Source organism: Pituophis catenifer, unplaced genomic scaffold (genome assembly GCF_029215685.1).
Source record: "Pituophis catenifer annectens isolate HBS135680 unplaced genomic scaffold, rPitCat1.0.hap2 SCAF_1, whole genome shotgun sequence".
In the NCBI taxonomy this organism is placed as follows: Eukaryota; Metazoa; Chordata; class Lepidosauria; order Squamata; family Colubridae; genus Pituophis; species Pituophis catenifer.
Genome location: NW_027256881.1, coordinates 274,013,430 through 274,085,518, shown reverse-complemented (window position 1 = coordinate 274,085,518; position 72,089 = coordinate 274,013,430). Strand labels below are relative to the sequence as shown.

At 36.7% G+C, this 72,089-nt stretch overlaps 1 protein-coding gene across 1 annotated transcript; it reads right to left on the bottom strand.

Moving 5' to 3' along the window:
- Positions 1-12,954: 12,954 nt before the first annotated feature.
- PRDM11 (PR/SET domain 11) lies at positions 12,955-51,496 on the bottom strand. The gene is made up of 8 exons (XM_070931221.1): positions 51,444-51,496; positions 49,454-49,551; positions 47,905-48,008; positions 43,637-43,899; positions 43,188-43,255; positions 25,790-25,977; positions 16,166-16,816; positions 12,955-15,458 (listed from the first exon to the last, which is right to left on the bottom strand). Exons 2-8 carry the CDS (start codon positions 49,546-49,548, stop codon positions 13,297-13,299), a joined length of 3,531 nt encoding a protein of 1,176 aa, XP_070787322.1. The 5' UTR covers positions 49,549-49,551; positions 51,444-51,496; the 3' UTR covers positions 12,955-13,296.
- Positions 51,497-72,089: the final 20,593 nt, after the last annotated feature.

Here is a 72,089-nt window from a genome sequence, read left to right as displayed (position 1 = left end):
GAACAAAGAGATTTTTTAAAAAAGAGTAAAGTGTTATGTTTTGAGAAGTCAGATACATACAACATCTTGTTTGCTCCTTAGGCCCGAAAATGTTGATAATGCTTTTACAAAGGAAATCGCAGTTTTTTTTTCAAAGAGATATGCAATTTTACTGAATATTCGGACATTTGGGAGACCAAGTCTGCCAAGGATGGGCTTGCAAAGAAATTTCTAAGTAGCATATGAAATTTTCTCTTTCACCGAATGAAGGCAGGCACAAGTGGAATAGATAACTTTCCTATGATAACAATCAATAGAGAAGAAAATAGTGCTGTTTACCCAGGGCAAAAGCCCTGAACAAAAGGATACCAGCCAAAAGAAATGCTGACCATACTTTGGCAATAAAATAGAGTAGAAGTCTGTCTGCAATGAGTGTCCCGGAGATGAAGGAGCCCTCCTTTGATGGTGGCCATAGATAGACAGCGAAAGAGTTATTCTTCACCTATCTCCTGGCATCCACAGTGAGGGAAGCAAGAGGAAAGAAGACAACCAGATTTTTTTCACCTTTCTGGAGGAGGGCAGGCAGAAGAGTCCCTACTTCTGGTTTAAAGTGTCTCCTCCCCACAGGTTTTGGCCCGGTGAAGACAAAGACCTTAAATAAAGAAGGGCAGGCAGCTGTGCCACAGTACAAGCATTTCTGCAGCAACAGCTGTGCAGCAAAGTGGACCTTCAATGACAGAGTGTGAGAACTGATACCCCAAAGAACCCAATCGTTTCCTCCTCTCTCCTACGGCATCCACAGAAAGCGGAGGAAGAGAGATTAGGGAGAATGGCTCTTTGGTGGGCTTCTCTAACCCTTCTCTCTTCCGGGAATAAAAATGGATCTTTTAGCTTTGGCAGAGCTGGCATCTCCAAGTTCTCCTGCTTTCCCTCATCTTTCTGTTTTTCCTGCCCCAGGTGGATTAGCAGAAGTTGGAGAAGTTTCAGCAGTGGAAGACCCAGGGGTGGGCTTCTGGGGGTTCGCAGGGGTTCAGGAGAACCTCTAGCTAAGATTCTGTACCATTCGGAGAACCCCAAAATCCCATTCCTGGCTGGCCCTGCCCACCCTACCCCTCCCCGGAGTCCCCACACGGCCCGTTTTGGATGCAGGTAAGTGCAGGGCATGTATGGAGGTTCAGGGAGGGTGAAAAACGGGCCTACCAGAAGTTCAGAGGACCTCCAGAGGGCCACCGGAGCTTGGGGAGGCCATTTTTGCCCTCCCGGAGGTTCGAGGAGAGCCTCCAGTGCCTGGGGAGGGCAAAAATGCCCCCCCAACCATGGTGCAGGAAGCTGACTAGGCCATGCCCACCATGGCCATGCCCACCAACAACTGGCTAGAGAACTCCTTGCTAAAATTTTTGAAGCCCACTCCTGGGAAGACCCCAGATTCTCCCGCTTCCTATAGGTAAATAGTCCTGAAATAGAACAGCCCTGGACAGAGACATGCCTGAAGTAGCCTCTCCCATTAACTCAGAACTTACTTCTTTGAATAAATAGCTAACTAAATGGTGGGATCACATCTCAATATCCAGAATAACCTTACATTTAAAAGGAAAATCTGATGCAGAATTTAATTCTAAATGAAAACCATTCTTGGGTTATAATTTAATATATGGATTTGTGCAACATCCACATTTTAGTTTTCACATCTAAAATTATAGCCTAATTTTAATTCTAGAAGAGCTTTTATGATATATTAAAATAATATTTTGTATTTGATACTATTGTATTGCTAAATCAGTGGATATCGATATGTAAACATGTATGTAGATTTTTTTAATTCATTGTTTTCTCTTCCTTTATCTTTTTTTTTAAAGTAAAAGGATATCTTGTTTACTTGTTTTGTCTATATTCTGTATTTTTTAATTTTAAAAAAATAGATAAATGATCAGTGACAGTTGACTGACATTCCTGAAATGACAGCCTATGAAAGAAGTCTGCTTTCTTTACAAACATTTAAGGTGTACATAAAAATATGAAAGCATCTGCTTTACCTTTTTACTGGTGTCTCACTCATCTTCCTGTGATTTCAGAAAAAGTAGTGGAGGTGGGGAAATGGAAATGGATAAGATGGCAAATATCTCCATGGAAACCAGTCAGCAGTATCAGAAAAGTCATACTTTTGAATCATTTTTCCTCACCTCCCTTGAAAATATCATTAGAAATCACGTCTTCTCATGGGATATTATGAATACGCCTGTATAGTTTCAGAGACCAGTGTATTTGAATAAAAATTGATGAGGAAAATTCATTTCTTTTACAGCAGAACTATTTTTTTATATGCATATCCTCTTTTCCATTACTGGAGTGCTGGTACTGCTGAAGGGGGGAAAAATCAAAACAAAAAAGCTGCTAGTCTCACTTGATTAAAGCCCATTGCCAGTTTCTTTTTCATTGTTGTTTTCCCATCAGGCAGACAGAATGGAACTTTGAAGCAGGGGGAAAGGATTATTTTATTCCTTCAGAGAACAGGCCTTTGAAGGCAGGTTCAACATAAGGCAATTTGCTCATAATTAGAGTGAGCAGGAAGATCTAGAAGCATGCAACCCAAAAGCTGTTTCTATGTAACTGACAGTTTCTGTCACACTTTCATGAGAAGGAGGCAAAATGCTTTGACAAAATAAAGGACTGGAACAGGAGGAGAGCAAATAAATGAGATTCTGCTGTATTTTACCTTTGGTACAGTCAGCAGCATCTATATAGGAGAAGCAAAGGGAGGATCAGATAGATGAATTGTTGAATGCAAGTTACATACATATTCCTTGTGATTCTGCTTCTTACTGGACAGACAGCTGGTTTGTATGATCAAGAATACAAATATTTGTAATAAGCTAAACAAAATAACAGAATAACGGAGTTGGAAGAACTTGGCGGTCTTTTAGTCCAACCCCCTACTCAAGCAGGAAACCCTACAACCTTTCTGATAAATGGTTGTCCAATCTCATCTTAAAAACCTTCAATGATGGAGCATCCACAACTTCTGAAGGCAAGTAGTTCCACTGATTAATTGTTCTAACTGTCAGGAAACTTCTCCTTAGTTCTAGGTTGATTGTATCCTTGATTAGTTTCCATCCATTGCTCCTAGTTCTGCCTTCAGGTACTTTGGAGAATAAGTTGACCCTCTTTTCTTTGGGGCAGCCCCTTAGATATTGGAAGACTGCTATCATGTTACCCCTAGTTCTTCTTTTCACTGAACTAGATATACTCAATTCATGCAACTGTTCTTTGTAGGTTTTATCTTCCAGTCCCCTAATCATCTTGTTGCACTTTTCTGTAGTCTTTCGAGAGTCTCAACATCCTTTTTATGTCACTAAGCAGAAGGAAACCTGGTTAGCACTTGGTTGGGAAAATCCAAGGGTATATAGTCTGCCCCGAGAGGCCAAAATAAGACTCCAGAATGCAGCAGTAGAAAACCACTTTTATGTTCTGGGTGGGAAAAAAACCCCCAACAAAATATATTTCTAAAGTCATATGGAGTCCAGCTTGGCTCAAAGGAGACTTTTCTTTTTATTTTCTTTTAAGAAATATGTCTGCTGGAAATACACATGTAGCAGTGTATTTGTTTTTAAATCATAGTTAATTAAAGCGATATCAAATTGCTAAGTAAATCACACACAGTTGCACACACATATAGATATGAACAGATGGACACACAAGGACAACAATTTTTCACAAGAATATAAGCATTTATTCCTTTTCTTCTGGGAAAAAAAATCTTTGAAGAACATCTGTCTCCTGATGTTCCTATTTTTTGCAACAAAAACAGCCATGGTACATGAGATGCTACCAGTAGGAGGTTTTTTATTAGGTAAAAAAAGGTGAAGGAGTCATTGTGGATTTTACTCCTTTGGTCATTGCCAACTATAGGGGGGCAATGCTCATCTCCATTTCAAGGCCATTGAGCTAGCACTGTCCAAAGATATTTCCATGGTCATCTGGCCAGCATGACATTATGGAGTGCTGTTAACTAGAGAGTGATGTTATTTGACTATATTCTGATTTTATTTTTGTGAATTGCTCGGCTATCTAGCCTTAATTACTGTAACATTTGTAGTCAATCTAATATGAATGGGGTGATAACATATTATTAATGCCAAATATCATTCTTATGCATGATCAATGCAACAACGCTGGAAATGCATGCAAGTTTAGTATTTCTGTCAAGGTTTTGGGATGAGATTACTAAACTGTGATGTGAAAACTCTTCAGTTGATTCTTGAGGAGAGGGAGTATGTCTAGAAAGGTTCTGTGGCTCAAATCTTTCTCAGAAAGTAGTCAATATAGTCTTTGTCACTTGTGACATTCTTAGTAACATTCTTCTTCACTATTGGCAGACACCCAAACAGAACAGCTTTCTTCCTCCCTGCTCCATCCTCAGTCAGTATGGCAAGTTTGATCTGGTCTTCAAAACCTTAAATGATGTTTATGTTCAATTTCTCCAAAAATTGAGCCTCGTAGCGCAGCAGACTAAAGCACTGTTATTAACATCAGCTGCCTGCAATTACTGCAAGTTGAAATCTCACCAGGCTCAAGGTTGACTCAGCCTTCCATCCTTTCTAAGGTAGGTAAAATGAGGACCCAGATTGTGGGGGCAATAAGCTGACTTTGTATAAATATATAAAAGTATGAAGGCTATTGCTTAACGCATTGTAAGCCGCTGAGTCTTCGGAGAAGGGCGGCATATAAATCAAATTAAAAGAAATAAAGAAATAAAGAACATTGAAAGCATGAGACAAAAATCACAAAGTGCAACAGCTTGAAAAAACATGTTTGGCATTTGCTATGGCTATCAACTGACAAAAATGTGACTAAAAATGGATAGTTTGGAGAGCAGAGGAGCAGAAGTGAGGTGCCTCAACTGAAACCACAACTCAGAAGCAGTGATTTACAAGGGCAAACAACAGATAATCCCCATTGAAGCGGTCTCTTTCCAATGCATGTTGTTTCCATTTTAATGGAGAATTTAACAAACATATTATAAAACAATAAGGACTATTCCAATTCGCTTGCAGTAGCAAGAATAACACTATTTTCTTAGCTTTAAAGACTAACAAAAATTAATATGCAATAAACTTCAGCCCATGTCTTAGGATAAAGGTACACTGACTCACTTTAATAAACTGAAGTGTTTTTAATTAATCATATTACATTACAAGTATAATGTATGACAAAATGAAGATTCTCGTGTACATACTATTATATATCAACATAGCTCTATTCGTATCCAGTGTCCTAGCCCCTCTCACACAGGTACTATAAAGCATAGTCTGCAAAGTAATAACTTTTTAAACATTGTCAGAAAAGGTGTGATATTAACATTTTTAATACATACGTAGTAATAGATTTCTAGATTGTTTCTCCCCCTCCCCTCATTTATACGTGTGCATGATTAAACAGTTTGGAATTGAGTCTGTGAGGGGAAGACGGGCAAAGGCAAATAGGAGGAGGTCTGAGGCACCCCCTTGTATCTGCAAATTGAGTTGTGTGGAAATGCCTGAGAGAGTTCTGGAGACTTCCTTGTTGCACTTCCATAATGGATCGTTTGGGTGATGCACCTCTCTTGAGTCAGCTGGGAAGAGGTGCAATGTTGAGAGATTTTGGTGTAGAGTGAGGGTGCTTTGTTGGCAGCACATGGGCTGGAAGAAAGTTCAATAGCCATGAAAATATACCATAACTATCCATGAGATTCAGTCCTGAGGAAAAGATTTTAGGTAGCCATTCCTGTAGGGGCTTACAGTTCTGAAACTTCTGGAGTTTCAGGTCAGCCAGGTTTGTAACTGAGGTGAGTTTCCAGAGTTGTGTGGCATAGTACAAGAAAGTAACAAAACTTTATCAGCAGATGTGTTCAGCACAAGCTCGCTCAACATCAAAGCTGCGTAACGCCAGTGCAAGCAGTCACATGGTGGAGGAGAAAAAATGATTCCCACATTCTCCCTTCCAGCCCCTAACAATAATAATACTAATAATGCTACTAATAAAACTTGCATAAGATAATATATAGTGCCAGTACGATTGGAAGTCCAAATCTTAAATTTCCCCATTCTTTCAATGTGGCAACTGAGCCTATGAACATCAGTAATGCTTAGGATACCTGCCTTATCAACAGAAATGGATTTTCAGCTGCAAAAATCCAAATGGCTTTGTTCAGGTTTGAGCAAAGAAAAGAGGATATGTAGCTCACAAAGCTCTGAGCATATGCTTCACAAACATCAATGAAGAAAACTGTGGCATACCTTTGCCATCATCCCCCTCCCCAAATTTCCCATTCATACCAAAAAGAATAGAGTCATATTAACATTACGTTACCGGAGTGGTTCAATCATAATGCCTTAAGCCAACATTACTAAATTAATACAGTGTTCAGGATACAGAATTTTCTGTCTGATGACCCATACCTACTCACCATCCTGAAAAACCACTTAAATGGTCAACTGAGTTTGCTCAATGAACGTTGAGAAATTAGCTGCGCTTTGAAAAATAACCCAAAAGAATGGAAGTAGGTAGCTAAGGAACAGTAATGCAATTGCCAGTACTGAGAAGGCCATCAGTGTGACTCCTCAGCTAAATATATTTGCCTATTTTATAGAGCCACGCAAAGCCTCAAAGAGGTACTTTGCTTCAAAGTTTAAATGAAACACTCTTACAAAGAGAAATGCTCCTCCACTTCTAAGTGCTATCATGCCACTTGGTTCAATTTGAAATACCTTCTGTGCTGGTGTACCTTATGTGCAGAAACTAGTCTTTCTGAAGCAAAGTGGCTCTTCTTCAATGCACAGTGCCTCATCAATATAACACGTGCCCATCTCACACACGCTCCCATTCACCCTTCCATTCAAGAGCTTTATTTATCTATTTATTCCCTGCCTTTCTACTTTCCTTTCATGCTATATCCCTTCTCCGTACAGTTCTTACCCTTATCTTGTCCTCGGGTAACAAATGCTGTGTCCTAAGTTGCCTGAGCATCTACCACTGAAGTCAGTGGGATTTGGCTTGGCATAATAAATCCAAGGATATTATTTCAAATTTAATGAACAATCATGCTTTATTGACCAGGGAGCAATAACCTGAAGTTTGCACTCATTAAGTCAAGGTAAGCAGAGGGGAAAGTGCACAAATCAATCAAATATATATTTGCCAAATATATGAGAATATATGTATGTACACGCTATGTAACAAGGAGAGGTAAGGTTCATTTTCATTCATTATAAGATGGTCCCGATACTGTTATATGAACTTTAGCATATTATCAACTATGCTAGCAAAAAATTCCCTTTCCTGACCAAACTGTAGCAATGCTTTCTAATCAATAGTTATCCCAAGAGAAAGAGCCCCCCAAAATAAGACTATAAACAAATATAGATATGCTAAGACCGAGAACAGTGATAATCAGTGCTGTATTCCTCACATAAATTCAGGGCCTCACTTTATGAGAGCAGTTGCTTCTCTCTTTGTTTTTATATACTTTCACAAATACACACAAACTATTCTCATTCATATGCATGTGTATCCATATGAATGAGAAAGAATATTTATATAGTGATATAGAAGCATGAGGGTTTGTTTCTTACACTGATTGTTACAATGGATAAGCCTTATAGAGTATCATCGTAATCTAGCTAAAGTTTGAAGTCTTTTATTTAATTGATTTCAGTGGGGGAACTGAATAATTATAAGACTTATTCTTAAATTTTCCACTGAGATCAATACAATGTTAAAGTGCTTGATTATCTGGAGCATGGCCAATGAGTGCAATCTAGGAAGGAAAAGAGTGTGCTGAATTCCCACTCAAAAAAAGAGCATTTTCAAGGCTCAGGTCCGACCGATATATTTAGATTGCACCTCACACAGATTGGTAGTGTAGACATATACCAAGTTTCATGCATATACATTTTACTTGCCTGCGAGGGGTGATAAGAATTGCATAGATTTTAGTGGAGTGAGATACAATGGCTATGGAACAGATTGCTAGTGCTTAAGAGGAATTTTATTAAACTGAGGAAGGATTCTAACTGAGCCTTTTCACTCTGCTATTTAAGTTTGACAGTAACTTACTAGCAGAAATAGTAGTAGTAGTAGAAATACTGTATAACCTGAAATACTTTGTTATGGGCACATATGTGCTGTGATCTCAATATATAAATGTTCTTTATGAACCAGTATGAGCAAAAAGTGCAAGAAACAGGCACTTCAGTACAAAAATCAGGGTGGCAGAATCATCTCTCTTTAGAGTACAAGCTCGCATCACCCATGCATGCGTCTTCATTGTGCTTTTGCTAAAATTGGAAGAAAGTTTGTGGCCTGAATTTCATTTTCATAATTACTGCTGTGCCGAGCTTGATGGTCATGGAGATTTTATACATTACCAGCGGGTTGGATTCCACGTCATATCAATGTGTGTTTAATATGCTTGTGCCCAATGGAATCACACCTGTAAAAGCCTGAGCTGGCTGATAATTGCAAAATCTGAAATCAGACCCTACTTGTCAAGTTAATCACAGGCACTGAATAGATTAAAAATAGTTTCATCACATACTGATCTTTTTCGCCATATAAGAGATCACAACCTCACAAAATGAAATGAATGAAAGAGGTTATTGGATCTATTTAGATTTCAGAATTAGATCCTTCTGAGCTTGACCCCTTTAGTTCCTCGTTACAGGGAGAAAACTAAAAAAAAAGTATTTTTAATAACATTAACTATAGTTTTTGTAATCAGTAGGTAAAGCATTATTGTGCTCTTCAGTTGCAATAGACAAGCACCAATATATTAACTGTGGATGCCCTCTAGTGTCCTTTTTTCTCACTTCAATTTATTTGAGCCTCTATTATGATTTGAGAATGTGACCATGCACATTTATATAATAACTGAGCATGGACAACTCTGTAATGAAAAGATAATACTGAAAAACCCCTTGCCCCCACCTCCCCAATAATTCTAAATAGGATTTCTCCTCCTATGATCTAGGGTTAAAGATAATTACTTCATCGTATCACGTTCCACCACACAAATCAATAATCCCTTATACTATCTTTCTCCACCAGAACATTTGCCAAATAATTATACTTTCAATTTTAATATGACAGAAAAGGAATCCTTTATTTTGGTCCATCTATCTTTATACTCCTAAATCTTACATATGACGGCAGTGAAATAGAATTGATTGCAAATGAACCATTATTTTATTTTAGGAAACTCTTTTATCCACTTAATTAGCCAAAATAATTGACAATCATTCACCTGATATCAACAGGCGTATAGGAATTTAATGATGCTGTCATAATTTGGATTACATTTTGGAAGTAACACATCAGAAAAGGAACACTGCATACAATTTCTCCAAATGCTAAGAATCTGGACTTTAAATATAAGAAAAACAGACAATTCCTGAGCCCAGCTATGGAAACCATTTTTATAGCATAAAAAGTATGACCAAAAAGAAAAATGTAAGACAACCCAATTTTTGACCCCACATTATGTTAACTAATTATATATGAGCAGGAAGTAACTTTAAAATATTGCAATGTCAGAAAGCATCTGTAAGATGCAGCCAAAGTTAAGCATCATTTATTTTAATAAGACAGAATTAAGTGCATGAGTATCTTTTTTATTGGTGCCAAGAAGAGATCATTTTAAAATGCTGTTTGTATCATATTCTGATTTAGTTAACAGCACAGTCTAAATTTTAAATTTAAATTTCTATGGTTTTTAGCAAGGGAAGATTTTTTTAAAAAAGCACACATAAATGTTTTTTTTTTATTCTTAGCACTCTGATACAGTATTGCAAACCTTCATTTTACTGTCCATTTAGACAGAACCTTCTCTACATAGCCTAGAGATAACTGAATTTTGCACAATTCAATTTTTTGATAATTGAATTATGAAAAAAAATCAGAACACAAGCATGGGTATCTTCACTTTCCTGATTAATGAGGCAAGATAAGTAACAATTACAGTACAGAAGAGAAATTATTCCAAAGAACCCATGGATATTACGAAAGTAGACTAACTTTTATAGAGGAAATTTTGAAGCACCTTATTTTAGAAAAATGTTCTTGGTTCAGGATGACTACCTTAGAAGACAGGAAGCTTAATGTTTAAAAGACTGTATTGTGTTGAAATTTTCTGCATCTAATGTAAATCATAGGTTGGATTCACTCTATTTAATATATTCATGCTATTATAACACAGGCGCACAAAGGGAAGAAGTGCTGCAAAGCACAAATTCTTTTCTAAATCCTGGAAATTATCAACATAGTTCACTTGCTTTGAAAGGTTCTCTTATATGAATTCTTTCAAAAATCAACATCAAAAGATTCTTAATCAACTGCATGGGGTAAATGGGCCAGAGGCTAAAACTTTGACAACAAGAAAAGTAAAAAATCAAGAAAATCAAGAAGTGTCTTGTTTCAATAAGCGGCAACTGGAGTAAATATAATTGAAGATACTAGGGTCAATATCTTTGGAGATCTCATTCATCCAAGGCATGGTTGTCCCAAAAGTGCTTTTTCAAGAGGCAACTGGACTTTCTTACTTTTCTCCTCAAAAACATTTCACTTCTCATCCAAGAAGTGAAACATTTTCAAAGAAAAAACTAAGAAATTCCAGGTACCTTTTGGAAGCACCTTTGGGACAACCAGGGTGAATTGTTTTCATAACTGTAGACCATTATGAAGCATGGTCTACAAGGCTTTTCTCTTATTGCCTATACATATAGGCGCTTTTGGTCATAGTAATGCTTTCTGAACCACAAGTTGCCCCAATGCTTAGAAAAATTATATCTATTGTTGTAGCTCCATTGATACGCCTAGTGTTTATAAATACAATCAAATGGTCAAAGCCCCATGGCTTTGATATTTCATCATTTTATCAATTTCAGTATTTATCATCACCCAATACATAACATTGGAGAAAGGGAACCGCTGAAGTCCAATATAAAATGTCATCTATGAAGTTACTAATGATCAAGGGCAAATTTATGTGCTTCTCTGTTATGCAGAAAGAAAGAGTGTGTAGAATGAGAAGGCAGAGCATGAGCCATCAACAGTGGAAGTGACTAAAGTTAGAAATCCATCTGTTCAACTCTCTGCGTTTTCCTGTCTGTGATTGAGTCAATTAGTTTTTCACTTCCTGTTTCTTCCTCCCAAACTGAGGTTGGTAACCACCTTAGCAAAGGGGCAACTTTTTTGCAATTAGATGGGACAAAGGATTGTTCCATTCCATTCCAAACTTCAATCTCTACTTCCCATCCCATTCTTCCTTTATCTCCTTATTTATTTTTTAAAAAGTCTTCTTATGCATTATTGTATCTTGTGCATTATTATAAAGACCTCAGATATTTTTCCCTTTCTGCCCAGGAATCGCCTGGACAAGTTTTCCTGAAAACTCCAGCTGATTTGCAAATTCTAGGAGGTGGCATGGAGGTATGATGCCCTCTTCTTTGATAGTCTATGTCAACATTATTATTTTTTAAAAAAGCTTAAAATCTTGCACATAACTATAACATACTTATAAAAACTAAGCCAGGATGATTACTGGAACAATGAGTATCAAAAGACAAATTAAAATCGAACAAACAAAAATGATACAGGAAAAGATGCCGGTGTAGATATGTCCTGAGATAGACTGTTTTAACCACATGCTACATTATCACTGAAAACATATTGTTTAAAAATAACGCAATATATTGTTATATAAATGAAAAACTACCTACTTAGCAGCAATGGTTCCAGAGAAATTTAGCACCAAGACTAACCGGAAGAAGATGAAGAAAATGGGAATAGAGGGAAGGAAAATGGATAGGTTCAGTGTAACTGACATCATTTTACTGTATTTAAAAGGAAAAAAATGCAAACTGGCATGAGTTTAGTCCCTCTGGAAACATGCTACCCTAATAGATCCTGCAGCCAAAATTATATTTTACTTCTGTGATCATCTAATACAGTCAAAACTTCCCAACACTGCTTTATGATATATCAGAAGGGTATGGCACAAACAGGTGTGGAGGCTCTCTGTTTATTTAGGCTTGTTTATCCTAAACAAACCTTATTTATTAAGCTAAAAAAAGTTCTTCATAATGTGTGTATTATTTTAACTTCAAATCTCATAGTCCACATATCTATTAGACTATGCACTCTTTGAAAGAAGTTCACAGGTATATGCACAATACTCTGTTTTTCTTTTAGCCACACAATGGAACTTTAAATGTTAGTAAAAGAAGGATATGTGAACCAGGAAAAGGACCTTGAGAATTGTTAAGCAATAAAGATGAATTTTGCATTGATATATCCTGCACACAAAGATAGCAGGTATTTCTTTCACTTATTAAGAACAAACAAACAAACAAACAAACAAACAAACAAACAAACAAACAGAAAACACAATCAATTTATGATTATAAAGACCAAGTATAAATAACATAAAATTAGCATATGTGTATTTTTAAGCCCTGGAGTCTATATCCTCTTAAAGGATTTGACTCATTGGCTATCTAGCTTCCACAGCAGCCTGGGTTATCAGTAAAGAAGTTTTAATTAATTTCCTTATTCCTGCTATATAAAAATATAAATGCAAAAACACCCCCTCCCCATTTCCCTAATCTGAATTATGCTATTTTCACAGGAACATGCTATCAATATTGTAAGGAGATATATGAACTTGTTAGTAGAGTTTTCACAGGACATTTGCCTAACACCGGAATTGCCCACTGATGTGTCATGCTAAGAAAAATTATTCTGGCTAATTGACAATAGCCTGAAAATTAACCAGATTACCAGAGGGATTCAATCTAACCTATAGATTGAAGCTAGAAACAAAATCCATGATCTGTGTGCACAGGGCTCAGAAATCCCAGTGATGATAAGCAAAGGACTAAATGGCTCAATGGCTGACTAACAGAAGGAAAATACTAGAGGTAAAAAAACAGACATACACGTAAAAGCATAGAGAGATGTAGGATGACATTGGCCTGCCATGTCTAGTTTATAAATTGAGTCAGGTTGATAATGCAGACTATGGCCCCAGTACGTGTTTCTGAAAAATGAAAGGTTGCCACCTACATTGCAGCTGCCACAGTTGAAGATGTCAGTACATAGTAAATGTTGCTGTGTTTCTCTTAGCATCCATCAGATCAGCTTACATTTTCAGTGTGAGTTTACATCATACATGTGCATCTGTGTGTGTGTCTGTGTGTCTGTGTGGGAGTGTATGTGTAATATTACAAAGCTTAGAGTATTGATTAAAAAAAAATCACCAGTTCTCTAAACAAGAGGCATTCCTTGTTAAATATCAGGATAAAATTCTGATCCGTGGTCCATGCTTTGCAGCACAGGTTTCTGATCCAGGGTGGACATCCTGCTTAACATTTCTGCAGACAGTGCATAACTATTGCTAGATTTCTCCTCAAACCAACTGTCTAGTGCCCGTTTGGCTTCAAAGTTGGCAATAGGTGGTCCATTTACAGCAATTGTCAAAAGATCGCTGAGTTGTTCCAGAGTAAGTCGGGAACGATTGTTTTTGCGCACTCTCTGAAGAGCATTTCTTCCCTTTTCGCAGCATGCTGTGGAAGTAGGAAGGACTTTGAGGATCTGGATTATTTTATTTAAAAGAGGAAATCTCTGTCTGTATTTACAAATATGACTGATTAAATCTTTAAAGCCATTTTTGGTATAATAATCCACCTTGAGTTCTCGCCATTCCATGAGCAAACTCCCTCTGGTATCTATGCCTTCTCTGCTGATTTCTGTGCAAAAAGATGGCACTGCTTCCAGATGTTCAAATATTTGCATCATGTCTTCCCTGCCATAACTCATAAGCTCTTCTGCACTTCTGGGCCAAGCTGCAAGATCAAAAACCTGGCACGCTTTCACAAATGCTCGACTGCGAGGTTCAAATCTTTGAGCCAGAATCACTTGGGTCTTCTGGCATATTTTTTCTCGAATTGACTGGAATTTGGCTTCAGCCACCCGTAGGTTTTTCACAGCAACACCATTAAAGCTTTCACGGAAATTCTCCTCAAATTCCTGTAGATATTCCCCAGGAGAGTCTGCCAGTCTGCTAATTTCTTGGATGGCCTCCTCTATTTTATCATCTACTTGGGATATAAGGAGGTATTCACCTTGGAAAATGAAGGCAAGTCGTGAAAGGACTGCAATGACATCAAGCAAAAAATATATCAACTTAATGGATTGATAGTCCATAAGGAATTGCAAGAGAGCCAAGGCAATAGCAGAAGCATCTGCTCTTTGTGTTTGGCCACTGACATCTTTCAGATGAGCCACTACTTCCAGGTAGTCCTTGATGAGAGCATTGAGGACATTTTGTTCCCCAATGATCCATTTGATTGCTCGAATATCTCCCAAGAACTCAGTCTCTTCACAGAGAGTAGCAGCAGTGACCCTTAGCTCACACATCAGCCTGGGAGAGTAACGGTAAAAGCTGAGTAACTGCTTCAGGTTGTTCTCTAGTTCCTCAAGGCAGGGTAGTTCTTTCCCACTAATTGCATCCAATATTTCCAAGTGTGGCTTGTGTACCATCAGAGGTAAGCAGAGCAACCAAGGCAGAGTTTTCCTGATTGTCATGTATATGTTTGCTCTTAGACTGGCAGTAATGTTAGCACCATCTATCCCCAAACCAACACTTGGCTTTTCATCTTGCAGCCTCATACCCAGAGATGAAAAAGCCCGATCTAATGCTTGAACATAACTATCCGTTGTAGAAAATCCCAGTTCTTGGAGAGAAAGGAATTCAGTGGCAGGAGGTCCGTCACTGCTGACGTACTGTACATAAACTGCAACGGTGTCAGCAAGTAAATCATCACTCTGCCCATCTAAAATGATGCTGAGGAAAGGAGATTGCCTCACCCGTTCAATGAGATCTTCTCTAAGAGCTCTAGCAATATGATGGATTAAGATTTGACAGTCTCCCTCATTCATATACTGATCCACCACTTTGAGTTCACACTTTCTCAGTAGTTCTGCAAGAGGTCTAAAGTCACAATATGGCCGGCCTTCCATAGCTAAATGATAGGCTGTATTAAACAATAAAGTCATATTTCGACACATCTCTTCTGTCTTCTCTGGGTGCATCCTGAGCCGGTAGAGCTGCAGGCACTTCTTGTGGAGATTACTCTGGCTATGAAGTTTTATAGTGTGGATCTTGAATTGCTTTGAGCCAATGATGAAGGCTGAAGTTCGAGAAGACTGCACTGTATACTGCCGACAGACATGACACCACATTTCATTCAACGTAGGAGAGTACCGCAGAAACCAGAACTTTTTTAGCCACTCTTGCTTGAAGCGCCGGATCCTTCTGGTGACAGCAGACATCTTGGAAGGCTCATCTGTGGCTGTTATTATGTCATTTGAAACGGATTCATCTGCTGAATCTACTTCCTGATCATCATCTTCCATTATGGTAGGGACAGACATGATGCTTTCTGAAGCTGCCAAACAAACAAACAAAAAAAGAATTACAGACAATTTAAGACAAAGTTCTAGAAAACAAAATAAAACAGTAAGGTAATCATACAACACTTCATCCATATCTACAGATGTCCCTTGTTTTCAACAAAAATGAACATGTTATTTGGGGTAAGGTTGAATTATAAATGTTTCAAAACCACTATTTTTTTTAAAAGTCCTAATTTCCTTAAGTCTAAGCAATTGTAAAAAGTAACCTCAGCAGTATTCTAGCTAGTACCATATTATAACAAGAACTATTGAGGTATCATGGAAGGAAATGAAAGAGTTCTTCAAAAACAAACACAAGTCAACAAAGTTAAGAGTAAGTTCCTACATAAAATGTAAATTTTGTTTTGTATGTTTCACATACATATGAACCAGTATATTTCACATAGCACACAGGAAATCAAACATACTTCCTAAACTGCATTCAAAATGACAGCCTATGATTCTTTCTCCTGTAATGTATGAAGAATATAGCAAACCAATTCGCTGCAATGTTTTTATTGAAAATGAACATATTACAGTAAAAAGGAAAGATAATTTATCATTACAAATTATAATTATAATACCCCAAACTGCTCAGAGAATTAAGCCTGTGCTTCTTAAAGACCCAACCATGAGACCTCAGAAATGTAACGTCTCCTAGTATAATGTTTAAGGAGCATTTTTACTTTGTGTAACTTACCAGTGGGATATGAAAATGCTTGATACTCAGGTACCTGAGGAGGTAGTAGAGATGGCTCAGCTAACTTGCCAGATCTTAGCAGATTTAGCTCAGCCTGCAATTCCCGAATCTTTTTTTTCAGCCGTATGCAGTTGGGACACAAGGAAGTTGTTGGGAGTTCGAGAGCATCATCTTGACTTGACACCAGAGACAGATCAGTGGGGCTGTTCATTTTAAATGACAAAGGTTCTTCACCTTCCTCTTCCAGCAAGCCAATTTCTTTGGATGTGGTAAAGTGAGAACCGTGAGGGACCTTCCACTCACCCTCATTTCTGTGTCTACTGTGATTAGGAGAACTGTCTTGAACACTAGTCCCACAAGTTTCTGAGACATCTTGAATTTGGAATCTCAAGGATTTTCGAGTGGAAGGGGTAGAATTTTTGGTGAACTTATGATCTTCTACCTTAGTTGATTCCAGAGAAGCCTCTAGGACATCTTTGAAGATGAGGTCTATTTTCTTTTTCTTGGTTTGGGGTTGAGATATCCCTTCTTCAAAGCTACGTTTGTAGGAACTCTTCCCTGGTTTTGATGTAGTGAGCTCAAGAGGGTAGATCGCATCTTCTTGGCTGTCTATAATTCTTTCTGTCTTTTCTCTTAGTAATTTTCTGTCCCCTAAAAAAGAAATCAGGAGATGATTATTCATGGGAACACTACAACATTCCTGACACAAAAGCTAAAGCAAAAAGGTAGGACAAACGTTTCATATGTTGCATAACCAATAGATACATTTACTGGAATAAATGCTTAGGCACCCTAATGATGGGTAATATTGAAAAATCAAACAATATCTAGGTAATATTCAGAGGTTTGCTTCAATACATTTCAAAGAATAGGTAGTTAATCTAAAGTAACAGGTAGCTAACCTGTAATTGAAATTAAAATAAAATATGGACGTTTCAGCTTGCTGAAAATGTAGTGATAACTTTGACTTGGTAAAAGGCATCATGTTAATACTATGAAGTTTCCATGTTAAACCAGTAAACTTGATAGACCTTTCCATTGTATAATAGAATGACACGAGACATGAGAATACGCAGGAATTACAATCTCATTTCCCATATCGGTAACCTACACAGTTAATTAGAACCAGGCCAGTAATATCCAAGACTGAGATCTATAGTTTGCTGTAATACATTGGTAAATATGTGGACTTAAGCAAAATTTACCAAAAGCAGAGATTTTAGCAGATTAGCAGTTATTTAGAAAAAATAGCCAAATATCCTTACCTGGAAATTCAGAAGATGATGGATTTGATTCTATCTTTCTTCTGTCTTGTAAATAATTCCAAGCATCAATACTTGGTTGTTTTCCAAACAAGGTGCTGCTTAATGTTGTTATATTATATTTAAGAAACACACTTTGCTTATGTAACAGCTTTAGTATAGATGTGGTTCATCAAATCCTAGCACCATAGTCCTCAGCAACTGCAATAGTTTTATCTACTTGTGACACTAGAGGAAAACTGCTATGCAACTATTGCAACTCCAGGTTTTGTGATGCTGCATTGGAACTTCTAACCAATACCAATCTGTTGTAAGCATGTATCAATTTGCAGAGGACTTATTTTGATTCAGAAATTTAAAAAAATCATACATACAATGTGCAAGATTTCAGTCAATTCCATATCCTATTTAGTTTTCAGAGTGTGACACTAACTGGTGGGTTGGTTAGGATGTGGCAAATGTTTTAAATGACACCTTTCTATCTGAGTATTTATTTGAGGCTTGACAGAGTAATTCACATTTTTTAAAAAAAAAATTCTATTCCATCTTAACCACGGATAGTAAAATTTGGAATTAAAAACTGTTGTGTCCATAAAAAAACCAGGAACCTTAATATTATACCTAGTGCAAGTATGTAAGTTGCAGCATTTACGTGATGAAATCATCTCATATACACTGTCATTTTGTTCCACTTGTAGACCAGGTAAACATAGAGTTTTTAAAAATAGATTGCTTCCAACACGGTGGATGTAAAAATAGGGTTGAAAGCCCTGCTTTTAGGCTTAGGGAACATGTTAAGATTTCTAGCAGCCATGCTGGTGCTGATGATGGCATGTAGCCAGAGGCTACAAAAACTAATTAAATCAAGAAAGTTGACTAAATTATGTTAGTAAGCTCAGTTTGCTGGAATCACCTGAGAGTTTCTTCAAAATAGCAAAGCTTATTAATAGGTTACTGTTTTCAAGATGATGTCAAACAGATCGAAGGATGGAGTATAGACTTGAAAGTGGAGAAATAGAAATATGAATATATTTGGAGTTTTGGATACCATTTTAGTATGTATGAGGGAAGGATCAGTCTGGAAAATTGGGAACGTTTTAAGTGCCTTGATGCAGAAAGATTCACCAAGCTTCTAGAAGTCGCTGTTTGGTTTGTTGGTGGTTAGGAGATCTGGTAGATGAAAGGAGTAAGCAGATTTGGATTGGAGTCAAAAAGCATCAGTGACACCCATCAGAAGCCTTTCTGGGCTTCTGGATCTGTCAGGATGGTAGTTGAGTTCCTCCGTCCCTCTAACAATGAGGGATTGATATGGAGTTCATGATCTCCATGGTAACCATGGGTTTTCCTCAGGAATTCATGGAACTGACATGAATTAGTCCTTGTATTTACTTCAGAATCTCTATAATGTGATTTTGTTATAAAGGCTATTACCATCAGCTTTTTGCCATGGTTAGATCACTCCCAGGTCCAGATGTGACTGATGGCTGTGTGTCCACCCCAGTACCACATGGATCTGGATTTCTAATGGATGCTTGTAATTTCCTTGACAATCTGACAGGTGAATCAGTCAAAGGTCTGGTTTGCTGTTGGCAACATGCCCTCGAAAAAATCATGAATCACCCTGAGCAATTTCTCAGAGCCCCCAGAAATGTGACAAATTAGCATGACATTTTGTCAGTAAAGTTTATCAAAGTTGTTCTATTCTGAGCAGAGCCTAGAGTGTTGACTAAAACATAATGTTGCCATGTTTTGGGGTTTTCTTTTAGCTTGTGACTTCTGAGGAAGTACATTGGATGCTCTCTAAGAAATCCCCTGCTGTCATGTGATCCTTGCCTCTCCTGGGTCCTTGACAGAATAATTACTTGTATCTGAGAGAAGTTGTTGAAGTGTCATTGCAGATAAGGACATTTCTAATCACCTTAAAGGAAAAATACTGTTTGTCCATTGGGATTCTCTGTGGCTCCAGTGATATTTCTGAGTTAGAAAGCATTGTTCCTGAAGAAGCATATCCATAGCTTGGAGGTCCTCTTGGATTTGTGGTCCTGCTAGAACAATAGGAGGAAGCTGTAACCAGGAGATCCTTCATCAGCTTCAGTTGGGACATTAGTTCCAACTGAAGAATCTGAGGCAACAATATCTTAATATAGTGACTCGTGCCTTTATCACCATTCACTTGAACTACTGCAAAATACTCTCTGTGGAGCTTCCATTGAAGAAAAATTAGAAACTTCAGTTGGCTGAAAACTCAGTGGCCTGTATGATATTCAGCGGCTCCCAACCTTTTGGGCACCAGGGACCGATTCCATGGAGAGAGGTTTTTCCACGGACCGGAGAGGGCGTGGTTTCACGTGCTGCCTGCATCCTGCAGATGGGGCTTTGCTTGTTTGCCTGGTCTGGTTTCTGGCATGTTGTGGACTGTATCGGTCCATGGACCGGGGGTTGGGGATTCCTGCTCTAGCTAATTGGAATTCTACTTCTGCTAATGGTTCAGCTATTCCTGATGCTTGGTAGAAGTGATAGAATTTGATCCAATTATTTGTTTTATTTATTTTTACAATTTTGTCTGTCGGTTCATAGGGCTCCGTGTTAGATGATGCAATCACCCTTTGTAGTCATTATTATCTTGCTTGATACTTATAATCAGTAGAGAAAAAAATCATGCCTTATCTATAATCCCAAAGGTACTTTTTCAAAAGGCAACTGGACTTTGTTTTTCCTTGAAGACTCACTTCTCAGCCAAGGAACTTCAGTTCTGAACTGAAGAAGCTTCTTGGATGAGAAGTGAAACATCTTCAAGAATTTTTTTTTAGATTTAGATTAAAAATAACATGTCTTTCTGGCATACCATGGGATGTGTAGGTGACACTATTCTTGATCATTTTCAAATTTCTGTAAAGACCTGGATGTTATTGTATGCTACTGAAGCCCACTACCACAAGTATTTTATGCAGCTATTTTAGTTAACTATATTTTTTTAAGAAGGCTTTCCTTTAAAATATTTTAAATTAATAGGTATAACACATATTTTTGTAGTAGATTAAAAGGAACATATCTGAGAGATCTCATATGAAACATTTTTCAAGGATTTTGACTAGGATGAAGATTTATCACTGAGAATGAAGTTCTTAAATTAATGATTAATTCAGAATTAGGGACAATATATACAAGAAGGCAGGATTACCAGACCTGGGCTGCAAAAATCTGGAGGATGGCAACAAAACTTTAACATTTTACTATAATCTGGTGGTAATCCTGTCTTTGCAACCCAGAATTGGGGTTCCTCCAAGAAGATATGGAGTTTGCATAATGTGGGCTCTCTCCTACTATATCTCAAGTGGTACAGGAACCTTTCTCTAGAAGTTCCATCCAAATCTTCTCTTGAACACCTGGTTTGTTTATTTATTTGTTTATTTAAATTTAGCTGCCAGCAAATTCACAGTGACTTTGGATAGCTTTCGCTTAAAAAAAAAAAGCAGAAACAATAAATATATTTAGTTGCCAACTACAGTATAAATATTCAAGGTGTTTTCCTTTACAGGAATTTTCACTGTCGTGAATAGACTGCCACCAACTGATTTAATTTATTTTCCTGCAGTAAAACAGGAACTTTCTCTTCCTTTTATGGTTTAATATCAGGTTTAATTTATATGATTTATATACCAGATCTTACTCTGTACAAAGCTCAGGGAGTGCTTCCCTGTGAACATACAAGAGTGAAAGAAAAAAGCTTTAAAGTCGTAACTCATATAAAACCAGCAGAGAAAATCATGTTTAACCACAAAATATAACTTAACACTTCTAATAGAACCTGTCCTAGAGTAATTCCTTTCAGCTCTTTCTCACAGCAAAACATTAAACTCTGAATCAAGGTAATTTTTCTGTTTACATAAAGACATATCACTATAATAACTAACGTCTTATAACCAAGCCCCAACTATGAAATGTGTCTCCTCAGAATTTTCCTTTCTTAGCAAGGGGAGAGAATTTTAGTTTGTTAGGAGACTTCACTCAGTTACAATATCAACAATATTTATCACACAAAAGTTTCCTTGAAATGTATGTACAAAGAGTATGGTGATAGATTACTGGGTATGTATAAGTGTTTAGATCTTACTGATCAAGTTCATCTCTAAATTTTCAGTTTCTGGGATTTCTGTGACACTGATTCCAGGATTAGGCAAAATAGAAGATTAAAAATCCACTTCCACGTTCAAGATACACAGACTATTTTAAGAATTAGCCATGTTCCCATCTCCAATTCCAGGTGAACAACATCCATAAAATCCTGCCAGAACAAATACATTATCCAATGCTGCCAGAATGAGAGTCTACAAGGGTGGTTTCTTCCCTGAGATTTCAGGAGACGGTTGGACAGAGCTAGCTGCATCATTCTCAAGGCAGGGATAGTACTATTTTTGAAGCTAGGGACTGCATACTTATTACGATTTGTTTAGGCTTCAGGAGAGTCTAGAAGGCTGTGTATGGATGTATGGGTGTTATGTGTAGTGTATGTTTAAAAGGAAAAATTACAAAACTGAACATCAACAATTTGTGCCAAATATCAGCAGTATGGTCCTTGGTAATTCCATATTGGGAATGCATAATAGATCTGAAGAAGTCAGCTGCATTTCTCAGAGAATTACTCACTACTATCTTAACATTCAGATATGTCTTTTTAAACATCTTCAATTGCCTAATTATTACTCTATATAAGAGCCCGGGGACACAGTGGTTAGAATGCAGTACTGCAGGCTACTTCTGCTGATCACTGGCTGCCAGCAGTTTGGCAGTTCAGGCCTCACTGGCTCAAGGTTGACTCAGCCTTCCATCCTTCTGAGGTGGGTAAAATGAGGACCAGATTGTTGCAATATGCTGACTCTGTAAACTACTTAGAGAGGGCTGTAAAGCACTGTGAAGCGGTGCGTCAGTCTAAGTGCTATTGCTATTGCTATATTATATAGAATTTGCTTCCACTGACCTGGTATGTTTTCATAAGCCAATTCAAGAACAGCTAGCCGTAACTTTAATTGTTTAACAAACTTAATCCTGAACTGGAGAGAAGCAGAAGAAGGAATTTTCCTTCCAGCAAATTTTCTGCATCTGGCTTTTTTCTGTTTAAGGATTTGCTTATAATACATACATGCATGCATGCATCCATTCATACACACACACGCACACGTATGTGAATAAAACAGAGAGTATGTATGTATTCAGAAATATAATTTCTTTTACCAAGTCAAAGCATAAGGTAAAAATACTAGATTTTGTTGGTATTGAAAAAGTGAAATAAACTGCATTTCCTAAGTCATGTTCAATTGTGGTTTTGCTGCAAATATAAATATTACATCTTTGCATAGATGAGCCAAATATTTGAATATTTTTTAAAATCAGTTTACCAGCAGGACTGGCTATGGGATGTGTTTAATGGCTGCTCTTTTATTTAAAGAGGTACATATGGAATTCATTAGAAGTTCTGACTCTTGATAAACACTAGGTTACAGTTTAAAAGTAAAGCTCTTTCATTGCAAAATAATAAATTCAGCCAAAGGTGCTCCACAGACCATTAGATATTTCATATGTGACAATAAAACATTGTGATAATAAAACATCTTTGAAAAGATAATTCAAATATAGTATTTATTGCTAGCATTACATCAAAATAATGCCTGAATTATGTTTGTAAAGTATGGATAAAGCATTAAACAGGCAGAATTTCTTCACAAATCAAGTGTCTGATCGTTCCACTAATCTAATCCAAAATGGCTGTAGAAGGCACTAACCAGTAATCAGAGGAGGAAAAAAATGATCACAGTAGCTTCATATTGAAGTTTCATACTTCAGTACCTTGGATCCAGCCTACTATAATAGACATCTGCTTCTTTGGATCTGGTGCTTAGTGACTATTCATGTTGCTATGAACAGTGCCTCAATGATGTCTTTTAATCTAACTCTTTCCAGACACTGGTAGGATTTCCCAATGTCTGCCACCTCAGTTATCTGACAATGTTACATCCCACACAGGTTCTTGTCTTTCTATGGCACTGTTTGATCTTCCTCCCATATCTGCTGCTGCTTCAGACATTCTCTAAGCAGCACATCTTTGATTGCCATTTTACTGATACATTCCTGGATGTTCTGGGTCCAGGACAGTGGTTTTGACACTCACCGGATGCCATCTGCCCTTGTTTTGGCTGGTGTACAATCTCTGGGAATTTGGGGTGGAAACCTCCATACATTGTGAAGAGCTTCTGGGTCTTCACATCAGCAGCTTCCCTGTCCTGCTTTGACCAGCAAGATATCTTAAGACTGGCAGGGAATACATGCTAATGGCATGGATTTTGTTCTTCCCACTGATCTGACTTATCTTTTGGTGGTACTTGATGTTGCTGTCTTCCTTGCCTTCCCACTGTGGTTCCCATGTGACAGTGGTATATCAAGATAATTGTAACTAATCTGTATGTTTGGTATGTAGCCCACTGGTAGTTCCACCTCCTCAGTCTTAACTACTTTCTCACTTTTGACTATCATTTTCGCCAAATTTCTGCAGTCTGAATGACATCCTAACATCCTCACTGTAAATTTGTGTCAGGTAGATCAAGATCAGCAAGTTCATTCTTAGCATAAAAGTTGATTTTATCCATTTAGAGGAGATGGCTGATGGTAGTTCCACTTTTGAACTTGTACCCATATCCAGTTCTTGTGAATATCTGGCTTGCCTTTGCAGAAGAGCAGAGGGAACAGTGCACCACCTTGGTATATACTACACTTGATGGCCACTTGTGTGAGCTGCCTTGAGTTGACTTCCAGTGCTATCTTCCAATGTCCCATTGAGTTCTTGAGGAAGGTCCTTCGTGTCCTGGTCACTTTGTATAGTGGAGACATTCAGAGATCCATGTGAGTGGCACTGAGTTGTAGGTTTTCCTGTAGTCAATCCAGGCTGTGCTCAGATTGGTCTGTCTAGACCTTGAGTCTTGGGTGACTGATCTATCGCAACTGCTATTTTGTTGTTGTTCCCAATGATCTTCTGAACTGTACTCATGTACTGCTCCAGAAACACAAATGCACACATACCCATAGGTCAGGAAATAAGGAAACACAGTTTGGATACCTACCACTTTGAATAACGAGCACCTAGAGTTTGTGACATGCTGATTTTTAAACTTTTCATTTTTTTTTTTACCTCTTGTCATTTTTCACTCCAATTTGATATGAGATTTTAAAATCAAAATGCTTAGAAATGTACGAGAACTACCTTTAACTTTAACCAAGATTGCGGCTAATCAAAAAATATAAAACTAAAAACAATAACCTTTTCATAAATATAATCATTTCTACAGTTTTGTAACTAAGAAAGTGTGTATTTACACAAGCCTACTTGCACACATTGAGCCGCAGCTCATTATGACCCAATTATCAGCATCTCTCTCAGCACTTGCCAAGAATTAGTTTTAAAGCATATAGGCCGGTCCAATTAGTAGAAAGAAAATTGTTGGATACTACATGAAAAACAGGGTTTTTTTTTTTTATCCAGGATCTACCTCTTCCATTTTTGCTTCAAGTTTCAGGACAACATACAGCTCCATGCAAAATACATTACATAAATAAATTGCCCATAATAGTGTTGAAAAAAATAAAAGGGAAAATAATTTCATTTGGATCCTCTTCTTCCTTTCTTTCAACCATCAACTTTAATCAACTAGGTGAAGCTCCCTTTTAAAGTATTTTTCTGAGTGGATCTTTACACTAAAAAGGAAGCAAAACCCATAATGGTGCATGCACACTATCCTGAGAGATCAGGATATCTTTGTTCTAATGCCTGGATATATTTGGAAAGTTCCCAATTAATTCTGAATGTTTTGATCTCTGTCAATGGAGAAATCATTCATTCTCCAGCACTCATCAGTATTTGGTATATAAATCTAGTCAGGTATATTTGGTGAATATTAATAGCTGCAGTTCATTGTCAGATTTAAGCATCATGACAGCCATTGTGTTTGCCAGAAAGATACAGGTATTTTGCAAATTGAAAAGGACATTATAACTCTACCACAGCCACTGTATCTGCCCTATTTACACCCCCCCCTCCATCCCAAAAATCAAGCCAAAAATATCTCCTTCAAGACAATGCTGCTTACTTTTCAGTATATAGTAGATGAAATTCCCCCATATCCCTTACAGTATATACTTTATTTGATGGATCTATTTCCACTGTATTATCTGTTTATTTCAACCTATTATTTTACACTGCTGATTTTTTAATTTGTGGACTTCTTTTCATACATGATTTTGAAAGAACTGCCTGATAACCGGGTCAAAAATAAAGACACAAACAAATAGTGTAAGGAAAAAAAAAAAAACTCACCTCTTGTGAGGTTTCGGTTGATGGTCTCCTGAGACATACTATGTAGCCGCTTCATGTAATCTTCACTATACCAGACCCTCAGTCTCTCCCCTGGCCGGATGTCCCGACAAGTCCGAAAATAAATCCTCTCGCTGTGCTGAAATGCCATTAGATTCTGCTCTCTCTCCTCTCGAGATATGGCCACATACCTAGGGACAAGGATGAGGCAGGTTTTGACTTATAAACAGGCTGAATAGAACTTTAAGCCGCAATTGTATCAGGAGTGACCTTCAAAGACAGCCACAGAAACAGAAGCATTGGATGGCATGAATAATGAATGACATGTGAAAAAACAGAACTGTAAGAAAATAATAGCTACCCTTAAGCAATATTAAATAACTACTTGAGATTAGTATAGGCCCTATTGTTCCTGTTCAGGAAAATATCTAATGGCTAAACATTACTAATTTCCAAATGTCTGCGTCTATTATTATTACCAAAGCTAGTTAAAATAAAGAATATGTTTCAGGATTTGTAAGACAGTCCCGGTTCAGATTTAACTAAAATTAGTTATGGTTGTTGCAGACTTGGCTTTATATCTGTGCTGTAGAACCAGCAAGTTAGAATTAGAAGAACTGCAGTTGTACAATATTCTATAAGAATAAGAATAGCCCATTTTAATAGCAAAAAGATCATTAATCCATATCACCAATGTGATCTTTTACATCCAATATGGTGGGTTACATAATGACAAATATTCTCCTAATATGTGCATCAAACCCATAATATAATAGAATCTATTTTGTAATCCAATGCAGTGTTAAAAATGTGCAATTAAATGATACTGATTCCCATTTAAGGCCAGACATACTATAGAAATAGGCTGTACTAAATCACCTAATACAAATCTGTTGTCTACTTCTTCAGTATATTATATTATATGATATATTATATAACATATATACAGCTCACACATTTCAGTATATTTCCAGTATATTTTTTATTTATTAAAAACACAAGACACCAAGTCAATACTAATAATACTAGTGACCATTGAAATACTAATAACTAAGTTCGACAGTTGGGTCTTTACAAACTTAATGTACTACAAATTAAGCTACAAAGAATAGACTCACTCCTAATTTAGTTTAATCATCATAGATTGCTAGGTGACAGCAAAAACAGATGTCAGGAAGATGGCTTCACTCTAGCTAGTATTACCGTTAAGTGTCTTTTCAGATGGTCTGAGTTTTTGTGGCTTTTTTGCTATTAAAAATAAAATTCTTATATAGGTTGGCAGATACTCAGGAGTATCTTCAAGAAATCAAACTATTCTTTCACACAAATACTTCCTTTTACTTCACTACCACCTGATTGAAAATGTTCCAAAACTGTTAAGAAATAAAATCACTGTACATTATAGTTCATAGTTTGAATTAATGATTTTCTAGGAGTTCTGTTTTTAAGTCTGCATTACTATTACTATTAATCTTCTCATTGTTCCTATCACCCATCTCCTCCCACTTATGACTGTATGACTGTAACTTGTTGCTGTATCCTTACAATTTATATTGTTTCCTAATATGATTTGATTGCTTATTTGTATGCTATGACTATCATTAAGTATTGTACCTTATGATTCTTGACGAATGTATCTTTTCTTTTATGTACACTGAGAGCATATGCACCAAAGACAAATTCCTTGTGTGTCCAATCACACTTGGCCAATAAAGAATTCATTCTATCTATCTACCTACCTACCTACCTACCTACCTACCTACCTATCCTTCCTTTACCCCAGAATGGTACTGTATTGGACTTACCATGAGGTATCCTTCCAGTCACCAACAATGGACCCAATATAATAATGAATTTACATCTGCACAAATCAGAAGGAAGGCAGGGTCCTTAAAGAATTTCCTTCCTCTATTCTGGGACAATCTATTCAATCAGAGGAACTGACTTTACTTACTATATTACTAGGGACATGTCAAAATATTCTTAGACACCTCCCCCCCCCCAAAAAAAACCACTACTTTATGATCAATATGCTTCTGGAGTTGCACTAACCAGCCCCAGAATGTGCAGATCAGGGCATTTGATTCAGGAGAAAAACACTGTGTTCCATTGCTGAAATGCCTCATTTTGGCCATTCCTATTTGTACTTGCAATCAACAAACTGAAACTACCAGTAGTAGAATAGAAACAACAAAATTTTACATAAAGAGATATAGCCTAAATATATCTGGTAAATAAGATATTAACTTCTTCTCCAATTCTATCATCTGGTTGATCAGGAAGATACCATGTGGGAAATTCAAGTGTTAGTCTCTTGGCCTTGGGAATGATAGGACTCATACAAAAAGTATGCCCTACAGTGTGGGCTTGGTAATCTTCAAACACTTTCTGCAGAGTTGTATAATCAAAGACAGGGACATCTATGTTGTAGTGCCAGATTAAAGTAGAAAAGTTGGTCCAAGCAACTGCATTACAGGTATATGTCAGAGATAATTCTGCTTCCAAGGTAATTAGTACTGCTTCCTTTCAAAATTGAATAGAGCTTTCTTTTTCCTTTGGAATATCTATTTGCCTTTTGTTGAATATATTAAAGTTGTATTTCCTAGTTGAATGTTAAGAGTGAAGAAGGAAACCCTCTTTCCTTCATTCTCCACTTTACAGGATATAAATGGAATCTTTGACAAAATTCTAATTGAGTTTAAGTAAAATCTTAAGTGGGTTGAATATGTCCAGCTGTGTCTAATATACTCCCTGCATGCAATGAGTATGGGTAAAAGTATGGTCAAATGTTTTGTTGTGATCGCTGAAAAGTTTTCTTACAGATGAAACAGCAATCCATTTGTAAGACATCCTGCCTTAGTGTAAAATACACAAGTCCTCCCTTAATGACAATATAGAAGCATTAATAAATAAATCCCCATATCAAAATTGTAACTGGACCCTGTCTATTAGACTCATGTGGTACATGTTAGTGCTTGAAGAATCAATTTTAAATGGAAAGTGCCACATAAAAAGAATGGATCTTCTGGAATATTGTACTCTTAAGAGGTGAAGTACTATCGCTAAGGTAACTAAGGTGCTGAAAAGGTGAGGTATTCTCTAACATTCCTGGAGAAACAGTGTGATTTCCTTTCTTCATGATGTTCGTTAGCAGTCCCTTGTTTAACTTAGGAAACCTTAAACCTGCCTTTACCCCATGCCTTTGCATACATCTAGAAGCCCTGCTGGTTCATCAAGATTTCATTTTCATTTTCTTTTTTTGTGGAAACTGCATATCTAAAAAATAAACAGCTAGAATAAATAGATTACTACTCTGGAGCTGTTCCCATTCAATTTCCTTATGTAGAGCTGAAGCTAGTCAAAGTGGTCTCTAGGATAGAACACTATGGGCACTCGGTGTTCAATTCTACCAGACTAAAAAAAATCCAAACTTTACATATCATATGTAAGGTTCATTTTCCAGTCTTAGTCTTCTCGGGAATTATGTAGATGGAGAAGACACTTAAGGCACACTTTCCTGAGGTCACATCCTGTGTGTCAATGGTCTCTAAAAGACATTTATTAGCTTGAAGCACCCTGAAATACTTTACCTTGTTCTTAAGTTACGAGGATGGGTAGTTGTCTCTTGATTTTATGTTTCATGAAATTCCAAATCACATCCCAAATGGATTATCTCTAACACTCACCTACCTAGTAGAGCTGAATACCCATTTTTTTGCCATTTAGTTTTACTAAAGATCATTTAACCTGAGGACATGCCTCATAGATTAGTGGGAGAAGAGTCACTGTGATATGAATTACACTTTTCCTGAAAGCAAAAAGAGGTCTAATCTTAACTATAAGATGGATGCAAAGACATATTTCCTGTTCTGATCGTGTGCGTTTAGAAGCCATGGGCCCAGACTTCTTTTTCTCCTTGATATTAATCAGGATGGATACAAGAGATTCATCATTCTTCCAGGAAAGGCTTGGATAGTAAACTAGTTTTGGATTAACAAACTCCTTCAAGTGCTTGAACCAAAAATCCCGTGAGCCAAAGTTCCTGGCAGATTGATATGTACAAATGCTACAGCCCTAGGACAGAATTGAAGGCATTCCAACGAAGAGTTGGACCTCATGAACTCTTGGCAAGGTGTTCAGATTTTCATTTGTCTTGTGTCAACAGAGATATCAGGGAGAAAGAAGAAAAATTGAGATTCTGACCATAATTGAATGTTGGTGTACACTGGAGCTCTAGTGCAATTGCCTTCTGTACATATTTTTGCTCCCTAATTTTCTGTTAGTGTGGATCTCTTTGAGATACCTTCCTTGTTTCTGTACACTATTGACTTAGGTATTAGGCTGGGATCATATGGATAAGAAAAGGTCAAATACAGCTTTTAATAAGCAATGATAGCTTTTTATTTATTTTTTGTTTCAAGCAAGAACTGGGAAATTCTGCACCTATAATTTTTTCATTGTCCAAATTAGAGAAACATTTGGGGAAAACATTGCTTATCTGGTGAACTTCTGAAGCCTCTTGGATTAAGAACTGCCTATTCTAGAGTTGGGTAAAATTCTACCTTAATGAAATTGCAATGTCATGGTATGAATGGAGGCACCTTTTACCCAGATAATTTGCATTCTTTTTTTCATTCAATGACTGGGTGGCTCCCATTTGGAACCCACTTCAGAAATAACTTCAAGTTCAATGCATTGGTGATGCTGTACCTGCAACATTTTTCCCTTTTATCAATTACATGCCCAGCACAGTTGTTGCTCTAGTTTCTGTTCTCCCTTCTAGTTTTTCTACATGGCATCCTGGACGTGATAGTCCACCATTTTTCTCCTACCACTATGGAGTTATGATGAAGAGAATTGTGAAGAGAATTATGCTTTATTTCTAAAGGTGGAGAAGTTCTTTCACCCTTGATGGTAAACAGTCCATCATTTTTTTTGTAGGGAACGTGTGCCATAAATAATCCTGCTTCCTAATTTATTGGCCAGGATTTGGCTTAGAAAATGTAGTAAATCCCCTTACAAATGACCATGATTCACAAAAGAGGGCCTATGGTGGTTTGTGAATGCTTCTTGCCTTGAACACAAAGAGCGTGATTCGGGGCAGATGAGTCTTCTGACTCATATGCATTGCCTTTCCTTTTCTTTCCATCTTTGGGGTAATTCATCATTGCTGTTGCAATTTCATGGAGGAAGAGAAAAAAGTTCTAGAGGCCAAACTCCTCCTTCCAAGCTTGTCAGAGGCTGAAAAATTATGTCTTGATGTTCTCAATGGCTGCTCATATTATGACTGGAAAAACATGACAAATTTTCTTGTGTTTTCTGCATCTTGAATCTTGTCTGGAAGGCCACAAAGTACATGTGGCAGATAGCAATGGAAGCTTCTTGCAGTGGAGAAATGCTATAGCTGAAATTCCTGGGATCTTCTGATTTTTAGTATACCAAAAGTCCTTCCTTCCTTCCTTCCTTCCTTCCTTCCTTCCTTCCTTCCTTCCTTCCTTCCTTCCTTCCTTCCTTCCTTCCTTCCTTCCTTCCTCCCTCCCTCCCTCCCTCCCTCCCTCCCTCCCTCCCTCCAGAATGGAGCAGACAAGAGTCAATTTCTTTTCTTCAGAAAGCAGTGCCAAGCCAGTGCAGCCAGGTCAAGATCTACATTCCTTAGTTTCTTTCCTGGTCACCCATACTTGAAATGGGTTAGAACAGTGGTTCTTTTCTTTACCATAGACCCTCTTTAAATAACTTTTGTGGCCATGGACTCCCAAGACTTTACTCAAAATTTAAATTATAACATTTCTTCAAACCTTCGCGAACCCCGTGATGACATCATGGTCCCCAGGCGTCCGTGGACCCCAGGTTCAGAACCACTGGGTTAGAACATATATACTGGTCAAAAAAATAAAGGGAACACAAGCAGAAGACATCCGAGATCTGAATGAATGAAATAGCCTTATTAAATACTTTGTTTGTTACATACAGTAGTTTTGTGGTCCTTTAAGTATTTGAGCAGTGTATAAACTACTGTATGTAAAGAACAAAGTATTTAATAAGGCTATTTCATTCATTCAGATCTCGGATGTCTTCTTCTTGTGTTCCCTTTATTTTTTTGACCAGTGTATATAAGAAGATGCAAAATCATCCACTTTGAAATTTTATTTGGACTACTATTAATGTCCTATTGTTATAGACATAGAAAGAATCAGAATGTTTCCCTGAAAACAGAACAAAAGAATTGACTTAATCCAAAAGGGCTTTCTAAAAGAAAAGTTTCATTTTCCAAATTACTTTGAAAACATTAAGCAAATAAGTAGCTCTCCAAATGTACAGTATTCCACAAATACTAAACAGAGAAATACTACATATCTTAAAATGAATATCTACTCTTTTTCCAGATCTCTTAGTAAGGCAATGGTGGTCAATATTCTTTGGCTCTGAAAAAATTATAGTAATTTATTTGAAGCTATTCATTCTGGATCCTGTATGTGTGTGTTTGTATGCACAAATGAATGGGCATTCATATTGTTCTGCAAACCATTTCAAAAATTGGAGAGAACCCCAAGAACCCATGATTTAAAACAAGAGCTTTGCATTTGCATGATTATTTCAAACATAAATTCATTATGGAATGTAGTTACTTAGTATTCGTATCAGGCCACTCTTCCCTATTCTAGCATGTTTGCTATATTGTAACTCTATGAATTCCATGTCACAGGCCATCCTAAAATGTTGGGCCCTGTAATTTACACCACTAAAAGGTGCTAGATTGATTTTACAGAACTAATTGCACTGGTATCAGAAGATGGTTTTTAAGTATACAACTTAGAAAGTGGCTATTTAAAACCTTATTTAAAAGTAACAATGAAATAAGCATGTCCATGTTTTTTCACATGAAATATACTTTAGATATATGCAGAAACTTTCATATTTCAAGCCAAACGCATTGCTGATTTTTTGATAGGCAAACATTTCTAGATCTTGTCAAAAATTATAGCAAAAGAGATATGTTGCCAGGCATGTATAGGTTGTAGGTATTGCAGGTAAAGGATATATGAAAACTGGAAGTATTATGCGTCTTATATGGAATAAAACATCAAAGATTTAAAATGTCTTGAGTACAACTTGAGAAACACATAAAAGAACATCTTATTCTGAGTTTTAAGTATTACATCTTTATTGTTAACAAAAATAATCATAAAGATAAATTCCATCAGAATATTAGGCTAAGTACAACAATACTGTCAAACAGGGGCACTTAAAACATGCCAGGTTTCAACACATATAAGAATGCACCCCTTATGGGATGATAAAAGAAAGCATGTCACAGAGCAGAGAATGTCTCCTTTTTCCTAACGACTCAACAAAATAGTATACCATAAGTGATATCATTAACAGAGGTAAATTAGTATATCAAAACAGAAGAGTCACATTTCTCATGTCTGGTTTTTGGCTTCTTATCCTACTGAACACCAGGGACTGCATGTACCCACCTAAACTAACCTTATCTCATTGTGGGTATGCTACCTAGATATTCTGAATGCTATAGTCCAGAGGATATAAGCTGGGAAAGATTACCCTAGAACAGGACTGTCAAACTCCTGGCCTGCGGGATACATCATGCGCTGGCCACGCCCACGCCCGGTTTAGTGAAGGGGAAAAAGTCCCGATAACGTCAAGTGATGCCACCATGATGTGAGTTTGACACCTCTGCCCTAGAACTATAATTCAATTCTAATTGGTAATGCTAACTGATCTGTCTTTAGCTTACTTCTCAGGAGCACTTCTCCAAGACAGGCATTCCTGAAAACTACCGTAATTCCTCAACTGCATGACAATCATTTCATTTTTTAAAAAATGAGACAGTAAAGCAAATTGATGGACTGAACATGATTTTAATTCATTTGCTTAATTTATATTGTACTATTAATGTACATGACACTCTATATAATTAATATAAGGAAAATATAGGGGACCCTGCTACAAGAAACTAGTCATCTAATGAATTTCCAGGAAACAATGATCAGCAATTGAATTATCTGAGCATTCAATTTCCACACTCTTTTTGTTATTTCCTTCACACTGTAATTATCTGGTTCTATAGCCTTTCAAACATTTCAAATGCTTGATTCTGTTTGGCACTTACAGATTTTTCTTCTCTATAATTGTGCGTTGTCAGTATGGAAAGACAATTTCTTTTGGGAAAAAAAAAGGCAACATGAAGAATAATTCACTGCAGCTATATCTTAAGAGAAATATTCCGTGTATCTGACAATTGCAGTGAGGAAGACTCTATATAAGCAGGGGATGAGAAGCAAATATCCGTAAGATATAGTACACATGCATTTTTAGCGTACATAGAATAAGCTGATTTATTGCTGGACAACAGGATTAAAGAATCTGCTTCCAAACCCAACCTTAAATTTATCAAACTTGACACAACTACATTTTCTTCCCACTAGAGAGTTAGCTTGTATATTTTGGGTAATATGTGATACTTTATGTCTCATTTTTAGCATACATAGAATAAACCAATTTATTGCTGGATTAGAACATTTGCCTCCAAAATCAACGTAAAATTTATCAGACTTGGCTCAGCTACATTTTCTTTCTACTAAAGAGTTAGCTTGCATCTTTGGAGTAACATGATGCCTCAATTTGCCTTTCATCATATTAAATCACAAACTGACATGAGGAAATACAAAGTAGCAAATCTATGCTAAAACAAGCATAGTTACAATAGTGCATTGTCTTTGCTATGAGTCGGGAACCTACCAACTCTACCTATTCTACGTTATGTAAACAATAGTTCCACTGAAGTCAGAATAATTACACTGATGTGACAAAATTAATATTTGAGCATGCTTCAGTTACTTGCTTTAAATGTCATTCCCCATCTAACATAGGCAAGTTTTTAATATATTATGGTACAGACTGGAATAGCCATAAAATGTATTGCACTGAGGGTACTGAAGAATTACCAACAAAAATCAGAAGACTGGCCAACACTAGCTCATTTGTTTCTTACATGTTAATCATTTTATTTCAGTGCAACGTGTTTATACTTATCAATTTTTTATATTGTGCAGTATTGTAATATGCTTACAATCTTATACAATTTAATAATTATTAGTTAAAATTGCTTTTTGCCATGAAATTAATGATAAAAAACAATATATTGTAAAATTATTTACAGGTTTGGAAGTAGAGAAATACTGCCTACATTGCTTCAAGTTCCTTCTTTTTTTGGTATCTATTCTGATTTCACATCCCATTCCTAAAGATAATAACTAAGCCAAAAAATTAGACATGGGACTGATTGTTACATGAGACCAAAGTGTTATCTGATCTCACAATCTATTTCTTCACAGTGATGAAAAAAATTAACACCAGGCTCAAGGTCGACTCAGCCTTCCATCCTTTCTAAGGTGGGTAAAATGAGGACCCAGTTTGTGGGGGCAATAAGCTGACTTTGTATAAAATATACAAAAGTATGAAGGCTATTGCTTAACGCATTGTAAACCGCCCTGAGTCTCCGGAGAAGGGCGGCATATAAAAATAAATAAAAATAAAAAATAAATAAAAGATTTATCACACAAATCACTAGAATGGGCAAGACCAACTCTTTCAGGTCTTTCATGGGAAAAGAAGATGGAAAAATAGGCAAGTTTAAAATTAGTGCTTTAAACCTTGCACCAATAAAATATTTATTTCACCCACCCCAAACAGAAAATTATTTGGGGGGAAAGCAGGATTAAGGGGTGCAAAGGATGCCTTAAACATATTCAAGATTTAGAACTCCTAATTTGTAAACCCCTTAAAACTTCCTTCTTTCAAATGCTCCAAAACGCAGAAAAGATCCAAAAATTTCAGAGCCAACTATGAAGCCTAGAAACAAGCTTCCCTTTCCAAACCTAGATCCTTATTGATGTCTACATAGTGCTACATGCAATAGTAGAATAAAGACAAAGAAGAAAACTAGGCATTACCACTGACCATAATAACATATTTACCTAAACCTAAATATCTAGTAACATTACCAGAATTTTCCTGAGCTTAAAAGATAGTCAAAATCAAATCTATAAGAACCTTGGATTTGTAGATCATGAAGTTCTTTGACTCTTATACTATCTGTTTTTGTTCAAGAGGACTACATACCCTCTACTGCATTGTTTTACAACACAAGTACTGTTTCCAATACATCAAGCAAAGCTTAGTTCCAGCTAGGAAGTTCCAAAGCTTATAGCGTAAGTTGCTATAATTTATAATATTCTTAAAAGAAAAATTTTCATTAACTTCCCTAATGTTTTTGGTAAGAAGCACTCATTAAACCAACATCAACTGCACTTTTTAATATAATATTGTGGAAAACTAGAAATAGTGTTTTCTCTTCTGTGACCTAATAATCTGACGAACAGGAGTTGCTTTGGGCTGATTTTGACTAATATCTGTTTCGGTTTCAATGGGGGTCTTTGACCCAATTCTCTGCAGGCTTATTTCTTGGCTAGCATTAGAGATATGATTCTTGTTTGAAGTTTGAAACTCATCTTTGATTTTGATTAAAGTTTGGCACATTTGGGTGATTTGTCCACTCAGGTCAGCCATCTTCTGGCTAATTGTGTGCATGTTGCTTGCCACATCTCTATGGATTGTCACCAACTCTTGATAGAATTGTCTGAATAGTTCCATCTGTTGAATGTGGGAATCAAAGAGCTGATGATCAAAGCCAGAAATAGGTGGATTTTGGACAAGAGGTTGAGAGGGCCTAGTGGAAAACTCAGGACATGAATTTAGGCACATTGTTTCTTCCCTTTGGCTTAGACTATTTGAATGATCTGACAAATGAAGGAAAGATGGCATGGAGAGATCATCAGTTTCTTCAGAATCCCTTTGTGATGAAAAGTGGTGCTGCTGTGAGGGGCCTGCCACTTCTCCTTCATCAGCTTGAAACAGGAACAGGAAAAAAAAGAGAAAAGACATCAGATTATTTGCACGAAGGCTTTGCATTGACAAACTCTACTTTAAAAAGAAGCCAAAACTTAAATTTGGGATTCAGTGAAATCTAAGAGTGTTTCTATACTATTTAGAAAAGTATTTAAATAATTTATTTTGTAAAACAGTATCTGCTTTAAAAACACATAAAAAAAAACCCCAATCTGATTGAACAGATGACATATTAGAGCAGAACATCTGATTTCACTGAACCAGATTACAAAGGCTAAAAACAAAAATTGCTCTGTTATTACTCTGCCCTCCTGATATAGCTTAATAATGGGTCCACTTTCAGATCACTATATTAGACTGAAATGACTGCACAAAAGTATTTTGTAATCACTAAATTAAATAGAAATCTGGTTTGATGTAATGGTTAAGGCATCAGACTCAAGAACCCAAGAGACTGTAAGTCCTATTCCTGACTTGGCCATGAAGCCAATTGGATGACCTTAGGCCAATCATTCTTTCTCAACTCTAGGAAGCAAGTAATGGCAAACCACTTCTTAAATCTTGCCAAGGAAACTGCAGAGACCTGTCCAGGAAGTTGCCAGGAGTCAAGACTCACACATACACATACACACACAAAACACTGATGAATGAAACATGACCTATAGTGTCCTTCTATAGTCTTCATAGTATACGTAGAAATGAAACAGCATTAATTTACTGTTCTACTGAAATAATAATAATTATATACCAGAATCTCTGAGGTCAGTAAAAGTAGCACTAATTGTATGGAATCATTTCCTGTCTTAATGCCTTTTGTAATAGAGAGATTTGCATCACTGACCAATCTTGGAAGTTTAAATTTAAGTGTTCCCAAACCAAGCTATAGCTCAGCAGTAGAGCTAAGACCTTCCAGCTAGGAAGTTCCAGATATTGCAATAGTAAGGCAAAAAGGGACCACTGACTGAGATCTTAGGGAATCACTAACTGCTGCAGTCTGAACCTATATACGAATCAATAAGGCAATTCCTTAGTGTGCCATAAATCACTAAAGACATGGAAGTAAAAGTAACTCAAGTATGGCTATACCACCTATATGCACGCTCCTATTCCTTCTTGTTTAATAAAAAGGCTCTATCTTTATAAAATGAATGGAATATTTTGTGAACTTCTGTTTTCTTCAAATAAGAGAAAGTTCAACACTAACACATAGGTTTTAAAAAGCCTTCAAAGGGGAACTTAATAAACTTTGTTGGGTTGCTCATAGCAATAATTTTAATAAATTATTGCCTAATATATAACATTTTACTCATAAAATTGTATCTAAAATTGTAGCTGAGACCCAAATACATGCTGGTGGGACATAATTTTTTTCTTTCCTTTATTTTATTGCGATGCTATCCTCCTTGTATGTAACTTAGTTTTCAAATCACAGATCTCAGTGTATCCTTTAAATCAGCAAAAACTATGAAAGAAAATACTGATAGTGCAACAATAGTTTCTGGAATTTTGATTATGTTTAGTCCACTATATCAACTATATCCACAAAAGCAATGAAAATAATTATAGATTTATGATACTTATCCTGAATACTGGCAGTTCCCGGGTTATGTACGTTCAACTTAACAGCAACCCTAGATACAAACAGGCTGCCTATAAGAAAATATTGCCTTCTCTGATCTGACAAAGCACTGAAGCTGCACAATTCTTTCAGGAACTATTGAAATTGTGTGTTTTTACTTTACAACATATTTTTAGTGGTTTTTTTAGTGGTTCCTAAAAGCACTGTGTAGCTTCAGGGCTTTTATTGGCTCGCAAAAGGACAATGTCATCTGCCATTTTTACTAATAGGCACCCTATTTGTAAGTAGATGTTCCAATTTAAATACAAATTTGGATTAAAGACAGAGTTGGGGAATAGAACCTGTTCTTAACCTAAGGACTTCTTGAATCACAGATGCCAGCTAAGATATACTGAGTAGCAAAAACCCATTTTGAATATGGACAATGTATATGTACTGTATAAACCAGGACATATCCACATATGAATAAATGCTGAAATTCTTTATGGGAGGGGATAATAGTAGATATAGGAATAATAGATATCTGCAAGTTGAGTACATTAACCTGTACAGTATTGGCTCAATATCAGAAAAGACCATGGAAATAAGGATAACACCAATATGGATTATGTACCAATAATCAACTACATCACCACTCTTTTAGACTCTTTCTACATCTATGGAGAAAATAGAGAAGCAATTTTTGTTATCTGCAGTAGTTACAACTGCCACAAATGCTGAATTAGCAAACGCTGAATCCATGGCAAGGAACACGCACATTGGATGGTTTAAATGTTTTGTCACTCTGCATGACTGTGAATAAATGCCACTAGCAGTTACAAATAATTTTTTTGAGTAAGCAAATATGCAATCTATGAATAATAAAAAAAAATCTGGCATTTATATAGGATGTATTAATGACAATACGATTTACATTTGTGATTCCTTTTCTCCCTTGTTGTATGCATACATGTGTTATATATCACACATGTCATTCTATAGATGGGCAGTATCATTTCTATTCTTTATGCTAACCTGAATAATAAGGTTCACAGACTATATCAGTTTATTCAAGGTACAGCTTCATGAATCAATAATGAAGAAAGTACCAGAACAGGAAGTATTACATACTTCAGGAAACCTGAACTAGAAGGTGTTCTTCACCTAAAAGGGAAGCATTAACTTTTGTATAATACATTTCTTTGTCAGAACCAAGCTGTACAGCAGGGAACAGACAAGAGATAATACTTACAACTGGTTGATGGGCTGTCAACCACGTCCAGATCCGCTCTCCGGAAGCCGTGCATCTGGCGTGACGAATGTAGCGTCGACTTGATGGCTCTCTCGTGGGCGGTCAGGACAATGGCCGAGGGCCTCCCCGGGCTGCTGGGACTGGAGATGGACCTCCGCATGAAAGCCAGTTTGTCTTTGGTCCTTCTTTTCATGTCATCCCATCTGTGCTTAATATCTTTTACAGACCTGGGAACATGGCTCACTGATGTGATTTTCCTGGCTATAACTTCCCAGATCTTGTCCCTGTCTGCATGAGATAGACGTATTGTCTCCCTTCCAAACAGCCTGGCTTCGTTCCAAGTCACTTCAGTGACCAGAATGTCCAGTTCTTCCCTGGAGAACTTGGGCTTCCTCTTTCGTTCAGTCATGTTCCTTGGGTTCAATATCCCACAAAGGATAAATGGTAAAAGGAAATCAATGTGATATACTCACACTACTAAAAACAAGAAACATGTCCCACTGTATATTTATTTCCAGCTTGATGAGCTTCCTCTCAAGATAATGCCTTCCACTCTTAACACAAGCATAGAAAGTAAGAAGATATTTTGTTTGTAAAACAGCAGTCCTCTTAGGTTGGTGGGCAACAAAGATTCAATGTGTACCATATGCAATGTGTACCGTATTTTGTGTAATCTTTGCATGTAAATGAACAGGTATTTAGAGGCTTTGTTCATTCTTGGAGAAATCTTTGGCAAGAAACAAAACAACTACCAAATATTCTGATACAAAAAACAATTCTAGGGGTTAAAAACTATGTTTACTGATTCACGTAAAAATGAACCCTGAAGATATTTACCACAGGGCAATGACACAAGAGACCTAATAGATTAAACACACAACACCAAATAAATAAATAAAATCAGGAAGACTATTCTGGATTCTCTACACTGAGAATTTTCCAAGATTACCAACTGTTTCTCCTCCTTGATTAAATGATGTTTGCTTTTTTCATGGAAAACAATGAATAGTGTTTCCGTTAAATAGGTTAACTAAAGTTCACCTGATATTGCAAATAGTTCTAACAAAAGAGAACTAAGATGCTAAAAAGAATCATGGTTACTTTCAAAATTTACAACTCTGTTTGGGAAACGGGGAAAATCTGAGAACTTGTCATATTATCTGCAAGAAATATTCACACAGCTATTTTCTATAGTGTTTTGTAATGGGATATAAATTTCATCCAAATTGTCTATCTCTTAAGGGCTTTGATTGACATTTCAAATTTAGCAAATATCCTATAACTAACAAATACAATAGTTTGCTAAAAAGTCTTCCTGATACACCCATAATGTTTATCACATGTCTATGACAAATACTTAACCAGATGGGTGTGGTTGGGGTATGATGCTAGTTTGCCTCCTCGTGGTGCACCCTGGATAGCTCGGTAGTGTGAACCAAATGACAAGCAACAAGTGGCAGCCAGACTATATTGAAGAATTGGTAGTTAACGACAGTAGGCAGCCAGACATCTTTGTAAAACTCCTGCCTCTCTAACTACTATAAATCCATATATTTGCCATACGCTAAATAAATAAACTTAACCAGAAAAGACTCTTTCCATATTTATGTAAAATGCAACATTGCATAGTTCAAAAATGTGACAGGTAGAACATTAATAACATATAACCATTCTCCAGAAATAAGAAGATGAACTAGCACAGAATACACTTACTCCATAATAAATTATATCAACATATACTCTAGGAGCACCAAAATAATTCAGAATATACCATATTGTATTTTGTCAAAATATTGCATTTTCTGTATTTTGTTGAATACACCAGACCTTCATGCAAACCTAAGTTAATATACTCAGAAATAAATTACATTTTAATAATGAATTCTTCAGGAACTTATTTTAGATGGCTTGGGCAATTCTAAATTGACAATATTTGCAACTGCCAAGAAGTAGGACTCATCAATTTTACTGTCATTATCTGGAGTACCTTACATCCAAAGAGATCGTGAAGCTCAAAATGTACATCCTAATATTTCAAATTTTAATTTAGCAAAACAACATGTAAGAAAGGAAAGAAATGTATGCTTTTGAATACTTTGACCACTTTGTGGCAGCATAAGCCATAAAAGAAGCTGTTCTAGCATTACAGTTTCAAATCCAGGCAATATTTTAAAAGAACTGGTACCTTTCTAGGTTTATATTCCTGTCAACGTCATAAATTGGTTATCATATTTCAATGAGAGAAGGTAGCCCACATTTCTCTTTACTAGTAGCATATTTCCCTAGCTAACATGACAGTTTACAAATACAGTATCTTCCTTTCCCTATCATGTTACCTATTTTTAATGATGTGACACAAGCATTTTTAGAAAAGAAGAAACAATCCTGTGGCAGCCTATTTCAACTTGAAGATATGAAAGAAAATAGAAAGGTAGCAAACTGAAAAGATAGAATAAAACTGTTTCTCATTCAACAGCAAATTTCAATCAACATTATACCAAAAATTGTTAACACCAACAAGTGTTACAGAACTCAACAAACTTTTCAAGACTTGAGAGGGTAAGCTATAAATGGCTCCACTATTTCCACTATGTTCTGTTGGAGCCAGGCTATTCAGTTAAATATTCTTTTAATATTGTGGAAAGATACTTAAAAATGGCCACTAAGTCAATGAAGATTAATTATTATTAATAGCCACAGAACACTGATTTTATCTGAAAAGAAAAATAAAAGGAGGGAGAAGAAAAAACTGGCATGAACAATGCTACACTACAGTATAGTATAAATCCAACTGGTTGGAATATACAATAACACATATCACAAGTAAACTCTAATATCAATATAGATATAAAGAGGTTTGTCTTAATTTGTTATTTTTTTTAATTTGATAAATACTTTTGATTGACTACTTAGTTTCTTCTGTGTTCCACCTTTACTATTATTATATTTGCACTCCGATTATATGCAGGTATGCTTACTCACAAATCACATTAAGTTCAATATGATTTCTTTTGAAGTAAATCAAAATAATATTGTAAGTTTTTATATAGAAGAAATGTTTTGACTGGTTTAAAAATAATGAGTGTTAATCTAGTATTTGGTACTAGTGTGCTACTTCATCTGTATAATATATCTTCAAAGAATGAATTGATACATTTCTGATATATAGTATGCCTTCCTAGTAGGGATAGCTGGAAGTTATAAATCAAATTTCTCAACTCTTGCAATACAGATACCATAATTTTTATCCATATCATTCTTAAATTATTTAAAAGGTCATTATTTTTTAGTACAATATCTTCAAAGTGTTTTGCCATGAGCCATCTACCATTTGAAATAATCTATAGCACAAACAGATTATTAGTTTTTTTCCATTTCTGTTCTGATCTACTAGCAAATCCTTTTGAAGTTATTTTAATACACATAAAAGATAAACATAAGCAAACTACAGAAATCACTGCTAAATCACTGTAATGACCAAGCTCTCTCTTTGTCCACTATAAAACTCTGCTTTTTTGTACAAAAGAGAATAAACAGAATATTTGACAGGAAATTTATCAATGAAATTAAAAATCAAGTCGTACGTAATTCATTTCCAAAAACTGCATTTACAGATGCAAATAAAAACACACAGGCAAATTATATATAGGAAACAGACTCACCTCATCCAGTTTGATGTAGTCTCATCTGTTCCATCTATGGATTTATAGTGGTTGTTCTTATCAACGATCTGAAAAAAAAACAACCCATAAATTTATAATGAAGTCAAGATCATGCAGTATAAGATAATTAAATGAATAAATGTAATTGTTTAATTTTTCCTTCTTAAAACAACAGTTCCTATTTATTTCTTGGAGCTGACCAAAAAAAAAAATCATCTGGAAGACAGCTGGGTTTTGCAGTCTGCAGAACTACGTTTTCTTGTATGAAAACCTGACTCCTAACTTCCAAGTTTTACTTTGTTCTTTACACTTTAATATTAGCCTGAAGATTAGTTGTATGAGGAGCTTCTTAATTACATATGTTCTTCTTATAGCTGAATTACAGGCAAATATGTCCAGATGTTAATCTCACTGATTCCTTAAAGAATCACCCAGCTGAGAATACTCACCAGCCAAGAGAAAAATCCTGCTGACTTGTCCTGACTAGACAGCTTCCCTTCATATGGTCCAAAGATGCGACCTTTGGGGATAACGTCATTTACGCAGCGCACATCTCGTTCCCCATTTGGCTCTTTGATCACTTCCATACCAGGAGGGATAGTGAGCACAGCTCGTTCAGGGATGCCAATGGGTACTGGAGCATCAGCCACAAACATTGGTGGGCCATGATTTGGACATTCATCTACAAAGTATTCCTGGCACGACTCACAAACTATAGAAAGAGGAAATAACAAGAATGAGTCTAGCCCTCCTAATCTTGCTAAGGATGCCAGTAAGTTGTTTGAATTTAATTTTAATTTCAAATAAAACTTGCTGATGAGCTACAACTTCCACCAACATTGTAAACAAATTACCAAAAATATCTAAGGGCCTTTTTTTAAAATTAAAAAGCAATTCCCAGCCATAAAGCTACATCTCTCTGTCATAGGTTATGCATCCAACAAGGATTTCAGCTCATTCAATATTGCAAACATTTGCAATAGGAAAGCAAATGTTTGCTTCCTGAATGAAGGTATAATTCACAAAATCTTGCCTAAAAGAATCAAATATCATTTAAGCCAACCACTCCTAGAAGCGAAAGCAAACAACTGTAGGCAAGCAAAACACAAACTGTAGCAAGCAAACACATCTACTATGTTTGTGTTCCCTTGTATACATCACCCTTACTCCACACAGCCAATACTAAGGAAATAGTATAGTATGAGTTAAAGCAGGAAAATATGTACTATAGTTGCTGTGGAGGCTCTTTGAAGCAGAGATTATTCCTGGCCCAATGATTTTTTTTAAAAAAAATATGGAAACACATGTAAATTAGTCCTAATAGTTCACATTCACATCATAACATGTAAATGACTTCTTGTGTATGAAGTAGCTCTTTTTCATAATTAAGTATCAGGCCAAAGTTTGCAATTAATGCTGTATTCCTTTCATAATTTCCTGAGATTTTTCAATAGCTCCAAGACTTGATTTTTAAAAATCTCCTTTATGGAAATCCAAAAAGCAGCTTTACAATTGGATAAATTTACGACGGCTCTTAACTACTCTATCTATTATTCTATTGCAACCTCATAAGGTTATCAATATATAATTGGAGATAACACATATATGTAAATGAAGAGATAGCTATTTTGGAACGATCAGCACTGTGGGAATTATATAAGAACAGTGACATCAATTATAACTTTTTGAACCGAAACAAGAGTTCAAAGCAATACTACAGAGGAATCAATGTAATTTTCATTGCATATTGTTTCAGAAGTTTTGTTTTGCCAAGTTTTATTTAAATGTAAATTTGGGCATAAACTTGAAAAGATACATTTAATGCTTTCTGAACTGGAATCCCAATTCTTGCCCAAGTGAGATAAAGATTCCCTACTTCTTTCTGTTTCAGTAGAAGAATCACATGAACATTTGGTTAAAAAAACATTAGCATGTCAATTCTCATTACAAAATAATTACTAAAAATGTTAATATGCCCTGGTAGCGCACCAGACTAAAGCACTGTTATTAACATCAGCTGCCTGCAATTATTGCAAGTTCAAATCTCACCAGGCTCAAGGTTGACTCAGCCTTCCATCCTTTCTAAGGTAGGTAAAATGAGGATCCAGATTGTGGGGACAATAAGCTGACTTTGTATAAAATATACAAAAGTATGAAGGCTATTGCTTAACGCATTGTAAGCCGCCCTGAGTCTTCGGAGAAGGGCGGCATATAAATCAAATTTAAAAAAAATATGATCCTGCTCAGAACTCAATGGCAAGAAAAGAGAGCAAGCAGTTAGCATACCCTTAAAGTTTCCCATGTGGGAAATTTTATAGATGTTATTGAAACCATAGAATGTCAGACAATTTGAAGATCATAAAACAAAAATGAAAATGTTTTTCTTTCAAGAAAAAAATGTTTACTGTATGCTTTAGGCTTACAGTATCATTCTGTGGCATAAAATGGGGAAATGTTTTGTTTCAAATGCTGGACAAAACCACTGCATTCTGTAGATTCTGCTAAATCAGAAGAAAACCTAGAATGTGTTGGTTGTTCAAGGCTGTAGAGTAAATAAAATCTGGGAAACCAGGAAGAAAATTCTGGTGTGTTATCATCCTGTCTGCTCCTTCTTTCCCTCAGTATTGTCAACACAGAACATTCCACAAGTTTCTAGCATCTTTTCTCCTTCCCTCAGCTGCTGCTAATCTTTCAGGGCAATGGATCGCTTACCTCTAATTTTTTATGCTCTTGGCTATTTCCCAGTTCTATACATGGATGTAAATATCCCAAATATATATGTTTAATTTTAAGCATGGACAAGTCTAAAACAGCTATAACAAACATTTTGCACATCTTTATTGGACTTCATATACAGGTAGTCCTCGACTTGCAAAAGTTCATTTAGTGACTGTTAAGTTACAACATTACTGGAAATAAAGTGACTTATATCTGTTTTTCACACTTACAACCATTGTAGCATCCCCATGGCCCCAGGATCAAAATTTAGATGCCTGGCAACTGACTCATATTTATGACGGTTGCAGAGTCCAGGAGTCATGTGATCACCTTTTGTGACCTTCTGACAAGCAAATTCAATGAGGAAACCAGTTTCACTTAACAACCGTATTACAAATTTACCAACTGCAATGATTCACTTAACAGCTGTGGCAAGAAAAATCATAAAATGGAGCAAAAGTCACTTAAAGAATGTTTCACTTAGCAACATAAATTTTGGGCTCCATTGTGGTCATAAATTGAGGACTACCTGTACAGGGTCAGACTGACAACCAACCCTATGGTGAGGATTTTTTTTTTCTGGTTGACTTTTGCTTTCTCTGTATACAGCTTGTCTCCCATACTCAAATCTATTAAATTGAAATAACTGCTGGTTGACAAAAGGTAGGGTTTTTTAGTAAATTTAATATTTTGCTACATCCTTTCCTTGCCATGGGACTCGTGTGTGTGTGTGTGTGTGTGTGTGTGTGTGTGTGTTTCAATCTAATATGGGGACTAGGATGTAAATTTAAGTAAAAACAAGCCACATTACTTGATTATGTCCCTTTAGATAAATAAAATAAAATTAGCTCCTTTATGTCTGCCCCTTCTACTCTGAAAGAAACATTTGCAATAAGCAATCAAGCAGCAAGGATTTTACAGATTAAACATAAAAATGTCATGTCAGCTAGTATTATAGGTAACAGAAAATACTTTTCCAGTGGACAATATCAATTCGAGAATTAAAGTCAAATCTGTCAGAGAAAGTTTCCTGTGGTATCTACATGTATGACAGACAAAGACTATTGAGAAGTAGTCTTGCTGAGCCTCTCTTTTGAAAATTGTGTCCATCAAATTTTCTTATATCTTAGTTGATTTCATGGATTTAAGTCATGCTGCTGAATATACTTAAAATTGCCTCTTGGATATAAGCTATATTAAAGGTTAAGGTTCTCCTCACACATATGTGCTAGTCGTTCCCGACTGTAGGGGGCAGTGATCACCTCCGTTTCAAAGCCGAAGAGACAGCGCTGTCCGAAGACGTATCTGTGGTCATGTGGCCGGCATGACTAAATGCCAAAGGCGCACAGAACGCTGTTACCTTCCCACCAAAGGTGGTCCCTATTTTTCTACTTGCATTCTTTTTATGTGCTTTCGAACTGTTAGGTTGACAGAAGCTGTGACAAGTAACGGGAGCTCACCCCATTATGTGGCACTAGGGATTCAAACCGCTGAACTGCCGACCTTTCAATCGACAAGCTCAGCATCTTAGCCACTGAGCCACTTTGTCCCTTATAAGCTATATTATTTAATAGTAAAAAATATGGAACTTTTTAGCTATAGTGTTGGGAACCTTATCAGATGTTTATGCCATCATGTATCACAATATTGTGGCACCAAATAAATATTTTAAAAATTAATTTTAAAATAGCCCAAATCTTTCAAGGTTATTAAATATCATGATTATGAATATTTGCTTGAACTGTTATGAGATTTCATGTGAGACGGTCAACATCTTATGAAGTTTGGAAAATTTGGAAAAAAATAGTGTTTTAAAATTTAATTGTGGGAAGAAAACAATTGTGGAATCCTAAGAGGACCAATATGGACCAAATGTTGCACAACCCTACCTTAGTTTTCCTATTGTTGTTAAGATAGCAACTGTGAAATTTTTATTCGCTGTATTTTCTACTTTAAAGGTTTAATATTAGAATGGTTAGATCACCAATACAATACTTACACCAGAAATCCACCTGCTGAAAACTTTTGGACATAACCAACTCCTGCTTTCCTTTTAACTTTTTAGGCTCCACATCCATAGAGTGAGAATCAAACTTTTGAGAGCTGACAAAACAAGAGAACATATGTGATATTCTACTATAGAAAATGAAGAAACAGAAATTAGAACAAGTATATTTTGTTGTTTTGGAGCAGCTGGTGGCCTAGAGGTGGAGCTCTCACATCACAATCTGGAAACTGTGCATTTGATCCTAGGTAGTGGCAGATACTTTTCTGGATGCAAAGACAAAATATCTGCTATAAGCTCTGTGTAGGCATCAGGAAGGGCATCCAGCCAGTAAATGTTCAGCTCCATTTAGTCGCCCTGACTACACCCCGATACAAGGGATTACAGGGTCATTAAAAGAAAAATTGTTGTTTTAACTCAGACTAAAATTAATTTCCTGCTTCTTGACTTCTAATTCTTATGTCAATTTAGTCACTACCTATTTCAAAATATTTTTGAATTCTCACTTCTTGGAACTTCTCTTGAGCAAACTATCAAATCAATTAGATGTACTGGAGTCCTGGCACCAGGTCTATAAATTTCCCTGAGGTCATTTCTGAAGGAAATTTGTAGACTTGATGCTAAAACATCAGTACATTCAACTATTTTCAAATGGCTTGTGTCCTCTGCTTCCCTTTTGGTGCTTAAGTGACAAAAATACCTCAACACCAGTAAACATGTTTGCCTATTATCCTACATATATTATTCTGACTTGCTATTTTAATTCCTTACGGGATGGGTGGGCAATTTTTCATAGTGTGGATATATATAGACAATAAAGGAAAGGGAAAAAGACTATCTCAGAAGAAGGCTTTGTTGCCATATTTATTATAGTCATTTAACAATAGACAACCTTCACAAAACATCATGATTTAGTACTGAACTATGAAACAAGCCATCAACCATTCAACATCAGGCCTTCTTCTCAACTCTGTTCTATGTGAATCCCTCTCTCTCAGAAATACAAAGAGGTATTTGTCGCAGTCACATTTTCCACTCAGTCTGCTATGAACAGGTGCTGTATTCTTTCTCTGTACAAGAAGATATATTATGTCCCTTAACCCAAGTTGCTATACCAGGTTGGGAGGAAGAAAATAGCTTGAGGACCAGATGCTGACCAAGCCACGGGGGATATAGAAAAAAAAAAGATGTTTTCAAATCAATCTTATAATAAATGTTAGTATCTTAAACAGCTTGAACATACTTTCCAAAATGCTTTACAGGGACAGGGTTGCCATTTTGGTGGAAAATAGAAGGCAGAAGCATTATGTGTATTTTGCCTTGAATGAACAAAAAATAAAAGTGGTATGTAAAAATCCAACAACTAAATATCATGATGTGATTTACACTCTTGTGTCCAGTGTTGGGAACTACTTGTGACTGGGACACAAATATGAAAGGCCAAGATTTACACTGTGACCTCACAATGCACATATCCCGCTTATTTGTCTTTGCACAGGATTCTTATATTGATGGTGCAAATTAGAAATTTAAAGGTTCTTACCCAAATTGTCCATATTCTTCTTCCTGGCATGGAGAACATGGTTCTGTCTTGATTGTTACCATTTCTCCCAAGCAATCCTTTAGTTTTTCAGTCATGTTCTATAAAAAAGGTAAAGGTAACAATGTAAATTTTCATTTTGAAAAATGTTTTCCTAAACAGATCTTGAAAGACATTGATTCTCCAGCTGATATGACATTAGATATCAGCATTCATAAAATCTGCTATTTAATAAACATCTTAATGCCAAAAAACAATACTATTTCATCCATAGTCAAAATTAAATACCAAGCCATCATCTCCCTGCACTTTTCATAGAAAATTTTGCCAACTGCAGATAATGTCAGCTAAATTACCCCTATTTTTTTGGGAGGGGTAGTCTACTAATTCTCCAGATATTGGCTGGAGATCAGCTACAAGCCAGTTTATTGATATTACCCTAAAGCAGTTTCCCCAAATCTGATGTTTCAGAATTTTTGAACTACAACTCCTACTTCCTAAAAGACGATGCATGTGATGTATCTGGAGAATTAGGAACTGGCCCAAGATATGCTAAGTCAGGCTAAGATTTCTCACATATAACTTCAGACAAACTCATCAGAAAACTATGCAGATTCTCTTACGTTCACAGTATATACTGATTATTTTGTTCCTCATACTAATCAAGTTGCTAATAATGAAAACATTTATTGATTCTAGGAAATGCAGCATTGCAAATTGAAAAAATTAAATTAAAATACACTGCAGGATGCAGAATCAGTATTTTCCATACTGTATTTCAAGTTCTCTTAGTCTATAATTATAGGAGATGACCAGGCTAAGCCTGAGGGAGAGGTCAAACGTGTCATCAGCCACCCTCACAAAAGATCTAAGTCCATTCCACTGTGAATTCCTTATGTACCCCCAAATTGCTTTGACTGTTAATAGCTCAAATACTTGTAGAGAAGTTAAGCTTGTCTTTATACTCATTTGAATTGCCTGGATCTCCTGATTTCCCTAGCACTTGATAATACTATTCTATTAGAATACAGACTTTTGAGCCACATTGCTACTTGAATATAACTACAAGAAAAATAGTAAATCAGATTCTCTACTTCTTAGGACATAAGACAAAACCCACATTAAATTGCAGTTAGTGTTCTATCAGGCACTCTATATCAGGTTTATATTTCACCAGGAGTAATAAAAACTACTTACCTGGGGCTACTATTTCTATATTTTACAGCCCTTCCTGTCTATAAACTTATTTTTTTAAAAAACATCCTCAAAAGCCTATTCCATTTTTCACCATGATAAAATAAACTTGAGAATCCCCATAGATGTGTTAAGATAAAGTTAAAATTATACAGAAATTAGCTTATCTGTATAAAATTATATAGATATTAGTTTATGTGTATAACTGATGATATATTTTAACTCAGATTTTGCTGCTGATGGATGGTATTTATTGAGGTTTCGTTTCATAATAAACCTTGTTGTTGCCTGTCTAGAAACTTCATGTTGAAACATAGACTAAAAATGTATTTTAATTCTTGATATTACCTAGCTTCTTAAGACCTATACAAACACTTCTCAAAAGTTTTACAGGTCTTTTTGTCTTACTTACATAGATATTAAAGAATTGATATTGAAAGCAGACCTAAATTTGCCGTTTTAGATTACGTTTTAAAATATTTTATTTTATTATATTTTCATACTGCTTCCCATGTCAGTTTCTGAAAAGCATACACAAACAATAACTATTGAAATACAACATTAAAATTGCAGTACATTGACAATTAATATAAACACTTATTTAAAAAGTGGATGAGAAATAAGGCATCAAAGGTGCCTAAAATGCACAAGCAGATGCTATTTTGTCTTTTAAAAGCATTCCTCTCACAGTAATGGTATCTCTATTAAAAAAGGATCACGCGTAAAACACAAATTCCCTGCCCAATTTTGCTATTTTATGCAGGTTTCATATAAATTTTTTGGTAACTTTTTATATTACCTTTAGCAGCGTGGGAGCCACTACAGCTCCTGATGTCTGATTTCTTGCAAGCTTTTAACACTTTCATTATACAACTGACATTTTTCAGGGCTTGCAAATCTGTCTACATGGTTGAAACACTTTTAGCTCATCTTCTCTAGTCTAAATATTTCCATAATATTCAATCTGCAAAAAATGAAAAATAAAAATGAAAAATAAAACCAGAGTTATGCATTGGATTCCTGAATGCCTTTATTCTTAGGGCTGCTTCTCTTCCATATACAGCAAGAGAAGATTGGGTTTGAATTCCTTAGGAACATAACACTGAAAGCAGTACAATTTTTAAAACTGCACTATACCAGAAAGGAAGATTCCATGAATTACGATAATTCCTCATCTTATATTTGGGAGGAAGGGGGGTCTTGTTTCCATTACTGACTTTTTTGTGAAGCCACATCAAGCTTCTTAAAGACTTAATTTTTCTTTCAGGTCAATATATTTATTGCACACATAAAAAGCACCCTAAACAAACATTTTAGTGACTCCTTTAAGTCAAAAATGTTTGCAGAGGCTCTTAGAATACAACAACCCCACTTAGCCTTGAAGCTCTTAGCCTTAATCTTAAGGCTGCCTTTTTCGCTTTGCCCAAAATCTTTAGGCCCCTCTTTGTTTATTCAAGCTCAGGGACAGTCAACACCCCTTTTTTGTTCCCCAGAAATCATATCTGATCAGTTAATTCAAACTATTTGATATGTACTTCTACTCTGAGATGGGATTAAGAGAAAGACATGTAATGTAAACTCCCAAACGTACTGCCCTCCCCCACAAAAAATCAAGGGAAGGAAATTCTGGTTTCATCTACTTTGATCATTATTCCCACCCAATGATGGGTGGGAATAATTTTGGTACTATCCTTTGCAATATTTCTTATCTATTTCTTGTCTATTTCTGACATGTGATGTACTGACTACACTACTTGAGTGACTGTACATTTCAACTTTGGAATAATGCTAGTATGAGTCCAATTTTAAAATAGGTTAAACTATACAGCATAGAATGTACACAGAAATATGCATCCTATTAGCCGTTGTGTATGGGAAGAGCAGTTGGCAATTGAGAGATTAGTATGTGCCATAATGCAAACATTTATTGAAAGACTGACTTTCTTAGGAAGAAATGCAATGTGAAACCAAAAATTGAGCTGAGATGGGAATAAACATTTCCAACTATTATACTGTATGTGAGGGGTCCTCAGTGCACTGATATTACTGGTAACTACAGTAGTTTGGGTAATGAAACTTATGCAAGAAAACAATGAAGCTCAGAAAGCACCAAGGACCCCTCATTTCAACCCTACAAATATTCTCCTCTATCTGTGTTATATGTACAAAATGTGAATGCAGGTACTTTACAAAATCTTTGCAGTAAAGTCACTGGGCTAGGAAATATTTACTTAGTAATACTTTATGGTATTTGTAAAGGAGAAGTAACATGCAATTAAAAAGATAGTTGTTAATGACTGATCATCAACTTTTCAGAACTATTCTCAACATATCTGACATGTCATGTACTGACTACACTACTTGAATAACTGTACATTTCAACATTGGAATAACATAAACTAGTAACTCTAAGAATGGTTAAGAAATAATCTAGAAAGCTAAATTTTATTTAAAAATTAAACAAACTGTAGAAAGATGAATTTTTTCCAAGAATATTACTGTGTTAGAAAAATACTTTTTTAAAAAAAGAATATTTTCTTAATTTATGATATTGCTTTCAGACTGGATGGATTTCTAATAGCAGCCAGAAAAATCTGTTCATCTGATACAAGATGGCAACAACACAAGAAAATAAAAATATTGCAGACATACAAACACACAAATATGTGTGCAATGCAAATAATGTTGATGGTGTTATTACTAGGTCTCTTAATAATTTGACCAACATACTGTGGAAACATAACTGACCTATTCAAAGTAGCCCAGACAGGAAGGCAAAATCATAAGTATTAGCATTACCTTTAGTGTGGAGTTACACTAATAGAATTTTTCAAGTGTGACAGTGCTTCTGCCTTCCCTGCATGCAGACAATTTAGGAGCCTTCTGTATCCCCATTCATTTTGGACAAAGATTTCATTTATCAGACTACTGTCTATGCTGTGTCTCTTCCTCCTCTCTCTCTCAAGGTTAATCTCACAATCCATTACAGCTATGTTGTTTTAATTTGTGTGTATTCACTGCTGAAATGCCTTATATTGTTAATAATAGCCATTCAAGGTTAATTCAATTATAATTACATATTGAAACTTACGTGTCATTCCAATCAAAGCAGAACTCTGAGCAGCTTATATTCATGAAAAAATATTGGTACTGTATTCAATATAACATGAAAACAAACCAACACCCAAAGAACAACAACATACAAAAATCCACAACAGAAGTTCCTCTCATAACAAATCTGTTTGCAAGGCTCTCTGGTTTTAAAGGCTTTTTGAAAAACAAATCCTGAAATATTCCTTAAGAGAAGGGACAGAGAGACAGACCATTTTCCTGATCTTATTTGGCAGAAGGCAATCCAGTGGTGAAATCCCAATTTTTTATTTATCTGTGGGTGTGGCTTGGTGGGCGTGGTGTGGCTTGGTGGGTGTGGCAGGGGAAGGATACTGCAAAATCTCCATTCCCACCCCACTCCGGCAGAAGGATACTGCAAAATCTCCATTCCCACCCCACTCTGGGACCAGCCAGAGGTGGTATTTGCCAGTTCTCTAAACTACTCAAAATTTCTGCTACCGGTTTTCTGAACTTTTCAAAATTTCCGCTACCAGGTTCTCCAGAACCTGTCAGAACCTCATCAGAGGCCTTTTTTTTACTTTTAAAAGCATTTTTTCTAGTAGAAAAAATGTTTTTAAAAGTAAAAAAAAAGCCTCTGATGATCGTGCAACTCAGCTGGGATCCCTTTTTTTCTTTTAAATGCCTCTGAGGATCTAAGCTGAGTTTTTTAAAAAGGCTCTGCCGATCAGGCAACTCAGCTGGGATCGTCAGAGCCTTTGGAAAGCATTTTTTTACAACCTGTTCGCCAAAGAGGTTGTAGAAAAAATGGTTTTAATAGTTAAAAAAAAAATTGGCCCCGCCCACCATCACATTACCACCTCCCCCAAGCCACGACCACAGAACCGGTAGTAACAAATTTTAGATTTCACCACTGCTTACAACCATTTGTTTGTTTGTTTTTTTTATTTAAAAAATTTTACAAATACATTTTCTCCCCAGTTTCCCCCCCCAACCCTCCCTAACCCTCCCCTCCCCCCAAGACTTCCTCAAAATAAAATCAAAATCAAAATCACATTTTATGAAACTTAAACCCCCCCCACCCCGTGTATTGTTTATATCCTCATAAAATTCAGTTAGTCTATCCCTGCATAATACATTCAGCTAAAAGCTATCTGATATTTCTTGGTTTGATATTTATTCTGCACATAATCTATCCACTTCTTCCACTCCCAAACATAAGTCTCTTGAGTCCGATCTTTTAGATACGCTGAGATCTTCACCATCTCTGCAAAACTGGCCATCTTCAAAGTCCATTCTTCAACAGTGGGCATAGCATCATTTTTCCAATATTGACCTATCAATAATCTCGCTGCTGTCACCATATACAATATCAGTTTTGTTTCACCCAATGTAAAACCTTTAACTATACCCAATAAAAACAATTGTGGAGAAAACTGAAGTTTTTTCTTCAGAACATTTTGCATAACCCACCAAATTTTTATCCAAAAAGCCTTCACTTTCTTGCAGGTCCACCATATATGATAATATGTAGCATCTAAGCAGTCACATCTCCAACATTTTGGTTGAACATTAGGATACATACACGACAGTTTCTTAGGATCTAAATGCCATCTATAAAACATTTTATAAAAATTTTCCCTCAAATTCTGCGACTGTGTAAATTTAACATTCTGGACCCATATTTTTTCCCATGTTTCCAACATCACTGGTTCTGCAAAATTTTGGGCCCACTTTATCATACAATCTTTAACCAACTCATTTTCCGAATCTCTTTCTAACAAAACATTATAATCTGTTTTTAAATTATTGGGGTATTTTAATTTGTCTGGGCCAAATAATTTAATTTGATTTTATCGGGTTTTTAAATTTTGTGTATTTATGTATTTTATTGTTGGCTGTTCACCGCCCTGAGTCCTTCGGGAGTAGGGCGGTATACAAATCAAACTAAACTAAACTAAACTAAACATTATAAACCCTCTTAATATGCATTGGACCTTTCTCTTTTATATGTCTAACCAACTCTTCTCCAGAACCTGTCAGAACCTCATCAGAGGCTTTTTTTTTTTACTTTTAAAAGCATTTTTTCTAGTAGAAAAAATGTTTTTAAAAGTAAAAAAAAAAAAAGCCTCTGATGATCGTGCGGCTCAGCTGGGATCGTCAAAGGCTTTTAAAAGAAAAAAACCCTTTTTTTCTTTTAAATGCCTCTGAGGATCTAAGCTGAGTTTTTTAAAAAGGCTCTGCCGATCAGGCAACTCAGCTGGGATCATCAGAGCCTTTTTAAAGCATTTTTTTACAACCTGTTCGCCAAAGAGGTTGTAGAAAAAATGGTTTTAATAGTTAAAAAAAAATTGGCCCTGCCCACCGTCATATTACCACCTCCCCCAAGCCACGACCACAGAACCGGTAGTAACAAATTTTAGATTTCACCACTGCTTACAACCATTTGTTTTAACAACTGTTCGAAGTTACAGCGGCATTAAGAAAAGTTACTTATGACCAGTTCTTACACTTATGACCACTACAGTATTGCCACAGTCCCATGATCAAAATTTCGGCGCTTGGCAATCGGCATGTATTTACAATGGTTGCAGCATCTGGGGTCATTTACAACTTTCCCTTGGCAGCTTCCCAGAACAAAGTCAATGAAGGAGCCAGATTTGTTTAATAACCCTTTGATTCAATTAATACTTACAGTGATTTGCTTAATAACCATGTCAAAAGTTGTAAAATTGGGTACAATTCAGTTAGCAACCCCAATGCTTAGCAACAGAAGTTACAGTCCCATTGTGATTGTACGTTGAGGACTACAAGTATTACATTAGGTGTTAAGCCTGGGGTTATGGATTAGTTATGAATCACTAATTTATATCTCAACATCTATCTTCCTTTCAGGTTCACATTTAAAATGTTAATTTCATAATGCTGTAAATGTCAATTCCAAAGGACCAAGAACAATAAGTAGAGTTACTTCACAACAATTCTTTATTGTTGTTCACCTACAAACAGAAAACTTGCCAGGCTAAGGCAATTACCTGCATGTATTCTGTGAACTGCTAGGGAGGAACTTATTTAACCCTCTTTCTGCAGACCAAACTTTCCAAGATCCGCTTTCGGTTTACCCTCTGGGAAAGTAGCCCCTCCCTCCAGCAACTCTGAATTACATTCCATCATAGTAAAAAAGCATATTATGTGAACTATTCATTATTTTTCCTTTGGTCCAATTTTGTTTTGATTGCCATTGTTGCATGTATTAGTTTACGCTTTAATAGTAAAAATAAATATCATTCAATAAAATTGTCTGAATGTCTACTGAGAGTATCATCTCTATTAATAATAACGAAGAGCCTTTTGATAATTAAAACAAACAGAGACTATTGGAGTTTGGGGTGTTAATCACGTGAATAAATGAAATATTTTTGTGTGCAAGCTATTACAATTCACAGTTTACTTCATCAGACACATGGGGAGAGAGAGAGAAAGAGAAAGAGAAAGAGAAAGAGAAAGAGAGTGTGTGTGTGTTGTGGGGAAGAAGAGAGGAAGAAATAGTTTTTAAAAAGAAATAAAAGACAATGTGGATTACTTATAAACAAAACAGAAGTTGTGTTCGCTATATACATTTTCCTCCTGTGTAATTAACATATATAGTTAGATAAGAAATTGTAGTCTTTCCTCAATCTCTGAAAAATATTTTACCTTCATGAATTCTAACCCTACTGCTTTGCATTGAAATCAGTCTTTGTAATTCTTGGTCTGTTCACTAATCTTTTGCTAATTCCACCAGGCATGCTAAATGTCAACATTCATCATTCTAAATTTCCCCAAAGAGTACACAAAATTAGATATATTATGCACATTTCAATATAGAAAAAAACCTTTGAAAACAAAGGACTTGATGACTGGAATATTTCTACTATAAGCTCCTTCTCTTGTTTACTCACTCACGGCCCTAAAGTTTTAAATGATAAAAAAATTAATAGGTTTTCTCTTAAGCGCTCACAGTACTGCATATAAAAAATACAGAACTTTGGTAATTATCAGAACTGAGAGAAAAAGAGATTAGAAAGAAAGAAATGTTATGACTGGATTTGAAAAGTATTTTATCTTGGTAGAGTAATTCATTAATTAAAGTATTTTAATTCTGTTTCTGGACTGATTAGTGGTGGGGAACAGAACTTGAAGAGCCACAGTGGCACAGTGGTAAGGAGTGCAGTACTGGAGGCTACTTCTGCTGATCACTGGCTGCCAGCAGTTTGGCAGATCAAATTTCACCAGGTTCAAGGTTGACTCAGCCTTCCATCCTTCCGAGGTGGGTAAAATGAGGACCCAGATTGTTGGGGGCAATATGCTGACTCTGTAAACCGCTTAGAGAGTGCTGAAAAAACGGTATATAAGTCTAAGTGCTATTGCTATTGCTACTGCTATTGCAGGAAAACCTTTCTAGCTGCCCTTAGAAGCTGGGCATATAGTATTCACATAAATTAGAGTTTTTCATGTACTTTGGTCCTAAGCCATTTAGGAATTTAATATACAAAATTAGTCTCTTGAAAATACAGAATTAGTTTCTGGAAACCAACTAATAACCAGTGCAACTAAAAAAATATGCTAATATGTCAAAACCCTAAAGTGCAAAACTGAAACTTCAAAAGTATCTATAAAGCAGTTCGACGTAGACTGCTTTACCATAATATATAATAACAAGAAGATGGGACACTCTGGGAACATCATTAGGCTATACAGAAATGGTTACCATCAGTCAAAGCTGAAAGAATGTCTCCTGTGCCAAAGCTCACATCTGTGCATCAAATAGCAAAGCCATGTTGAGAACCATTCTTAAATCTAAATATAGAGCGAGTTCTGGATCAGCCTTACTATTTTTTAAGAGTAGTTCTTTCACAATCAGATTTCATTTTGTCTTATTAAATCTCATTCAAATCAGACATCTATAGACATACCAGCTGTAGCTGGAATAAGATTTACAGCTGCACATCATCTGCATACTGATGACACTCCATATTATACTCCATGATAACATCTTCAAATTCTTTATGTAAATATTACAGGGCTAGTTATACCAACGACACTGATCAGGGTTGCTAAGAGATAAGTATCTGAACCTCTTAAAACAGGAGTGTCGAACTCATGTCGTCACAACGGCATCGCATGACATATCAGAGATTCCCCACCCCCCACCCCGCCTTTCATTAAACTGGGCATGGGCACAGCCAGCCCTGTCTTAAAATGATGCTCCTCCTGACCTATCTGATCAGTCATATTGAAAGTTCCAATAAAACTAATATAGATGCATTCACATCTAATATCTAATTCTTTGTACACATCTATTAAACAAAGTGGCCATGGCGATTTTGGTACTGAACCAAGGTTTGAATCCTGACTAAAGTAAATCCAGATGATCCTTTTCTCAAGCATTATGATACCACCATGGAGTGTATGGTTTTACCCAGGAAAAAGCAGACTAGAGACAAGAATAACTATCCAACCTATCAGGATCTAAAGGGGTCTTTTTCAGCTCTCTTCAAGTAGAATGGAATATCTCTGCTATTAAAGATTAACTATTTTTTGCACTCTTTATCAATTTTCTCCCTTACCTTTTGAGGTCCAAAAGTTGTGGCTAAATAGTTAAGATACATGCAATCCTTGATAAAACAATACGTTCATCTGAGAGTTTAGTGCTCTCTAACTTTAGATAACAGCACTTGTGCATCTATGCATGATAGAGAGTAGTTTTAATGTAGGGGCAAATTCGCCTCCAAGCTTCTTGCTCACTTAACTAGGCAATCCTGCCTATTTTATTTTATTTATTTATATTTAAATAAATATACCGCCCTTCTCCCAAAGGACTCAGGGCGGTGAACAGCCAAAGGTAAAAAACATAAAATACAAAAATTTAAAAGCAATTTAAAATATATTAAACAATTTGGCCCAACGATTTAAATACCCCATTTAAAATTAAAATTAAAATTAAACAACTGAAAAAGTTAGGCCAGCCCTGCTTGTTGAAATAAAAAAGACTTGAGGGCCCAGCAAAAGATACGTAAATCCAGAATTGTCCGTATCTCTGGGGGGGGGGTTCGTTCCAGAGGGCAGGTGCTCCCAGAGAAAGCTCTCCCCCTGGGGGCCGCCAGTTGACATTGTTTGACTGACGGCACTCCGAGGAGCCCCTCTCTGTGGGAGCGTACTGGCCGGTGGGAGGCTCTCGGTGGCAGAAGGCGGTCTCGTAGATATCCAGGTCCTAAGCCATGGAGCGCTCTAAAGTTGATAACCAACACCTTGAATCGCACCCGGAGGACCACTATGAACTTCATTTGTAAGGAATTATTTCAAGATGTTAATAGAAAGTGCTGCTTTTACACTTTCAAAAATCCTATTTCATTCCAGTTTGGTGCATCCAAGAATTACTAATTGTTTCTTTAATAAGTATTAAAGATAATAGGATAAAAAGACTATTAAAATATTGCATTGATTTTGGCCATATCTTCATTATTTTTACTTGTTGCAAAACTTTAAAGTAAATTTTCCTACCTTGCTATAATTTTTAGTAGAGAGTATGCATGCACATTTATTTTTAATTTTTTTAAGTTTCCTATCAATAATAATAATAATAATAATAATAACAACAACAACAACAACAACAACAACAACTGTGGAAAAAGAAATCGTGTGTTGTCCCGATTGTAATTGGAGCCCTCGGAGCAATACCCAAAGGGCTACCCCGCTATTTAGAAATTCTAAATTTGCCGGACTTGAACATTTTGACTCTACAAAAAACCACCTTACTCAGAACAGCTTACATCCTCCGACGATACCTTAACAGTTCCTAGGTCCTTGGTTAGGACTCGAGCTGCTGAGCTATTAACCAGCCTCAAAGGCTGTGAATCTCACTAAAGATTAACCAATAAATAATAATAATAATAATAATATCGTAGTGTAAATATCTTGTGGGCAAATGCCCAGCACTCTGCATACTCTTTAAAGGAAAAAAAATCAGTGTATCATAAGGTATGCTGTAATTTATCTAGTGAAGATAGTATCCAATACTTGGATTACATTTCCATGGAGATGGTGACTGATACTATCTCCTATGGTATGCAAACGAATGGTAGCCCAGAGCATAGCAGGGATAAAAAGCAATGTTGACTGCAAATAAGCACTATGTAGAGTGCCAAGATCCTTTCTCATGTTTTGTGATCATATTTATAGAAGCTTCATCATATCACAGAGAACATTAGCAAAACAGCCACTTGTAGGTATACTTTTCTAGTGTTAACCGTGGTTAAACTGAGCCTGGAATAAGGTAAGAAGAAAGACAAGGATTCAAATTCCCCATTACTCTTGCCAGTTGCTTTGGAAACATTCTACTTCCCATTTGTATTTACAGTCCATGGAATTAGAAGAGTGTCTGTTAAGATTGCTGGGAATTTCCAGTCCTGCCACTTCTACACAAAGAAGTGCTGCATCCCTCCCTTCAAAATTCTTACTGTGTGGACCTTTGGGGACTCTTAAACATTCTTTCGAAGAACTATTAAGAGCCTTCTCTAGTTTTTACTTCAGCAAATTTTGCCACATATTTTTATACAAGAGAGGTATGGAGTCCTTTCCGTGTCAAGGACTGCATCAAGCCTTATGTAGGAATCTATAATATCAAAATATTAAGATTAGTTAAAATTAAAGAACTGTGTTTTATTGACACAACAATTACAATTTGAAAATTACTTAAGCATTGCAAGGACAGCTTTTATGAATGACAGATTATGCAGTCTGTATAATCTTCTGCAAAAGCTTTAAAATGTCTTTATATATTAAAGATGTCACCGATAAGGTCTGGGGGAATAGAATAGAAAATGTGATTTCAAATTAGTTTTGGAATTCTAACTACTTCTAATAACAGAAAAATGACTATATTTTTCACTATATTGGAAAACAAAAGCAAAAACACAATGTACAATTTTATTTTTTCTTATCAATATTAAAATAGTGCCTGCTAGTAGTCCATTATGTAATAATGTCTTAAAGCTAAAGTGCATCTTCTTCTAGGATTGTGCTGCTTTAAGGAGCTACAGTGAAGGGAATAGTCCATGCATTCCAAAACACCATTTTGCCTTTGAATCCAAAATGCTGCATTAAGCCTATTTCACATCATTTTATGCTAGTCTGTCCCAACCTGATGCTCTCTAGCTGTATACATTCATTTAGCACACATTACCAGTCAGTGAAGTAATCTCAACACTGACTAGGGTTATTCTTTGTTTGGCCTATAATGTTGTGAAATATGTCCTTCAGTTGTGCAAATTAAAAAGTGAGTTAACTCACTAACAAGTTATGAGGGTTATAGTCTCCAATTACAACTTGAAGTATCATTTTATGAAATATGGAAAATGAAGTCCAATACAGCTGGAGATATCCAGGTTGCAAAAGGCCATATACCAAAGAACTTTATCATTCTTTTAAACCACACTGTCCTGCCCTTGCTAATCCCCATGATCAAGTATTCAAGGAACAGAAAGACTAAACAAAATGCAACTGGTGCAACTGTCTTTAATAAATCCCTAATCTGAAAACCCTGACAGTTTTGAGAGGCAGTCTCAATTTTACATTTAGTTACATTTAGTAAGATCACCTGAATATCCCAAGATATTCAAATATTTCATATTAGAACTAGCAGCTTGTCATCTGAATTCCAGGATGTATCTTAAACATTCTGAAAGAGAAACCCAAGGCTTACTTAGTGCTAGATGGCATACAGAAATATGGTATCGAAAGGTACGGGAGAAGAAAAAATATTCAGATTGGAGAGAAAAGTTAGTTTTATAGAGATACATACAACAATGCACGTACCATAGGACGTGTCTTTCAATTACATATTCTAGAAATATGTCGAGAGTCTGGTGGTGCAGCAGACTAAAGCACTGTTATTAACATCAAGCTGTCTGCAATTACTGTAAATTCAAATCTCACCAGGCTCAAGGTTGACTCAGCCTTCCATCCTTTCTAAGGTAGGTAAAATGAGGACCCAGGTTGTGGGGGCAATAAGCTGACTTTGTATAAATATACAAAAGTATGAAGGCTATTGCTTAACGCATTGTAAGCCGCCCTGAGTCTCCGGAGAAGGGCGGCATATAAATCAATTTTTTTTAAAAAAAATCCTAACCTTTGAAAAGCCACCTTAATGTAATAAAAATGCTATTTTTAGAGGACCTCCCTGATCTAAATTGTTGTGAAATAAGCATTTAGGAGACATAGAACGCAGTGGGGCTTATGGAATAATAAATTCATTCAGTACATGGCTTTTTTCTATCTGGGAATCTCTAGATATGTTAACCTTCATTTTCCTGAATTCATAAAATTATAGGAGTTGCAGAATCTAGGCATGACTCTTCCCTTAATGGCTAATTATAGAAATAAGGCAATAGTGGTTCAATGTCTATGGAGATTCTCAGTCATTTAGGTCATGGCTGACCCAAAAGTGCTTTTTCAAAAGGCAACTGGACTTTCTTTGGTTTTCTTTGAAGATGTTTCGCTTCTCATCCAAGAATCTTCTTCAGTTCTGAGGAGGAACTGAAGAAGCTTCTTGGATGAGAAGCGAAACATCTTCAAGGAAAAACAAAATCCAGTTACCATTTGATAAAGCACCTTTCTTAATAGTGATTTATGAAGTTTTGGATACATTAATCAGATTTCACTTTTTTTTACTGTAGACAACTTAAAATATACATTTAAAAGATAGCTTAAAGACTTTTAAATGTACTGCTAACACATAATTCCACTAGCTTGAAATGCTTCAAAATGTTCCCATCGATAGTAAATTCCAAAATTTAATGTTCTGGAGACAAGAGCAACTATGTTAACTTCATGCTGGTAGTGAAATTTCCTCTCACTGATTGCAATAGGAGGGAATATTTTAACAAAGAAAAAAAATTAGGGGAAAACTATCCTTGCTCTCAATAACGCAATTACTGAAACTGCAAGACAGCATCTCTGTGCCTATATAGGATGGCTCTTTGTGATGAGAAACTATCTGCCTTTATTTCAAGGCTATGCAACTTGATCTTAATATGGCTTATAGCTAATATGCCACTCATACTTCATTTTATTTGTTTTATACACAATTCATAACATGCAATATACAAGACTGAAAGATTGAAGCCCTGAAATAAAGATGCAAGTACTGTAGGAGCATCAGCCTTCTTCAAGGTTGCATTTATAATGAATGGAACATCTAAATAACATTAGTAAAATAACTATTTACTAATAAGGAGCTCAATAATTATAACGTTCAGGCAATAGGATGGCTGGTTGGCTTTTAAAAAGACAGCAATAAAGAATAACAAAAACAGATCCACACTTGATCAGATAAGAGATCCATATGGTCAATAGTCATTCCCAAAATGATTTCTTGCAAGCAAAAAAAAGGAGATATTATCACCCTCTAGTTCAGATTTGGGGGGGGGGGAGTCTTAAAAGGCATGCTACCTGTTATGTTAGAAATTAAGCCACCATAACAAGGAAAAAATAATAGCTTTATCTACCGTGACTCCTCCTTTTTAAAACCCATTTAAGTTTGTAGTTCTCGCTGTATCTAAATGACAAAGTTTAACAAGCCCTTCTGCTTTCATCAGGTATTACTTTCCAACCATTTAACTTCTCTGGATGACCCCAGGTTTTAGTTGAGTGAAGAACATACGTTTCTACATAATGGACAGTTTTGTACAATCACTCTCTCCTCAAACTAAACCAAGACCCAAATTATCGTGTTTTGTTTTTTTTCCTGCGTATGGTATCGTTTCTCTCTTTCAGTCATTTTTGTGAATTCGATCGTTTTGTAATCACTCCCCTTTTCTCCAGTTCTACGCCGTAGTGACCTGAACGGTGCAAGGTATTTCTGACACTGCCAGCTTTATTTTCCTGCAATTGGCCAACACGGCATTTGCCCGTCTCCTGGACTATACATTCCTGAACGGTAGCAGAGATTTCTGCTCGGGCCAATCGTTATCTTTTAGCCCAAACCACCTCTGCCTCATCGCCTAGCGAACGGCCCATAGGATTGACCACTTGCACAGCCCTTGACCCTTTTTGCACGGAATCCAAAACCCACTTTTTGCACGGAGTTGCTAAAATCAGTTGACGCAGCAGCCAAACTTCACTTTCTCTTGAGCGGGACATCGCTCCTGGGGAAGTAGAGCAAAAAGAAACCCCGCCCTCGACTTCGGACACCACCTCCTCCTCCCTCCTCCCGCGGCGCTTCCAAAGTCACCCAGTTGCTTTGGGGACCCCGCCCACACGTTCCCTCTGGGAGCGTTCTCTGGCTTCCTCGGCCGCCCATTGGAGCGCGTCCGCGTCACTCACCGGACGTAGTGTAACAGGGAGAGGGGCGGGAGTGGAGAGGCAAGGCAGGAGAGGAGCAGAGGAGACGGTGGCAGCAGAGGCAGGAGGGGAGGAAGGGGCTGGGCTGCGCAGAGCTCAGCGCTCGTCCCAGAAGGGGAAGAGGGAAAAATCGAGGCGGCTACTTACCTGCCTGGCCGCGCCCTCCGCGGCCGCTGCTGGGCGAGGACTGCAGAGCAAGCCCCTCTACCGTAGCAACGGCCTCACGCCCGCAGCTGCCCCCAGACCCCGAGCCAGCGCTCGCCCAGCTGCCTTCCCCCCCCCACCGCCCCGCCTGCTCTCCGCAGCCATTTTCGTCGCCACCTTGGCTACCGAAGGGCTGACTCACCTCGGCACTGCGGGGCCCTGGCTCGTCGTCCGGGGGCAGCTCAGCTCTTCTGGCGGCCACCCGCTCTGCCACCCCCGTCTTCTTCTGCCTCCTCCTCCTCCTCCTGCGGCGCCGGCCCGGCCAGTCCAGCCTGGCTCGCTAGTCCCAGGCGAGGACGGGTCCCGGGGCCGGGCCGGGCGCGGTGGCAGAGGAGGAGGCTGCAGCTGCGGCGGCTCCCTCCCTCCCGGCCGTGACCACCATCTTATTAGCACAGGAAATGACATGGCGAACGGAAGAGAGGGGCGTTCGGGGGCTGAGCCCGGGGACCCCCCGAACCCGGAGGAGGAGGGGAAGCAGCGGGGCTGGCGGGCGGGCGGTTTCCAGGCCCAGCCTCGGAGGCGAGAGTCAGCCCCCCCCCCCGTCCCCAAATGCTCCGCCTCGGCCCCCTCTTCTTTTTCCACTGGCTCCTTCGCCAGGAAGCCCCACGCCCCCGCTTTTCTCCCCGCCATTCTCGGGTTTCTCCCGTGGCGGCAGAGAAACCATCCGACCCAGAAATAGCGCAGCGTCCGCAGGAAAATGCTAGCGCACCGGCAACCTGTCCCCAAGTTTTGGTTTTTTTTAAAAAAAATAAAAAAATCCAATATTCTGATTTTTCTGTCTATCTCCTTCAAATTTAAGCGTTGGTGACCGCTGGGCACGTCTATAGGCTTTCTTGGAGAGGGGTGCACTTCATCCCGTGCGCCTTTACTTGGAAACAAATCTTAACGGCGCTCGCTTTCCAGGAAGGCGATCCCCGGTTTGTTTTCGGCCTTTACCTGCCGACTTTGGGAATCGGGAGTTCCGGTTTATTTTCTCCCTCCCGTTTTGATTTGGGAGTTTCGCTGTCCTGCACGGCCTGGAGGATCAAAGGAGTGGCATTTCAGCGCAAAAGATACTCCTAGAAGCAATCCCCCGTGCACCTAGTTGGCTGTGACTCAAGGAAAGTTGCAGTTACTCGTGTTTGCGTGGGAGTGCTAATAAGGCTCTATGTAAATAAATATATGCGAGGTCTGATATAATGCTGGGGTCAGGCTATGCAACAGCCAGCAGAGAGGAGTAAGTAGTATTCAGGATTTGGCATACCGAATAAAGCAAATTTTGTCCTAGTATTTCCTGAATGTGGGAAGCCCCTACAATGACAAGGCATCTACCAGAATTGCCAGAAAACTCTTATATACTCAATATTAACTCAATACTGTACTGAGTTAATGGGCCAATGGATTGTTCTGCTAAGTTCATGCAGCAGAGTTGGGAGGGACTTTGGAAGTGTTCTAGTCCAGGCAGGAAACCCTATACCTGTACCATTTCAGACAAATGTTTGTCCAATATCTTCTTAAAAACCTCCAGTGTTGGAGGATTCACAATTTATGGAGGCAAGTTGTTCCACTGATCAACTGTTCTGTCAGGAAATTTCTCCTATGTTGTTTCTCTCCTTGATTAGTTTCCATCCATTGCTTCTTGTCCTGCCCTCAGGTGCTTGACTCCCTCTTCTTTGTGGCAACCCCTGAGCTTTTGGATAATTCATACAGCTTGATGATGAATATATATAAATTACCCTCTTAGTGGTTAATGTTATGCTCTGTGGCAATGAATATATACTTGCATCATGATCAATTTATTAAAGATTACATTTCTTCTTAAGGTATCTGAGTTAAGACAAGTATCCTAAGTTTACACATCAAATTGGACACACAAATTGTCAAATATATTGGGGAGAGTGTTATAATCCTATCTGTTTTATAAACTAATTTACAAGAAAAGTCTTCATATTGACAAGAAGGCATAATTCACTAAAATACATTCCAGAATCCTGTTATAATCTGCATATCTGGTGGAGCAGATTTTAAATTACAGTACTATATTAGAAGTAAACACTGTTGACTTTATGTTATGATGCTCTATTAGATATAAGGACAGGAAAAAATATTCATGTTTGCACACTTCATAGTTTACAGTTTTGTTGAACATTCTTTGATTTCCAAATCAACACATTGAATCTTCTATGTGTTTTCATTGGAACTTAAGTTGAATGTGCGGAGGTCACTAGGTTTTTTTTCCTGATGTTCACTTTTTCCTTTTCAGATCTCCAGTTTGAGACAAGGTAACCAAAACAGCAAACAGAATTATATATGAAATTACTGATTGTAGAATATTTGTCTTCTTTTTGAACACTTTGCTTATACTTTCCCATACTAATGTCCTTTTCATATGTAGAGCATATTGTTTTCATTTACAGTGCATACTTCCTTTTTCATTGTGCTCCCAAAATTTCTGAGCTAGCTCCAGTTAGATTTTAAAAAACACCTATAAGCAAAACAGAACAATTTATTGATCCATAATCAAATCTACAACGGTAACTTCAATAAAATCACTAATGACTGTATATCATTTCAGGCTGAAGTCTAGATCAAATTCTCAAATTTTTAAGTTGCACAGGATGTTGGAATAACAAATATCTCTTCAGTGTTCATCAGTAACACTCTGGCCTATTGATCTTGTTACAATTTTCTATAGCCTTTGCTCTTTATGATAACAGTTTGGTAACTGGATTTAAGTACAGTATGTTTTTTTTTCTAAAGAACCCAGAAGAAATAAATATATGCAGTTTTTTATCCCTTGATGTTTCATTCTTCCCATTCATTCTCTCTCTAAAGTTATGGGGTGAGGTGATGAAAAAAAAAGGCTTGATTTCCATGACTGTATTTTGTTTTCAAAGTGGGTAGCAGATCTTTGGGTAGCAGAGAGCTGAGATCTCTGAGGTGGTAGAATTTATTCCTTACTTATTCTGCTATAAGTATAATAAGCCATCTCTCTGACATTTTATTAACATCTAAGCCATTAGAAACATATTCCTAATGTGGTTCAAATAATATTTTAAATCACTCTCTCTCTCTCTCTCTCTATATATATATATATAAAAGCAAAAACTAATCACGAAATCTCCAGAACCATAAAGCCTACAAACTTGAAATTTGCCATGTATGTTCTTCTTGGCTTCTAAGTGCTCACTAAGAAAGGATTTTTCGAAATGACCATCAGAGCATTAGTATTTTCTATATTATAACACGCTCTGATGCTAATTAGTTAGATGTTCTACTCCCCCTCCCAATTTGAAAATAACTCTGGAGAGAATGGGATTGCATAGGAGACGTTTCTGTGGGGCAAGGCTGAGGGAGAGAAGGGGAGAGGAGAGGATCTATGAGGCCAGCCTGAGGGAAAGAAGTGGGTAGGATAAGAGAGGCTTCTGTGGAACCAGCCTGAGGGAGAGAGGTGGAGAGGAGAGGATCTATGGGGCCCGGCCTGAGGGAGAGAAGGGGAGGGGACAGGAGAGGCTTCTGTGGGGCCAGCTGAGGAAGAGAAGGGGAGAGGAGAGGACAGGAGAGGCTTCTGTGGGGCAAGCCTGAGAAGAGAGAAGGGGATAGAGATGAGAGGCTTCTGTGGGGCAAGCCTGAGGGAGAGAATGGGAGAGGAAAGGCTGATTTGAACCACATAATAATGAAATCATTTTAATGCTTTTGTATATTTACAGCTTGGTACAGATAGATTTGTGATAGATTTTGAAGTTAGGATAGTGTTTCCCAACTTACTATCTTCCAGATGTGTTGGATATACAGGTAATTCTCATGACTCTGGGATAGCTGGATAACATTAAAAAGTCAAATATTACTGAATATTATTTCAGTTATCACTGAAAGTTTACAAGGATGTACTATCTGTACTCCATATAAACTAAAGTATTATGTATTTTATGGATACATAAAAACAATTTAAATAGTCACAATAACATTTTATTGACTATGTAGAGGGAAAACTAGGAAGCACAGTTACTACTTGGATGTGACCTTGAAACATAATTGAAAAGCTAAAAATTCTGTACTTGATAATCATTGTACAAGCCTCACCCCACTACCAAAAAGCTGATTTGAATGAAAGTAGGCTTTTCAGCCACATGGTAAATATTTCCTACTTTTTATTTTAGATTAGTAAAATGGGTGTTTTCCTTCTTGATGCCTTCAAGTCGAAAGTGGGGGGTGGGAGAGAAAGAGAGACCCACCCAAAGTCACCCAGCTGGTTGCGTGCTTAAGAAAGGACTAACAGTTTCCTCAGTCCCCAATCCTTTTTATAAAAGTATGAAACTAATATAGCTTCACTAATTTTGAATTTTGAATGATTGAATGATTGTTTATAAATGTTTATTTTAAGATTAAAATAGTAACCATCTTACTTAGCAGTCATCCAGGTTATACAGTATGTAGTTTAATGATTCTGTCCTCTGCTCCAGTTTTTTACCATGTGAAAAGTATCCCCTTTGTCAAAACATTTTGTAATGCACCTTCATACCTGGAAAAGAATACTTATGCATTATTTGCCTCTGCCTCTCTTTGTTTCTTTTAACCTCTTCCAACTCCTTGCTAATCCATTTCCAAATTCCATGGAGTTACATTCAATTTATTAATCATTGTGTATGTGTCCCTTCCCCACTTCCCAGTTCTGTTAAGTATTCCACTTTAGAATTCTTTATTGGATTTTTGGGCTTCTGATTAAAATCTTTGCATTCATATCACACTCAAGAATTCTGAATACTTTTGTTTATTATCAATGCATTCAGGCATTCTATCAATAATCAGTTTCCAAAGGACAGATAAATAGATGGGATGGAGAAAATAAAAAACTCTGTTCAGCTTTTATTCTGTTTAGCTAGTCCCCTAACTCAGTATAAAAGAAGGATCATTTATTGGTCAGTAATATACAGTTAATTCATTGGAATGGTCATGAAATGCTTTCTAGGTAAGTCAATGCAACATATTACTGTAATATAAATGTCAGAATAGTACTGTGTTTCCCCAAAAATAAGACCCGTCTTATATTTTTTTGAACCCTGAAATAAGCACTTGGCCTTATTGCCATACACTCAAAAGCCTGATTGGGCTTATTATCAGGGGATGTCTTATTTTGTGGAAAACGGGGGGGGGGGGGGAAGCATACAATTTAGTACCTGTTTGGATGTACATTAAGCCCTAAGCCCATAGACTTTGATAATGACATGATGTGACCATCTAGAAAAAAACAAAAGGGGAATTAAGCCATGATTTTACCATGAAGTACAAATTCAGCCATTTATTCTATAGTACATATAATTCAAAGGTGAACCTGAATACAATTTTTATTTATTTTTCTATGGGATGGAATAATGCCATTTTCAGTGTGTGTTCGGGCTATTTTGTTTAACTGAATTTGTGAGAACCTATTAACTAAATTGTGATCATTTATATAATTTGGCATGCAGTAGCGGAAGCATCTAAAGACTGCCATCCTGCATCCTGTAATCTTGATAAATTGTCTTGGACTAAATTTCAGCTTTAGCTTACTTTCCATTGGGACACTCTTATGTAAATCTCATAATAATGAGTGAGAACATAGAAAAAGCTTAATCCCCATTAAAATTTGCCAGTTAACATGCAGTCTGTTTTAAACTCTCAGTATATATTAGGTCTTTATACTCTCATTTTTTAAAAGAAATACTCTGGTCTCTGATCATCTACTTTAATCTCAGCAAGCAACATAAAAGCTTAATAATTGGCCTTAAACTGTTGGCAATCTAAATAGCTAAGAAAATTAATTGACACACATTGGATTAAGTTTAATCAAACAATACCCTTTGTATGACTCATTTTGATCCATTATCAATTCTGCTGCAGCATAAACTAAACTTAGAAGTTAATTTTTATTTCTTATATGCCATTGTGGGAACACAGATTTAAGTTAAAAAAAGTTAATTAGCAATTCAGGACAGATTTGCTAAGGAAAAAATGTTAAAAATGCATCTATAGTCATTGTTTATGCCATTAATGCTTTATTTGGTGTTTATTCATCCACTTACAAACTAGCTAATAAAATAAAACATCTGGTGAGCTATTGTAGCTATGTATGCGTTGCTAATATGAGATATGGTGCAACATTAATATCTAATGCTTTATGTTAACACTAAACCAGTTATTTAAACTGCATTTCTTTGCATTAACCTACACAATGCCATCCAAATGAATGAGGATTAAGTCTAAGAGGATTTGTCTTCAGTCTTAATAAAATATGCTAGTAGAAAATGCAAGATTTTCAGAATATTCTGACATCTTGTTAAGAGCATAGCGAAAGTAACTAAACTTAGGTCATGGAAATACTTGTATATAAGCGCATCTGTACTAGTGTACATTGTTGCACATTTTTCCCTGTCCTGTTCATATACCTATTTCATTTACTAACTTTAGGAGCACAAATGGCAACCTTTTTGTATTGCTTATCTTGCATAAAAGAATTTCCATTGCTAAGGGAAGCAGTTATTAGATGAAACATCACATTACCTCACTATTAAGTGGTAAGTGGGAGTAGTTCCAGTAGTCAGAATTCTGGTTGTTAGGTGAGGACCATGCTGTCATTAGGTGAGGGTCTTGCATGTCTCATGTCGTGCAAAAACTGCTGGTCCCACCCTACTGCTTCCTCTCCATCTGGGTCTGACAAATTAAAAAAAAAATAATTCAAGAGAATTTAGAGGCTGAAATTGCTTTCCAAGAAACATACTATTGGGAATGTAAATTTACTCATCATTTGAACTAAATCTTTAATTGAATCGTA

Coding starts and splice junctions, on each gene's coding strand:
- PRDM11 (XM_070931221.1), bottom strand. CDS start 49,548: ATGACTGAAAAACTAAAGGATTGCTTGGGAGAAATGGTAACAATCAAG. Junction 43,256..43,636: donor CAGGATTTTTCTCTTGGCTG/GTGAGTATTCTC, acceptor TTTTTTTTTCAG/ATCGTTGATAAGAACAACCA. Junction 25,978..43,187: donor ACTACATCAAACTGGATGAG/GTGAGTCTGTTT, acceptor CCTTGTCCCTAG/GTATGTGGCCATATCTCGAG.